General features: G+C 39.7%; 1 protein-coding gene across 7 annotated transcripts; it reads right to left on the minus strand.

The window, feature by feature from the left end:
* Positions 1–416: 416 nt before the first annotated feature.
* Positions 417–44305, minus strand: LOC132148955 (rho GTPase-activating protein 27-like). 7 transcript variants are annotated; one of them, XM_059557776.1, is made up of 19 exons: positions 44161–44305; positions 34130–35015; positions 9084–9548; positions 8743–8937; positions 7968–8048; positions 7730–7840; positions 7309–7398; positions 6805–6867; positions 6213–6277; positions 4406–4493; positions 3801–3902; positions 3280–3378; positions 3074–3161; positions 2858–2980; positions 2596–2694; positions 2434–2511; positions 1828–1962; positions 908–1013; positions 417–722 (listed from the first exon to the last, which is right to left on the minus strand). In XM_059557776.1, exons 2-19 carry the CDS (start codon positions 34955–34957, stop codon positions 548–550), a joined length of 2991 nt encoding a protein of 996 aa, XP_059413759.1. In that variant the 5' UTR covers positions 34958–35015; positions 44161–44305; the 3' UTR covers positions 417–547. The 7 variants fall into 7 exon arrangements, with proteins under 7 accessions (XP_059413759.1, XP_059413761.1, XP_059413760.1 ...); XM_059557778.1 differs by lacking the exon at positions 44161–44305 and adding an exon at positions 43521–43815 and having other exon boundaries at positions 3074–3158; XM_059557777.1 differs by lacking the exon at positions 44161–44305 and adding an exon at positions 43521–43814 and having other exon boundaries at positions 7309–7395.
* Between the last annotated feature and the right edge of the window lie 17468 nt (positions 44306–61773).

A 61773-nucleotide genomic window follows, 5' to 3' on the forward strand; every position in this document is an offset into this window, starting at 1 on the left:
GTGATTAAGCACACATTAATTCCAGGTTTTACTGTCAAGAGAAAAATTTGCTCATAGAAAAATGACAAATCAACCAAATATTCATACATTTTTGGAGGAGCACTGAAATCTCAAAGGAAAAACCTTGTCTGTTTGGAAAAAATGTTGTAGTTCCACAGGAACAGTTTTTGGTGTGTAGCAATAATATACAGTATATTATTCTGTAACATGTACACGTTCGTGCTCTGTATGTCTAATACCTTTAAAGCAATCATAGTAAGTTATTTCTTAATGAGGACTCCACAACTCTCAAACATGACATTTTGACAAATTAGAAATTTTCTTTCTTTATACCCGTTTATAAAAATTTGATCATATTGGCAGATGATCCCTTCAACTTTTTGTTGTCTTGATTTTCGCCAGAACCAAAATGATGATCTTTGGTTTTGACTGATTGGGACAGTCAATATCCAATCAGTAGACGGAAAACAGTCAGTTATCTTGTTCATTTGGGAATATGAGGAGATGGTGCTAATGGTTGTATTCGCTTCCCTTCCATCAGGTGATTTCATTTGGCTTGGAAGAGGTCACTGAACTCGTTGAGAATCAGCTCCACGATCTGGTTCTGGAAGACCATGTGCATGGTGATGTTGGACTCTTCCTGTGGTCTGAGCAACGTTGGGCCAAACACGATGGCCATATTTTGGACAGACATGCGGTTCAGCTCACCATGTTCAATCACCCTGTGGGACGGATGGGAATATGGTCAGAACTGCTTTTCAGTAAATAGGGCGAGGATGCAATTAGTACTTCAATAGATTTTCTTGTATGACCTGATCACTGTTAATACCCAAGACAAAGGGAAGTAACAAAACCATGTGTTGGTCATCACATCAAAACTGAGTAAAAAATACAGGTAGGTCCATACTTTCGAAGATGTCTGAAGAGAACCTCCATGGTGTCATGGTTGGGCAAAGGAAGGTTTCTCACCAGATCTCGAATATATGACACTTTCTGGCTGTAGTCACTCATTTCTAGAAAACAAATACAATGATTGAGCCCTTAAACATGCATGAACGAGGTTTTGGTCATGGGAATTAAACATAGTGTGCTGTTTTTGTAGATACCCCCTACAGTTTCCAATAATAATCCAATAGAGTCAAGTGGAATCATGAATCATTCATTTCACAGTTCATGATGCATTGCCTCATTTAGAAAAGCATCATAACCTAATCAAATTGGGGTCAAAGTAAATACACATGACTAGTTTCCATGTAAAAATAAATAAATATATATTACTATTAATATATAACTCTTATGAAATAAAAGCTTTCTTAGGTATATATCATGTGTAAAGAAAAAAATGGCTAGTCCACCCAAAAACTAAAAATGTATCATTATTTACTCATGTTGTTTTAAACTTGTATGAGTTTCTTTCTTATGTTAAACATGAAAGAAGTTTATATATATATATATATATATGGAAGAGGAAGAGGTCACTGAACATATATATATATATATATTATGTATATATGTATGAATATATATATATATATATATTATGTTGGAAAACAAAGTTGCCGGTAGACATTGGCTTTCATAGTATGGGGGAAAAATACTATGGAAGTCAATGGCTACTAGCAACTGTTTGGTTAGCAACATTCTTCAAAATATCTTATTTTGTGTTCAACAGAAGAAAGACACGCATACAGGTTTGGAACAACATGATGATGAGTAAATGATGAAAGAATTAAAAAAAATTTTTTGGTGAACTATCCCTTTAAGCCAAAAAGCAATGAATTAAAAAAAGCATTGATTTAGTTCTCTAGACCGGACAGTAACACTCACGAATGGCAGTGATGAACCTATCAAAAAAGCTGAAGGGGAAAAGAGGCTCAGGAAGTTCACGTAGGAAAAGCTTCAAAGCTCCAGTGATCACATGGATCTCTTCCCACTGGCCATCCTCCAGATCCAGAGCCTCTTCTACAGAAAGAAAGGAATAGAAAGTTTTATATAGTCAATGAAAAACAGCTTTGTTTATCCACCACTTGCTATAATAAGGTGATCCCACATGATTTTGTGATTTTACAGCAGTAAGCATTTACATTAGCATTATTTCTAATATGTTTATATCTATTTAGATTAAAAAACTAAGTTGTTTAGAAAAACTATCTAAGCTCTTTCAATTTGACATCTGATAATTTCGAATAATCGAAATAATCGAAAAATGTTTTGAAATTATTTGTTAAAACTGTAACTGTAGTAATTAAGGTGTCTTGGCAGATTGCTAGCATGGTTAATGTGTTTCCAGCAGTCTATTAATTCATTGTGATGGTGAACTCAATCCTGAATGGATGTATACAGTTCAAGGGTTACAGTGTAAAGGATGTACACAGTTTAAAAGTTGACATCACAGTTAAAGTCGTTGTGATAATGTGTCTAGCTCTTGTTTACCATGATCTGCTTTATATCGCAGCTTCTGGATGACAGCCAGGTTCCCGCTCACTCTGTAGATTCCATCTATTTTCAGACCTGCACCACGCAAACAGACACTGACACTTTAGATAACTTTTCTTACTTCTGAACTCATAAACACACACCAAAATGAACCCTTACCCCTTTTCTCAATAGATCGTATGCATTTTTCCATAAACTTGGGCACGGTAGTGTTTTCCCGATGACAGAGGGTGTCTAGGTGGCAGCCAAACACATTCTCTGTGAACAAAGAGAAACTAAAAGTCAAATGACTTTGAATGTGAATATAGGATAAGAATAAGTCCACTAGTCTCAAATCTTCATCGACATCTGCTTGAATTCTTTGAAAGTCACAGCATTACTAATTCAGCTGGCATTGAAAGAGGCAAAAGATGATCCTAACCTTTGATGTAGCCCTTCTCTTTGACTGACTGCAGGGTGGGTCGCCGCTGGAGGAACTTGCGCAGCTTGGTTCGAACACGGCCCTGTTCTAAGTCTATGCTACTTGAAGAACTCAGTCTTGTTGCTATAAGAAAATGATTTAAAAATACAAAGAAGCTGAATTAAGTCATTATTAACAGTGATTTGCTTGTTGTGATCAGATGATTCAGTTACTGACATTCATTCTTCCTTTCTTTATCTGCAGGTAATGGAGGTTTTTCTGGGACATCTTCCACTTCATCCTCTGAGAAATAGTTATGGTCCTGCTGTGAAAGATCACAACATATTTTCATCATTTTATGGGTAAATGTGATGGGATGGAAAAAGCTTAGCAACTTGTGTTTTTCTTTTACCCTGTATTTTTCCAGCAGGGGTGTCACTCACCAGCAGTCTGATGGTGTCCAGAATGATCTTGTGCCAGTCGTGTATGATGCTGTCTGTGTCATACTGTATCAGATACTCAGAGCCGTGACGTGTCTTGAGCTGCTCAGTGACATGGACAATATTTCAGGCTTTGTTATTAAAAAATATGGACTGATATAGACTGACAAGAAAATCTCTGAGGGGAAAAGTCGACAGTGACTGGTAGCAATCCATTTCAAGGCAATAAATATTAAAATATCTGTGCTTACTTTTCAGATTCACCACTCTTAAAACCACAACACATGTTGCTAATAGTGCAAGAGTTCTGGCAGCGCTTGTGTTTTATTGCCAGAACAAAGGTCACCAGTCACACTTGCCAATGACTAAACCCATCACAAAGGAACATATTTGAATTTAGAGAAACAAATTCAGTCTTAATTCCTGGAAGAGCAATGTAATGATTTTCACAGGATGCAGTGCTTTGTTTATTTATTTTGCACAAGCTATGAACAGGAAAGACTGTCCTGAGTCACAGTGCTCACCTCTAGAACATTCTTCTTGCTTGACTTTTCTTTAGACGCCCATGATAAAGTCGCTCCTTTCAGTTCCACTGTGTACTCTGGGACGATCTGATTGCTCTTGGTCTGTAGGGGTCAACCAATGGCAGTCAGTTTATTTTAAAGTTGTTCTCTTTAGTAGACTTACTGTAATTAACAGGCGCTAATGTATGTGATTTCTCTAGATCCATGTACAAGACCAACTAGGTGTGCTGATAACCAATAAATTGCTAAATAAAATGCTGATATTGAAAGTGTTTAAATGCTACAAGTGATTTTATTCTCCACAACATGATAATGAAGCGCATGATAAATGGATATTCTTTTTAAGATCTGCATAAGATGGGTTTTTTTATTATTTTTTTTATACATTATCAGTGTTTTTAAAAGCTAATTTGAAGTTGATGGAAAAGGTAATCAACATGTAAAAATGGAGAAAATTAGTATGCAGAATTAAAAATAACCAGTATATATCCAATCACCGACTAATATGATAAATTAAAAAAATGTCTAATATCGGACTATAACTGATATGTCACTGATCTATTGTGCATCCAAAATTATTAAATAAACAGATTAAATAAACTTACAGACATCCCTGTGGGTGTAAATTTAGGGTCTTTGTGGAAAGTGAGTATGCCATCATGGAGAACAGTCCATGACTGCGCCCAGTTCTTCCTGCAAACACAGCAGAAGCGATTTCAGAGCCGAGACACATGTTAAAACACTTTAAAGATCAATTTTTTTACTCTATTCTCAGCACCTGTGTGATATATAAAAGGGTATCTATATATAAAATCTCATTTGCTAGAAGTGCAAGTTTCCCAGACCAGGGTTAAGATAACTGCAGTTATGAGTTAATTGAAAAGCTAATAATTATTTAAGTCATAAAAATGTTAAAAGTAAAATAAAATCAAACAGAAAAAAAATCCCATGAAATTAAATTAAAAATGAAATATTTTATTATTTTTCCTGCATGTCCAAGAACCTGCGAATGTTGTCAGATTATTAATATATTTAATTAAAATCAAAGGGGGGTACTTCAGGTAAAAGTTTTAGTTTACTGGCTCTCTCAAACATGCAACAGTTCATTAGCATTGCTAAAATCAAATCTCATTCTGTCACTTTTTCTTGTGGAGTGCCTCAAGGATCTGTCCTTGGTACAGTTCTATTCTTAATCTACATGCTTCCTCTGGGTCAGATCATTGGCGCCATGGCTTAATTTCCACATATGCCGATGATACACAAATCTATTTTACCGGACAGCCCAATTCTGTTTCCCCCTTCTTCTTTTACATCTCGCTTACATGATTTCAAAGTATGGATGGCCCAACATGTTTTAAATTTAAATACTGAAAAAAAGAATTTCTGTTAGTTGGCCTTAAATCCCTTGGCTACTCCCAAACTGACAACTCCATTAACATTGACGGAGTTATAGTCCATCCTTCTTCCACTACACACAATCTTGGTATAATGTTTGATTCTAGTCTATCAAACCTATGACCATCTTTCAATTTCAAAGATGCTGAAACTGTAGTTCATGCGTTTATTATGTCACATCTAGATTATTGTAACTTGTTTTATGGTAACCCCAACAAAGTCCTTAACCGCTTGCAGCTAATTCATAATTCAGCTACTCGTGTTCTTACATTTACCAAAAAATCTGCCCACATCACTCTGCTTTTAAATTAAAATGTATTAAATTACATTAAATTTAAATTTATGCATTTAGCAGACGCTTTTATCCAAAGCGACTTACATTGCTTTCAGGCTATCAATTTTCTACAATCATGTGTTCCCTGGGATTCGAACCCCAAACCTTGCACTTGCTAACGCAATGCTCTACCAGTTGAGCTACAGGAACAAAAAAATGTATTCAATTGCTTTTACAGCAATTACATTGGCCCCCTGTCACCTATCGTATTGTTGTAGTTTTCAAGGCCAGTTATGGTTTAGCACCTTCTTACCTTTCTGAATTAATTCTCCCCAATGTCCCTGCCCATACTTTGAGATATCTCTTCACTCCAGACCTTTTAAACTGCTCTCAAAACTCACTTATTTAAATTTCTTAATTGATTGCTTGCCTTAATTTTCTGTTCTATGCTTGCTTTGTAACTTATCTTGTATATTACATATTATTTCACCTCTGTCTGCTGTTTGGCTGTTCATATGTTGCATACTATCTGTTATTTACCTTATGTAAAGCATCCTTGGGTATTTAAAAGGCACTATATAAATAAAACATTAGTCAAAATGGGTTTGGTTGACAAGAAAGTTTGGGAATCCCTGTGGTAAAAACTACACAGGTGACTAATTTGCATGCTTTTTTCTATCAATACTTGAAGTATGACTGTACTGTTTAACCACAGATAAACGTTGATTAATTTAAGGCCCCACCTCATCCTTTTTCCATTCTCAGCAACTTTAGTCTTGTTGAGAATTCCAGCCTTCTCCAGTGATGACTGATGTAAGCAACAGACAAGAGGTTGTTTGTTAGAGGTATCAGATTTATATATTTATATTTATATATTTATATATATATATATATATATATATATATATATATATAAACACACACACACACACATCAAAACAAGGACAAACAAAAAAGCTCTTTGTGAATGTTAAAAACATACTATTTGCCCCCTTTTTATAATGATAAGCAAATAAGAGCTGCATTTCAGAAAATTTTGCGAGATGTGAGTGCAACAAAACTAAAATAAAAAGAGTCATAATAAAAAGTGTTTGAAAAAATGTTAGTGCAGGTCTGTTGGTAGCATGTTAAATGAACAATGACGGAACAGCATGCCACGAAACAACACTATCTACAGCTACTGATGAAAGACAAACATTTTAATATGAAGCTTTTTTTCAGCCATGCCATTGGACAACAAGCAGTGATTTTAGTTTTCAGCTAATGCATGACATGTTAGTTTCGGACCCCAATGCAGACAACTTAACAGGCCCAATAAACAAGCTCAGGACGCACATGATGAGAATGTGAATTTGTACTGTGACTGGACAGGTTCCTCCACCGTCTTAACTTTTTATCCTTTAGAAAGGAAAGAAAAACTTTTTTTAAATTTAAATGTTAAATTTGTTTAAATTTTGGACTTCTTTTCATTTTTGTAGAGCAAATTACATTATATTTGCATATTTTAAATTGCATATCATTATACTGCAACCAGTTTATTTTTTAGATAAAAACACTGATAAATACATCAGCACGTTATAACTATTTGATTATGGCAGAACGTTTTTTTTTTTAATCTTTTTTAAAACATTTTTATTTGCATGACCTTATGCATGGTTTATAATCGGTTTTCGATCTTGCATGCAAAAGCATTCAGTAAGGGGAACTTAACATGAATGAGAGCAAAATTATAATAAAATAAGAATGAGACTGTTACACATGAATAAGTTTTGGTGAGCTAATTGTCATGAGTTAAAAGCTCCACTGAGGGCTGGAAATAACAGAGGTCATGTTACGTACGTAATGCTGTGATTCTGGTGAATTCCCTGAACTAGATGCATCAGTGACATTGTCAGAGGCGATCCGCCTGTGTGAGGGGGAAAATTTCTGCAGGGGGAAATGAAGAGAAAGAAAATAAACGAATATTAGCTGGTGGAAAATGGTGCGGTGGTGTGTCAAATCAGGCACCAGATGTTTCCTTCCTTCCTGTTGTGGTCACTGAAGAGAACAGACTTGAGGGCATCCCTCACACAATTTGCTGAAACTGTAAAGAAACTTTGTGGTTTATGTAGAGCTGTATCTGACCTCTGTAAGTGTTCACAAGACAGATAAATGTTAACGATTTAAAAAAGGACAGGATGAAAAAAAAAAGTCAAAGAATTGTGTATATCTTAAATTATACAAGTGAAAAGATCCAGGTTAAGAGTGTCCTGAAACTCACCAGGTCTTCCTGAGATACGTTAAACTGGGTGTGTCTCCAGTTGTTCAAAACGGGGTGAGCATTTTGTTCTATTCCATTTCCACTGATTGGCTGACCAGGCGGGACTGAAGCCTTTACAAACAGTCAGTAGAGGTCTTATGAGTTCATAAAGAGTTCAAATGCAAGATATGCATTTGTAAAAAATATAAAAACATAAAAAATAATGATAAAAAATGTTTAAACAAAATCATACACAGACCTCTGGAAGGCTCCACTGAGATTTAGACCCATCTTTTAAGTAATAATACATCTTCCCTTTGTCATCCTTAGACTGGATCCACTGTGATTGGGAGAAAAAAATATTAGTGAGTCAGAATGTGAAATAAATGTATTGGTTTGTTTATTGAGTTACTTAAATTACTTATATAAGAAGATTTGGTCATGAAAGCATTGACATTACATTAAAATTATTATGTATTTGAGTAGACCAATTACAGAACTTCTTACAAATCTTTTAGAAAGTTCAACACATTTCTTGCCACTAGCATGGTTATTAATTAAATAGGTTGGCTTTTTTATTTCACTTTTAGCTACCAATAATTAAGTAGCAACCCAAGCTCCATTTTAAACACATTTAAAGTAATTTTACCAATTATTGTCCATCAAAATTAGTGCTGAAAACTGGAAAATGTCTGCAGATTCTGTATGGAGCTGTTCTGATTAATTTTTACAATGTCCTCTTTTTTTTCTGCAACAAGGTATCATTAAGACACCAACAGAGGGCACCAATACATACAAAACCAACAGCTATAAATCACCTCTGATACTATATCAATGAAATGCAAAAGAGCTCTTACATATAATAATTATGTATTGCATTAACAACAACAAAAAGATCATTCAGGATTCTGATAAGAGACTGGACATTGAATAAATAAAACATGGTTTTGGGACCTTATTAATGATCATTGTAGTGCATTCATTAGTACTCCCAGCCTTGTGTGTGTGTGTGTGTTGTGATGAACTCTCATTACCTTTTCATGTGTGAGTTCATTTGTGAAGACAGATTTTCCATCGGCCCCTACAGAGTCAGTCCAGCCCACAGGGACGTCTTTATGCGTGTCCACAGCAGCCCTAGGGATGACAGCGCGCTTGATTTGGGGCAACTGGAAAGAAATATGGGAATCCTCACATTGATTTGTTGGATAGTCCTCCTCTGGAAGAGGTGGCTGAGGATGCAGAGACAGAACTCTTTACCACCAGTTTTGATCAATTTAATGCATCATTGCGGAATAAAATTATTTAAATTCTTATTATCACATTATTAAATTGTAGTGATAGTGAGAGACAGATATAGATGCAGGTAGAATTTTACCGGTGCGTTTGCCTCCTTCCCATGACTGTGTGCCCTGTCTGTGGAGGATGGAGGCTGCGATGGCTCTGGGGCACTCCAAGACGTTTGCTTCAAAATGTGATTATAATAATAATGTCTCCCAGTGGTCTCATCCAAAAGCTGCTCCCAGTCAGAGCCCTGTGAGTGTGCAGAGGATGGGGTGGACACAGGTGTGGGGAAGGTCACAGACTCCATACCTTCAGGGCTTCGGGGATCAGACCAACTGCTCTGTCCTGTTTCAGGGTTGTAGTAGTACTCCTTACCGCTGTCGTGGTCGGTATGGACCTGCCATCCGTCTGAGTAGGTCGGGAAGGCGGAGTCCAGAGAAGGACTGAGGGGGATGCCGGGCGACGAGCAAGTTGAGGCAGAGGAGTTTGAAGGGCAAGGAACAGTCTTCTTCAGGTCAGTAACGTTGGCATACACTGCCGTGGTGGGGTCATTCTCTGTCTGCGGGAGAGAAGAAAGGCCATATTTAGGGTATGATGGCAGCTTCTACAGAACTATATTTCATTTAAAGATAAAAAAACTGGTTGAAACGTTATAATGTAAAGTAAACAAAACACTTCAAATATTTATCAAGTATATTTTGCATGAACACATCAATTTGAATTTCAACAAAATGTAAAAGAATTCTCATCAGAATGGGCCTTTCTTTCAGAAAAAGTCCTACATGTACATTGAAAGAAACAACTTTGTACCTTCTTTACCCCTCTATCCAAAATAATCATGTGCTGATATTTCACAGCAAATACTGAAAGCATCACCCTTTACACACTTCTGTAATTCTGTTGTGTAAACCAAGGACATATTAAACTTTTATGGACAGATACAATTGAACAGACCACATCACACAGAGCATGGCACTAACATGAGTTAGGAGTGTATCTGTCTATGTCCCATGCAAGGACTTCTATTATTTATTTGAACAAAAGTCTATAGAAACCTGATGAAATCAAAGAGATATGAGAAGAAAATCCTGCTGAAACCACTCCCTCAATTCAGGAAAGACACGAGAATGTTTATGTGGATTCAAATATCTTGCCAGCTTTCATCTTCAGGCCGTCACTCAATGGAATTTTAATAGACTGGAACAGACATCTGCTCTTAATCGGAAAGTTTGCTTAAAAACATTTCAAACAAGAGGTGTATCTAGACAACCATTATCAGGTCACCATCTGTGATCATGAGGTAATTAAAATGAAAACATAATTTTCATTTGTGTTAGAACTATCATGGCATGGTCTCAAAAGGCTGGCCAAATAGACTGGTGACCAGTAAAATCTCATTGGAATGCAGAATTTAATGCCTGAAAAATATCAAAAACAATAATGAAAATGTGTTTGCTTAGTCCAAGTCAACGTTTCTCTAGATACCATGCTCTTCCAAAATGGGGAAGCATCCAGATAATGTGTTTTCCACAGCACAGCACACTCTCTGGGGAAGGGAAGTCAAGATCAAAACATAAAAACCGACAGAGGTTTCCGCTGCACAATGTACATTTGAGAGGAGCTTGATACACACAGAAGATTGGAGTGTGGTCCACTGCCAAACTGTACAGTCTCATGAAGTATCACAATAATCTGAATGGCACGTGAGTCAGCTAAAAAAGAACCCAATTACATCCAACTATTGTAACATTAATTAACTGTGTTTACAATGCAGCAAACTGAAAAACAAGGTTATTTTAGGTTTAAAAACATTCTCTCTCTCTCTCTCTTTCTCTCTGCAAGTAATGATAATGTGTATATTGCAAGTGCTGTAAATAGACTTTGTTATACAATGGCATACAGAATAATTAAACAGTTTTATTTTATTTATTACAGCACATGACACTGCAGGATACAGCTGTCACTGCTTGAAATTGAATATGAGCAGCTGAAATATAGCTGGAGACATCTTTGAAAAAAACAGGACAAATGCAGAACAAGCTATGATGATCCATTATTTCCCATGATATTCTCATAGTATTAAAATAAACATTAACAATCTATCTGCAAAAAAATATTTTCAAGTGCATGCAATGGATTTGCATTAAAATGTAAATGCAAAAAAAATGTAAATTAAAAAAAATCATGCATGCCATAATTTCATTCAAAATCTTGTTTACAGGATCTATAAACAGGAATGACCCAGTAACAATTGATGGATTCAGTTCAAGACTATAAATCAAAGGTAAACCATTTGGCCACGTTAATTAGCAATAACAAACTTTAAGTAGAAAATCTGTGGGTAAACAACAGTTTCTTTTAAGTAAACCATAGTAGAGTAGTCTCACAAACACTGATGGAATCAGTGAGACTGTCCACGACATCCTACCTGCATATCTCAGTCTCACAATGCTACCTTGTTTACCGCTTACCCTACGAAACCTCAGACAGGTCTGCAGCCTTGGCATCAGCGTATGGCAAGCCTTAAGGATCATCTCTTTCACTTCCATCCGAACAGTCAGCAAATAAAACTTCTCTAATAAAAAAAGAAAAATGGGCCAGAAACTATACCAAAACTCAACTATTATGTTCTGACCACATATGGTCCCACCTGAGAGGAGCAAAAGTTTCAAAACACTATAAGATCTGGAAACGCTTTTCTGCTGAACTACAACACAGCTTCTGGCTAAGTGTACAGTTTGGTAGAGATTCACAGAGACTGGGAATTTACAAAAAAAAAAAAAAAAAAAAAACATCAGGCTTTAGGGGAGGGTCACATCAGATTATTTGACAGGAAAGCTAATGGGGATCTCCCGAGGGTCCAACACGCATGTATGATGGCACATACAGTTCAAACACAGAAACCCCAACTGGGAACACAAACTAACTGCTGTGGGTGGAGGGACCCGTCTTAAACTATCATTTCCTCTTGAGGTGGAGTAATGCTAATTAAAATAAACAAACATAATCATTGGTCCGGTAAACATCCTGCAATCTGTCAAAAAGGCTTCATGACATGGAACTGCATCACAAATTTCATCTCTCCCCTTACTTCCTCTTTCCTGCTGAACAAGCTATGTGCAAAGAACTGGGTGAGACAGGATTCTAGGGTAACCAAATCAATCGGTTAGTCTAGATTAAAGGCCAAAGCTTGGTTTTGTCATTCAAATAAAACCTCAAAAGCTCGTTTAGAAACTCACCTGATTTCACTTTCAAGTGACCCTGTGTGCTGATCTGTATATTTTACACAATGTGTAAATGGAGCAGACCTTCTTTTCCAGCATTGCAATTAGAATTGGCAGGTTTAAAAGCAATGAGAACAGGTAAGATTAAGCTCAACTCACAAATTATTGTTATAGCTCATATTTTATGGATATTAAACTCTTGCATCGCGTAGTTCATCTCAATTCTCGAACAGTTTGACTTGTTGAGGAGAGGTATGCTATTACCTTTCTGTGCAAAGATTTTTTTGGCCAATTAATGATAAAACGCCCCAAAACATCCCACAGACTTGCCATAAATGTAAATGTAGATTTACATAGAAAAAGCAGAACACTCTCATTTTAACCTAACACACTTTACAACAAATTATTCATTGTTTACTGTTGGGTTTAAATTCATGTTTTAGAGAAAACAATTTCATTCCTAACACTTTGATTTCGAAATGACAATTAAAATCCCTTGGGTAATTAAAATATTTTCCATATAAACCCATGAATACTAAACATACAGTAAACCGCCAAAAATCAATGCGCACTAAGTGGGATGTTTAGTCAATCATTTACATTGCCTTTAGTCTCAAAATAGACTTATGACGTGACATTTCAGTGTATTTTGACCCCATTCTTGATCACTAAGTTTACAGACAGTTGTTCCTAAAGCAATACAAACAACAGAAACCAGGAACACTTCACAAACTAAAACAAAGTCCTTTTAAATTGAGATTTATATACTTCCTCATTGCGGTTCACTTATGCCTGATTAAAAGCAAACCTAAATGAATATATGCCAGTGTTTGATTATAAATAAAGGAATTTATATCAAACCAGATGATACAACTATAATCACAAAATTACAAAATAAACCCCACTCAATCATTCGCTCAGCTAAACCTGTCAGTGGTGACTCCCACAGTTGAACACAGCTCAAAAAGTATCTAAAGTTTTCAGGACACAATGCTAAATTTAAACATATCTGCAAACATCTGAGAGGTTTCGGCTTGCTCATGTTATAACTGCATAATATTCAAAGGAGAATAATAATCAGGAAATAATCAGAAGGGCTTTAAAAAAACAGTCTGCAAGAAATATAATCTATCAATGAAACACAGCTTTTAAGTCTCACAGAGAGCAAGTGGCCTCATCTGCTCAAAATTGCTCCACTAAGAGGTCAAAACAGACTGTCTTGAATGGTTTGACACACAAATTAATCAATTAAATGATATATTTACCTTTAAGGTAAAGCACAATAATTCTGCCCTTGAGTCTAAAAAATCTCTCCCGCTTTTCCATAACCACTTGAGGTTTTGTTTAAATATCAAAATACTTCCAGGTTTAAATTTTAATATAGCCTAGTTTTAGTAATTATTAGATTGTCCTGTCAAATAAAAGCATACAATATTTAATCACTAACAAATAACCCTGACTTTATGGTAAAACAAGGTGTACCCTAATTTATAGGCTATTTATAAATGTACATTTTCAAATCGAGGGGGGGAGGGAGCCTTGTTTGTCAGGACGCTCTGTGCCTGTTTTAACAATGTTGGGAGATCAGCTTAAATCAGGGAAGTTAGATCAGTAAACCATTTTTGACTTATTTAAGCTCGTTTTTTAAAGCAGTGTTACTTGAGGCTACAGGTGCAAGTAACTAAAGGTGTAGGTATTTATGCATTTATAAAGCTACCTATAAACAATATATATATATATTATAATACATTAGTCTGTATATGAAAAGCGCACAAATAAAACAGCGTTAATTAATAATTTATCATCACTGTGAGCGAGAGAGTGATGTGTAGCGTGTGCGCTCTTGACTATTCAAGCTCAAAGTTAAACGCTCTCATTATAATATTAAAAGCCGTCTAAAACCGCGCGATTCTGCCTTTATCGCGTCAAAAGCTAGATAAAAAAAGACGTGTATTCGTAATAATACCTGTCTTTGATTTCCGCTGGTCGTATCAGATGAATCTCACCTGTTCCTCCTCAGAAGAGTCGAGTCTGAAGCTGCGCTCTGGCTGTTAACTAGGGAGCGGCGACCCACCTTTCTTTTCTTTTCCTTCTTTTTAACTCTTACTCTCACAAACTTACAGCGTTTTGTGGTTCGCCAGGACAAATACTTAAAGTTCTTCACTTGCGGTGTGAAAAGAAAGCGGTGTATCTTTTATAAGTGTATTCCTGCATCTAGCTCTTAAGAGTAGCCTACAGCGGCCATCTGTCACGCTCAGGGACGAGGCAGAGGACACGCACGGCTGTGTTTTCACAGTGCCTATGTGGGTAGGGTGGGAGTTGTTCTCAACTTGTTTGGGTTTAAAGCACTGAAATGAGATTTGGAGGCCCTCAGGAAGAACTCCTTTGTTTTGTAAACGTGCCAGTGTTTGAGAGGCAGTGTAGCAGGATTGGACCAGCTGTCATATGTTCTCTAGGCAAATAGGGGTACAATTATATATAGTTTATAGGCATATAATAATGACTCACTAAAAGTCAGCTTATAGTGATGGAAAAAAAATGTGTCGCCTCAATACCCGAATTGAGCTCATGGTCTTTCTCATGAATTGTAGCCAAACTATGTATCGGCATAAAAGTCATCTGAGGACCTTAAGATATATTTGAAGCTTAGTACAGTGCTGGTTTTGTGAGAAACTTATGTAGACAGACTAACAATGGCTCTGAAACCTGATACAGGTGCACTGAGAGCTGCACTCCATCTGTGCCTCTCCCCTTCATCTCCACACAAATTCCCAAAACAAGAGTGGAACTACAGTGATTCTTGTTAGATCTGCAAATGGTTAGAGAGTTAGAAGCAATTACGCATACTGACAATCACTGCATTCATCAATTTCTTGTGATATATATATATATATATATATATATATATAAACAGTGGCCCTATCCACTGTAACTCAAATGCTTTGAAATGTATCAATGTTCAACGAAACTGAGAACATGAAAAGGAACAACTAGATTCCCTGGAATTGTGTTGTAAAACAGAAATGAACATTCTATATTTAGTCATTTTTCTACAGAAAGCTATTTCTATAAAGAGTAGGCCAAATATCTCTCTCTTTCATTCTCACTCTCCATCTGTCTCTGTCCTCGCTCCAAGTTTCATTGTTTCAGAGGCTTTATGACAATTTAAATTACCACTGTAGTCGTGAATGAGACTTTGAAAATGATGACAAAATCCCCCCTCTCTATTTCTTTCTTTCATACTCTTTATCTGTTTTCTCTCTTGCTTTCTGACACATTTCAAGCTTTGGGATCATTTACTGTTTTTGAAACTGAGAAGCTGAAAACATCTGTGCTAACAATAGTAGCCTTGCAGCTATACAACATATGAAGACTGACTCAGATCCCAGGATCTGTGCTAACATTGGCCCAGGAGATTAACGATTAACCCTTTGTAGTGTACATGCAACCACCATGAATGTATTCTGAAACAAATAACACAATTAACTTAGCATTCTGGTAAAATTTACTTAAAACATGCTGTGTACCATGGGTGGTAGTGGAACGCTAGCTAGTTAACAATATTGTCTCTGGTTTGAAGTGAATTGAAAACATTGCCTGCTAGAAGTATTTCTATCCCATATTCTTATAGAGACAGTGGACACAAAAGAAAACCTAACCCTGTTGTGACATGCTCTGTTGCTATTATTAATTGGAACTCTGTGGCACAGTGTTCAAACCTCTAAATTTTGTTCACACACTGAAAAAAGGGGTCAGCGCCCTGATAACCTGTAAGCCACAGGCAAGTGCATTACAAACATAGTCAATGCAAATACAAATGGAAACTGGACTTTTATGTTTTCTTTGGATAAAGTTTGTCAGTTTGCAGGGTAGTGGTGCTGTTATGTACATTTGATGGCATAGTTAGCTAAGTTTTTATAGTATGAGAGTTATAAATGTCTTTCATAGGCTAAAACACACAAGCTTTACCATATGCCCTTCCCTTGTTTTAGGAAAAGTGGTAATATCCTGTTCTGATATCATGTAGGAGGGCGTTATTGTTATGCATCTCTCCTTTATATCCCATTGTTTTCAGTGCTTTATTTCACGTGGCTCCAAAAACAGCCGAGTAACAACTACTTAAGTGGATAACCCACATGGAAAAAACCTATATAAACATATATGTTTCAATATAGGTTTTGATATAGGTTTTTAATATATGTTACATATATAAAATTGGCCGTTTTCCTATATTATATGTACATATATGCACACACATATATATATATATAAACATATTTTATACACATATATGTACATATATGTACCTATATAGGTACATATATGCATGTATATATGCACCTATATGTTCACCTATAATAGTAAAATTAAAATCCATAGCTGCTAGGCAACATAAATAAAAGTCCAAAATGTAGAGATGTACATTATTTATTTACTCAAGAGCAATCAAATAGTACAAAACATAAAATATAGCACAAGAACAAAAATAAGACAAAAAATCTGCTAGGCAAGATAAATAAAAGTCCAAAATATATAAATGTACATTATGTATTTACAAGAACAATCAAATAGTACATGAACAAAAATAAGACAAGAAACTGAACAAAATTTTTTTTTTATCTTTATTATTCTTTGAAGGTCTGTCATGACGCGCCTCATCCTCCTCCTCCTCCTCCTCTTCCTTCCTGCACTATCTTACATAACTTTGTCACACGTAAGTTTAAAAGTTTTTCAAGGCGACCGTTATCGATTGTAGTATCACTATGGTTCCCATGGAGACGCGTCATTCATTGCTTGTCACACCGCAGCCACAATGGCGCCACAATCTGCTTTTATTTCCTTTTTTACTCAAAATTTCACAAATTTGTTAGCTATTGTCACGCTGGTAAATGAAAGATCCAAATGCAGAGATAACAGGAATAACAGTCTTTAATGAAAAAATATATAACAAAGGCAGTCCGTCCTTTCAGCACACAGAACTGGTAAATAGAAACTTGAACAAACGGAAAGACTCCTGTCTCGATGAGTAACAGAACAGGACTCCCTTGTAGCAGACTCGAAGCTCAGGAGTAGATAACTCAGGCAGGGTGAGAGAACCACATTGGTCTACAATCAGCAGCAACAGCAGCAGAATACAGCAAAAACTTAGGGGCTAGACTGTTCCAGGCAGACAAGACAAGAATAGGTGAGTACCTCTCAATACAGACAGGATGTAACTGCTGACAAAACGCATGACATGTAACAATAATCCAACCAAGAATCTACCCGAGCAAACACCAGATAAAGGGTGAACACTTAGGGCAAAGTAGAAACAGGTGTCATAGCAAATCAGCGCGAGCGCTGATTGCAATGACAAACAGGTGCATGAAGAGAGAGAGGTCAGCGGGACAGACAAAGAGTAATATAATAAGCTAATAAGGTGTGTGTGTGTGTGTGTGTGTGTGTGTAAATGAGTGAGAGCGTGCGAGAGCGAAAACGGAAGAAAAACCTGACTCATGACAGTACCCCTCCCTCAACGAGCGCCACTAGGCGCTCGAGGAAGGAGCCTGACGGGACCGGTAGAAGTCGTCAATCAGCGAGCGGTCCAGGACATCCCGGGCTGGAATCCACCGCCTCTCCTCAGGACCATACCCCTCCCAGTCCACCAAAAACTGGTGACCACGCCCCCGGGGACGAACGTCGAGTAGCCTTCGAACTCTGTAAATGGAGGCCCCCTCGTCAATAGGAGGAGGGGGAACGGAGGGACGTGCGGGCGCACGAATAACGGGTTTAATGCAAGACACGTGAAAAACCGGATGAACACGGCGCATCTGACCAGACAGTCTTAGCTTTACAGCGACTGGACTGATGACCTTAACAATAGAAAAGGGTCCAATAAAACGAGGCATGAGCTTGCGAGACGTCTCCTGAATAGGCAAATTGCGGGTGGATAACCACACCCTCTGACCGCAAAAATATCTGGGAGATCTCACCCTGCGGCGATTAGCGGCACGACGAGTACGTTCCCTAGTCTGACATAAGGCAGATCTCACCCTCCTCCAGGTACGCTTACATCTCTGAATAAAAGCCTCGACGGACGGAACCGAGGCCTGAGACTCCTGGGCGGAGAAAACAGGCGGTTGGAAGCCAAGGCAACCCTCAAACGGGGATAACCCAGTGGCGGACGATGGGAGAGAATTATGAGCATATTCGGCCCATGGTAACTGCTCGCACCAAGACGCGGGATTCTGAGAGGTAAGACTACGCAGCATGCGACCAAGAATCTGATTGGTCCTCTCGGCTTGCCCATTGGTCTGTGGATGGAATCCTGACGACAGACTGGGGGAAGCCCCTATCTGGCGACAGAACTCCCTCCAGAACAGAGAAGTAAATTGCGGACCTCTGTCAGACACAATGTCCGAAGGAAGACCATGGATCTTGAAAACGTGATCCACCATAATCTGTGCGGTCTCCTGAGCCGACGGTAATTTAGGGAGCGGAATAAAATGCGCAGCCTTAGAAAAACGGTCCACGACGGTGAGAATGACCGTATTGCCAGACGAAGGGGGAAGCCCGGTAACAAAATCCAACGCAATATGCGACCAGGGACGCGAAGGAACGGGAAGAGGTCTGAGAAGACCCGCCGGAGGATTATTACTAGACTTAGTCTGAGCGCAGATAGAACAAGAAGCAACAAAACGACGAATATCGCGCTCACGAGTGGGCCACCAAAATCTCTGGCGGATGGCCGCTAAAGTACCTCTAACTCCGGGATGCGCGACTAATTTAGAAGAATGACCCCAGCGAAGAACCGTCGAACGAGCAGCCTCGGGTACAAACAAAGTTCCCTCAGGAGCGCGGGGCGGTCTTGCAGTGTGAGAAAGAGCACGCCTGACCGCTTGTTCCACTCCCCAGACGGCTGCCCCGACCACACAGTGCTGAGGTAAAATCCTCTCATCGGTCGAGGCACCCTCTGATGAGTCAAACTGCCGAGAAAGGGCGTCAGGCTTGAGGTTCTTAGAACCGGGTCTAAATGAAATGGAAAAATCAAAGCGATCAAAAAATAATGCCCAGCGGGCCTGACGAGCGTTAAGACGTTTAGCAGAGCGAATGTACTCCAGGTTGCGGTGATCCGTCCAAACAATGAATGGTACACTGGCTCCCTCAAGCCAGTGTCGCCACTCACCTAGCGCCAGACGGATAGCCAAGAGTTCTCGATTACCCACGTCATAGTTGCGCTCCGCGGGCGAAAGACGGTGGGAGTAAAATGCGCAAGGATGAACCTTGTCATCCTGGGAGGAGCGTTGCGACAAGACAGCTCCTATCCCAATTTCGGAGGCATCGACCTCAACAATAAACTGACGTTCTGGATCAGGAGTGATCAGGATGGGCGCAGACGTAAAAAGCATCTTAAGACGGTCAAACGCATCCTGAGCAGTCTCAGACCAAGCAAATTTGGACTTGGACGAAGTGAGAGCGGTAAGAGGGGCGGCAACCTGGCTAAAGTTACGAATAAAGCGCCGGTAAAAATTCGCAAACCCCAGAAATCGCTGGAGTGCGACTCGAGAATCGGGAACAGCCCAATCAAGAACTGCTCGAACCTTGTCAGGGTCCATACTAATCCCCTCCGCTGAAACGACCGAACCGAGAAAAGTAACCGATTGGGCATGAAAAACGCATTTCTCAGCCTTGACGAATAGGCGATTCTCTAATAAGCGCTGCAGGACACGGCGAACGTGTTGAACATGTACCTGGAGAGAGGGTGAAAAAATTAAGATGTCATCCAAGTAAACGAACACGAAAACGTTAAGCATGTCTCTTAAGACATCGTTTACTAATGCTTGAAATACAGCGGGAGCGTTGACCAAACCGAAAGGTAGAACCCGGTACTCAAAGTGACCGACAGGAGTGTTGAACGCGGTCTTCCACTCGTCTCCCTCCTTGATACGCACTAAATGGTAGGCGTTGCGCAAGTCTAATTTTGTAAAAACCCTTGCGCCCTGTAGGATCTCAAAAGCCGACGACATAAGAGGCAAAGGATAACGGTTCTTGACTGTTATGTCGTTCAGCCCTCGATAATCGATACAAGGACGCAAAGAACCATCCTTCTTCTTTACAAAGAAAAACCCAGCGCCGGCGGGAGACGAAGAAGGAGTAATGATCCCCGCATCGAGAGATTCTGTAAGATATCCTTCCAGAGCCTCTCGTTCGGGCGCCGAAAGAGAGTACAGTCTACCGCGAGGGGGCGTGGTGCCAGGAAGGAGCTCGATAGAGCAGTCATACGGACGGTGAGGCGGTAAGGATACCGCCCGGGAACGACTGAAAACCGCCCGCAGATCATGGTACTCCTCCGGGACACCAGACAAATCATCAGGCTCCTCCTGGAAAAGAGGAACAGAAGACACGGGAGAAACAGCGGAAACCAGACAATTTACATGACAAGCTAAACTCCATGAATGAATAGACCCCTTAACCCAATCAATGTGAGGATTATGTTGGATAAGCCAGGGATGTCCTAAAACAATGGGGGTAAAGGGAGACTGAAAAACATAAAATGAGACTGTCTCATGATGATTGCCGGAAACAGTGAGACTAACCGGACTGGTGACACGACGAACAGAAGAAAGCTCTCTGCCATCCAGGGCAAAGACAGTGGCGACATCAGTCAAATCAACTAAGGGAATCTTGTTCTCACGAGCCCACATCTCATCGATAAAATTGCCCTCCGCACCCGAGTCGACGAGGGCAAGACCGGTAACAGAAAAACCAGCCCAACGGAGAACAGCGGATATAGTGGTTCGAGACCTTGGTGATGAGGAGATGACAGAAGCGCTCACCAGTACTCCTCCGTCTACTGGCGAGCTTTGGCTTTTAAACTGCAGGATGAAGCGAAATGGCCCGCCGTACCACAGTAAAGGCAGAGACGGTTAATAATTCGCCGCTGTCTTTCCTCCGGGGAGATGCGTACGGCCCCCAGCTGCATGGGTACAGCATCAGGTTGGTTCTGAACAGAAGCAGTAGCAGAAGGAAAGTTATCACAGGATGTGAAAAGTGGAGAACGAACTCGACGCCTCTGCTCGAAACACTTGTCAAGGCGGATGGCCAGGTCGATAAGTTGATCGAGCTGAGTTGGCGACCCCCGCGCGTAGATCTCCTCCTTAAGGTCTACATTCAACCCTTCAAGAAAGCGAGCAGTTAGTGCAGGATCATTCCACTCACTTGTAGTAGCCAGAGTCCGGAACTCTATCGCGAAATCTGCAACAGATCTTCTGCCTTGACGTAGCACAGCAAGTAGACGTGATGCCTCGCTGCCGAAGACGGATCTATCAAAGACCTTGATCATCTCATCCTTGAAAAGAGTGTACTTGCTGCAGCATGCAGATTGCGCTTCCCAAACTGACGTACCCCACTCGCGTGCTCGTCCCGTGAGGAGAGAGAGAACATAAGCGATGCGGGCCCGATCCTCTGCATACGTCTGGGGCTGAAGGGAAAAGACAACTTCACATTGGATGAGAAAAGCTCTGCACTCCGTAGGCTCACCCGCATAACAGGAGGGATTGTTGACTCGTGGCTCAGAGGGCAGCTGACGATTGTGAGACATGGCAGATTCCTGATGCAGGTGAAGTAAACGGGCAGATAGATCAGCCACCTGAGCTGAAAGACTCTTAACAGCCTGATGAGCGGCGGCCAACTCCTGCTCATGTTTGCCAAGCATAGCTCCCTGGATCTCGATCGCCGACCGGACAGGCCTCTCGTCTGCTGGATCCATGTTGGTTGGATTATTCTGTCACGCTGGTAAATGAAAGATCCAAATGCAGAGATAACAGGAATAACAGTCTTTAATGAAAAAATATATAACAAAGGCAGTCCGTCCTTTCAGCACACAGAACTGGTAAATAGAAACTTGAACAAACGGAAAGACTCCTGTCTCGATGAGTAACAGAACAGGACTCCCTTGTAGCAGACTCGAAGCTCAGGAGTAGATAACTCAGGCAGGGTGAGAGAACCACATTGGTCTACAATCAGCAGCAACAGCAGCAGAATACAGCAAAAACTTAGGGGCTAGACTGTTCCAGGCAGACAAGACAAGAATAGGTGAGTACCTCTCAATACAGACAGGATGTAACTGCTGACAAAACGCATGACATGTAACAATAATCCAACCAAGAATCTACCCGAGCAAACACCAGATAAAGGGTGAACACTTAGGGCAAAGTAGAAACAGGTGTCATAGCAAATCAGCGCGAGCGCTGATTGCAATGACAAACAGGTGCATGAAGAGAGAGAGGTCAGCGGGACAGACAAAGAGTAATATAATAAGCTAATAAGGTGTGTGTGTGTGTGTGTGTGTGTGTGTGTAAATGAGTGAGAGCGTGCGAGAGCGAAAACGGAAGAAAAACCTGACTCATGACAGCTATAGCAGGATATATCTGATATTCCGATTGTGAAATATGTGCAAGTGGATGTGTTCCCTTTCGAGAGTACTCTCGTACTGCGTAAGCTAGCTTACGCTATGGGAAAAGGTCCCCTTTTCTCGAGAATATGAAGCCAAAAATGATCCTTAATTTTTAAATAATGTAAAACGCAGTGCTGCAGCACAGCAGACCCAAGCGAAGCGGCTCGCGCGCTTATTGGCTGTGCTGCGGCAACTGCAGCAACCTATGGTGAGGCGGCGGAGAGTAACGAACCAATGGGGGCGCTTCGCGCCCATTGGACGTCAGAGCGCGCCAAAATAGGCATGGCTGGAACTATATAAGCCACCGCTTCACCATAGGGATCAGATTTCATCTCCTTCAGCGATCTCACCTGCACTTCGCTGTCTTCTCCGGAGAAGCCTCTACACGCCGTCGAAAAGCCTCTCAGCGGGATAGCACTGCAACGCAGATCTGAGGACGCCGGCTCGTGCTTCATCTCGACGCCGCCTTCAGCACTCGCTTCCTGCTGCGCCATCCGGCGTGACTATATCCTTTTCAAAGCTAGTGTGTTTGCCGCTGCATCACACTTTTTTCCTCCAGAATTCGAGGCGTTGTTTCAAATGCCTCGGGCCTGCGCTTCCTGCCGAGGCCCTCTGCCCAGCGAGGACCGCCACATTATCTGTGTCTCCTGCCTGGGCCGCGAGCATGCTGAGAGCGCACTCTTCAAGGGCGGCTGCCCTGAGTGCGACGACATGGCTATATCGACCCTGCGGGCTCGATTAGCTCAAACCAGCCACGATGCTCCACCCGCTCCGCCTCTTCTCTCTCAAGTGCCGCGTAAGAAACGCCGCGATCAGAGAATGCCTGAGCATACTGTTACACGAGAGCTCACGCCGGAACACTCCCCGCGTGCCTCGCCCGCTCTCGCTCCTTCGCCTGTCCTCTTCGTGGACGAGCAGCGCCAGTCCCTGCTCACCAGCGCCCCCTTCTCCTTCGGAGCGCCTGAGGCGGAAGAGGACAGACACGACAGCCTTTCTCTCGCCGCGTCCAGTAGTGAGGAATGGTCGGGCTCCATTGCGGACCCCCCCCCCTCTACAGCACCCAGCTGCACCGGACAACGCGCCGATATCGACGCGGAGCTTACTCGCGTGCTTACAAGGGCTGTCAGCGACCTTCAGCTCGACTGGTCTCCTCCAGACGAGCCCGCTAAAAGCAGGCTGGATGAATGGTTCCTGCAGGGGCGCCCTTCGGCCCCTCCGCAAAGAAACGCCCCCTTCTTCCCGGAAGTTCACAATGAACTCACGAAGTCGTGGAAAGCCCCATTCTCCGCACGCTTGAAGACTTCTGTCTCGTCAGCGCTCTCCTCTGTCGACGGTGCCCGAGACCACGGTTACGAGAGCCTCCCCCCTCTCGAGGAGGCTATTGCTGCACACCTCTGCCCGCCCTCAGCCGCTGGATGGCGGTCGAAGCCTGTGCATCCATCCAAGCCGTGCCGCACCACCTCAGCTCTCGCTGGCCGAGCTTACACCTCCGCTGGTCAAGCCGCTTCGGCTCTACACACCATGGCTGTGCTGCAGGTTTTTCAGGCCAGACTTCTCCGTAACCTGGACGAGTCTGCCCCAGATACCTATGACTTTAAAGATCTCCGCAGCGCTCCTGATCTAGCCTTGCGTGCGACAAAGACCACAGCATAAGCGATCGGCCGAAGCATGGCAAGCCTCGCTGTTTTAGAGCGACACCTCTGGCTCACGCTCACGGAGATGAAAGACGCCGACAAATCCGCCTTTCTCGACTCTCCTATCTCGCCTTCCGGCCTCTTTGGCCAGTCGGTTAAGGGTTTCGCTGAACGCTTCACTGAGGCTCAGAAAACGTCGCAGGCAATGAGACACTTCCTGCCGAAACGCTCTAGCTCTGCTGCGGGACGCCGTAGAAACGCGCCGCCCCCTCAGACCTCGAAGCCATCGCAGCCAGACTTACAGTCTCGCCCAGCGACCAAAACCCAGCACCGCTCTCGCTCTACGAGCCGCAAACCGCCAGAGAGACGGGGACCTCGGCCCAGGATTGTGCTGAACCCCGAGCCTCCGAAGCCCTCCTGACCTTTGGGCTGAAAAGACCGTGGTTAAGTCCCGCTGCGGCCGGACCACCACACAAGAAACCTCACATGCTTCCTCCAATCCCCTCACTAAAGGCGGTTGGAGATGTCTATACTGCAGTAAACGAGCCTGTTACAATGCACGCACGCCTGCACACAAAAGCCGTTTTCACGGCGACCTCAATAAAGCACAAAAAGAGCTTTTTCTATGTAGGCAGTGTGCCCACTACACAGTACGCACCCCTACATGTATACACACTCCCCCAAGTGTCACAAAGACTCACTCGGGTCTCCTTTCATGCCCACCTTCCCGCTCGCGCCGGAGGTGCTCTAAATGTAGCGCGCGTGCCCACTTCTCAGTGCGCAACCCTACAAATAAGCGCTGTCACCACAGTGTCACAAGCACAGCATACTCGAGCTACTGGTCCCCTCATAACAGGCGGCCAGTGCCCGAAGCACATTCAACCCATAGCCGCACGAGCCGCTGCATGGCAGGCCATCCCCGGCATATCAGATTGGGTTTTGAATATAATAAAACGAGGTTACTCGCTCCAGTTCGCTCGCAGACCGCGGCGCTTTCGCGCCGTGGTCGAAACGAAAGTGAAAAGCGAAATGACACACGTCCTTCGCACCGAACTGATAAACCTTCTTGCAAAAGGGGCGATAGAAACTGTCCCCCCTGCGCAGCGCGAGTCAGGCTTTTACAGCCGCTACTTCCTCGTACCAAAAAAGGATGGCGGTCTCAGACCCATCCTAGATCTCAGACGTTTGAACAAAGCGCTTATGACGCGATCGTTCAAAATGTTAACTACCAAACAAATACTCGCGCAAATTCGCCCGAGGGATTGGTTTTTCTCAGTGGATCTGAAAGACGCTTACTTTCACATTCAAATAGCACCCCATCACAGGCCATTCTTGAGATTCGCCTTCGAGGGGCAGACTTATCAGTACATGGTTCTTCCATTCGGCCCCTCCGTAGCGCCCCGTACGTTTACGCGGTGCATGGATGCCGCTCTCGCACCCCTGAGAATGCGGGGAGTGCGAGTATTGAACTACCTCGACGACTGGCTAGTTTTAGCCCATTCCGAGGAACTACTGACGACACACAGATCCTGGATCCTCAGCCATTTAGAATGCCTGGGTCTCACGATCAACACTGTCAAGAGCGCTCTGTCTCCCAGCCAGAGGATTTCCTTTTTGGGGATAGACATAGACTCTGTGACATGTACAGCGCGTCTGACGTCACAGCGCGCTCTCACTATTCAGCATTTAGCCGTGTCGTTCAAAGCCGGGTCTCTTTACCCGCTCAAACGATTTCAGGAAATGCTAGGTCTGATGGCATCAGCCTCTGCGGTTCTCAAACTGGGCCTGCTGCGCATGCGCCCACTACAGCGCTGGCTGAGAGACCGTGTTCCAGCGCGCGCCTGGATTTCCGGCCGCGCGCGCATCAGGGTGACCCACGGCTGCATCGCAGCTCTGGCCCCTTGGAAAATAGCCAACTGGTATCAGTTAGGCGTAAGCACGGGCGCTGTCTCGAAATGGAAAGTAGTCTCGACAGATGCATCCAACCTCGGTTGGGGCGCCCTGTACGAGGGCAGGTCTGCCTCTGGCCTCTGGTCGAGCCCGGAGCGACTGTTACACATAAACTGTCTGGAGATGATAGCGGTCGAACTATCCCTGAAAGCTTTCCTCCCATTTTTAAAGGGCCATCACGTTCTGGTCAGATCAGACAGCATGTCAGTGGTGGCCTACATAAATCGCCAGGGTGGTGTCAGGTCAGAAACCTTGCACACCCTGACCGAGCGTCTTCTGACATGGGCACATTGCAATCTGCGCTCGCTAAAGGCAGCGCATGTACCTGGCATCCTGAACCGGGGCCCGGACATGCTTTCCAGGGCGAATGTTCCCCCTGGGGAGTGGTCTCTTCACCCACAGACGGTTCAGTTGATGTGGAGCATCTTCGGCAGGGCATAGGTCGACCTCTTCGCCTCAGAAGACAACGCTCATTGCCCAATATATTTTTCAAAGAGCAGGGACGCGCTGGCCCTCGATTGGCCCAGACGCCCGCTTTATGCCTTCCCACCGGTCGCGATGCTGCCGCAGGTCATCGATCGGGTCAGGAAGAGCAGATGTGCTATGCTGCTAGTAGCCCCACTCTGGACGACCCAACCTTGGTTCTCCGAGCTGATGCAGCTGTCCAGTACAGCCCCATGGCCAATACCGCTGCGGAAAGATCTCCTCACGCAGCTGAAGGGCGCGCTCTGGCATCCCCACCCCGAACTTTGGGCCCTTCATGTATGGCCCCTCAACGGGTACCCGGGAACCTCCCTGAGGGAGTGTTAAAGACCATTACGGAAGCCAGAGCGCCCTCAACCAGGCGCCTATACGCGCAGAAATGGTCAGTGTTCTCCACCTGGTGCGGGACACGGAACCTAGACCCTCACTTATGTGACGTGTCGGAGATACTCTCCTTCCTACAGGAGCGTTTAGATGCGGGCAGATCCCCGTCTACGCTCAAAGTGTATGTGGCAGCCATTGCAGCTTCTCATGCTCCGGTGGCCGGCCTATCACTGGGAAAAAACGAACTGGTCATTCGTTTCCTTAAGGGAGCTCGTCGGATGAACCCTCCCCGACCCCCTTCAATCCCTTCCTGGGACCTGTCTACGGTCCTAGAGTCCTTAAAGGGCCCCCCTTTTGAACCGCTTCAGTCTGTCGATATGAAGCTTCTTTCGTTCAAAACCGCTTTTCTACTGGCTCTGGCCTCAGTCAAGCGAGTGGGGGATTTACATGCGCTATCTGTAAGCGCTGACTGTCTCGAGTTTGGGCCTAATGACTCCAGAGTCATTCTCAGACCAAGACACGGCTATGTCCCCAAGGTGCTCTCAACACCGTTCAGAGCGCAGGTCATCTCGCTGTTAGCCCTTTCCTCGCAAAGCGACGAAAGCAACGCGAGCTTCATCTGCCCCGTCAGGGCTCTTAAAACCTATATTGCGCGCTCCGCCTTATTCAGGAGGTCGGACCAGCTCTTCATATGCTTTGGTGGGCGCACCCGAGGTCTCGCCACCACGAAGCAAAGCCTATCGCGATGGATAGTAGACACTATCTCGCTGGCTTACAAATCTAAGGGCCTTCACTGCCCGTTCGGCATCAGAGCCCATTCCACCCGAGGTATGGCCTCGTCATGGGCGTGGTCCTGCGGGATACCACTGGATGATATCTGTGCGGCGGCAGGCTGGGCCTCTCCGTCCACATTTATTAGATTCTATAATCTGCAAGTCCCTGCCCTGCAGGCCAGGGTACTTTCTATATAGACGTGCTAAGCCTTATCACGTCCCCCTTTTTTCGTTCCCTATATAAAGCTCACTAAGGTGGGCTGTTGGGACTGGGATTTCTCCTGCTATAAAGCCCCGAGCTCTCGCCTTGGGCTGTGACAGGTCGAAGTTCCCGAGCACACACGGCGTTTTACATTGTGTTCCCATAGCGTAAGCTAGCTTACGCAGTACGAGAGTACTCTCGAAAGGGAACGTACTCAGTAACTAACGTAACCTCGGTTCCCTGAGATGAGGGAACGAGTACTGCGTAACCTGCCGTGCTATGTGCTCGGACCGGGTGATCGCTTCAGTCGATTTAAAACCTGATCCCTATGGTGAAGCGGTGGCTTATATAGTTCCAGCCACGCCTATTTTGGCGCGCTCTGACGTCCAATGGGCGCGAAGCGCCCCCATTGGTTCGTTACTCTCCGCCGCCTCACCATAGGTTGCTGCAGTTGCCGCAGCACAGCCAATAAGCGCGCGAGCCGCTTCGCTTGGGTCTGCTGTGCTGCAGCACTGCGTTTTACATTATTTAAAAATTAAGGATAATTTTTGGCTTCATATTCTCGAGAAAAGGGGACCTTTTCCCATAGCGTAAGCTAGCTTACGCAGTACTCGTTCCCTCATCTCAGGGAACCGAGGTTACGTTAGTAACCGAGTACGTTTTGTTGTTCAAACACCTTTATAACGATCGCGTTAGTTGAGCTGTATGTGCAACGTATCTATCTTATTAAAATACCTAAAAAAAAAAAAAACGTACATTATTAGGAATTTACCACCTCCGGCTCAATTTGAGATTATTATTATTATTATTTTTTTTTTTTTTTGCATGGAGTTTGCAAAGTGACAAAATTATTCAAAGCACAACTAACGTTAGTCCATATTTTCTCCGTTTCTGAATTTGATGTTATCAGAGGCTAAATGCAAACACAATTTTTTTATCTACTTTTGAGTCTTATTTCATGCAAAGTGATAATATAATTCCACTTTAATTTTCTCTATTTGAAAGTTTGTAATGCTGTTATTTGATGTTCAGTTTTTAAAATGTGATGTTGATAAAACACATTTTAACAGTTAAACCTTAAGCCTAGTTTATTAACATTTTGTTGGGGTGATTGGGGACAGGTGGGGCTCGGAACCCTTTTCCTACCTCCGAAGTGGGGAATGGCAGAAAAAGTTTGAGAAACACTGAGTTAGCTGATGATTTGTTTTGTTGACTGGAGTTGGCTGGCTAGATGTTCGTTTGCCAGTGTCCTATGAGGTAAAGCCAGAGGGTGCCAGGGACCAGAGGTGGAAAGTAACGAATTACATTTACTCGCGTTACTGTAATTGAGTAGCTTTTTTGTGTACTAATACTTTTTAAAGTATTTTTTTAAATCTGTAATTTTACTTTTACTTAAGTATATTTTGTTTAAAGTATTGTACTTCGCTACATTTTAAAACACATTAATTACTGAGTAAAAACAAAAAAAAACAAAAAAAAAAAAAAATCGCTCCCTGGAAACTACGTCAGTAAATAATGGGCAGGAGGGCAAACTGGCGCTAAAATCACAAGAAAGATGCAGACGGTCAAAACAGGCGTTAGTGGCGCAGACACCGCTGAAAACGAAACCCCGTCATATTCTGAAGTTGAACTCGAAGGAAATGAAGTGAACCCCTGGCCATATGTATGCTCTATTATGCAGTGTAAGCTGTACTTGCTTAGGAAGACCAAACTAGCAGCTTATCAAATCTCGACAAGACATCAACCCTTCGCAAGAATGTAGAGGTAAGCTAAATAATTGCATCGTTGCATTGGTGGTTAAAATGAAGCTTTGACATTTTAGCAAGAGGTTTTGCACAAATTAGCCAAAAAGACAGTGGTGAGGAGTGTGCTATATATATCATCTGCGATAATATCATATTTTTTGTTTTAATGATGTGCGCGCTTATAGTGCGTTCTTTCACTGTGTGATTCAGTCTCCTAAAATGCATTTAGAATCATAGGCGCCGATACCGTGGAGCACCCACGGAAAATACCGAGCACCCACGGAAAAAATGAGCACCCACGTGTGCCAGTGCCAGACTGCCAGTAGGCTACATTTATTTAAAATTAAACATTGCAGTTGGCGCTATGAAGCGTCTGCCACACTGTGATTGGTTATGTTGTTGTCAGTGACAGAGACATAACCAGTCGCATGCATGTTCCATATCCTATCCACCAATCACAGCGTCTCTGAAAACGTCCCATCCCCCACTATACAGTGCCGTGCGAGTATGTAATCATTAATCAGACTAAAATGGACAGATTTGTTATAAAAAAAGCCAAACCTATTAATATTGATATATCGACATTATTTTACTGGATCTAGTGGCTTTGGCTTTTTGTGAATAAACGTCCAGTATTTTTTCTCTTTCAAAGTTTTGTCTGTCATGTTCTTCCACCTCATTTCATACCCAGCAGTACGTTAATAGGTAAATGTTACGGTACATTCCCTAGACTCCTTAAAGTTCGTAACAGGGTTTAAATGGGAACATTTTTCTGCTCAAGTATAGGCCTATATACGGTTTAAAAGAGGAAAAACTAATGGACACAAAAGTAGCCTACTTTTGGACAGAATACAAGTTCTTTGTTAAATACATAAAATAAAAAAATATTTTTTTAGCCTATATGAATAATGGATTCGAAACCTCAAAGAAAAGCCATGCCACTATCAAAAGAAACCTCGAAACATAAATGAGGTAGACATTCCCAGAAACTCATTATTTTAGTCGCAACAATCGGTTAATGGAAACTTTCGCAATAGTCTTTTAATCAATATTTACAAAACATTAATTTCCCAAGAAGCTGAACGCATTAGCGGTTACTTGTCAGTTAAACTTTTCATCTCCAATCCTGTTTGTATTTTTGAGAAGTGACGCTGTTGTGTGTGTTTGTATCGGCCGCTGTCCATTAGCCTAAGGTTCTGAAATGCAATATTTTTTTAATAGCCTAGTCTATTTTTTTATTTTTTAAATGGCTTGCGCCCTTGAGCACCCACGGAGAAAAACATAAATCGGCGCCTATGTTTAGAATGATCACAAAATTGAAGATATAGGGGCAGAAAATTCACATATTTATATAATTTCATACATTAAATCAAAATCACACAAAGAATGCCGTCTTTTCCTCCAAAAATCATCATGAATATATACATACATACATATATATATAACAGTTCAGTAAACAAGTTAATTAAGAGACTTGCGTTTTAGACACCATATTGCCTTTTTTAGCTCTATTTCTAAAACAGAAAATAATTCCAAACACAGCCACCAAAGCACAGTTTTGCGTCTCTGAGCAACGTGACAGTGTTTCGTTCCTGAATGAATCAACCGTTTAAATGATTCGGTTCAATCGCAATGACTCACTTATTAACAGTGACTTGCTGACACATACTGGCCATTTTAATATCACATTTAAAGTATCTTTTGATTTTTTTAAATAATTAATTTCTTATAATTTCAAATGAGTATTCAACATTTTATGTTTTGTATATCAAAACATTATTCATGCATTTGTAACTGCAGGTTAAATGCATTCTTGTCCTGCACTAGTGTAATACATCTAAATGCCACTTCCAATGAATCTTCTGCATTTCCTCTGCATTAAAAGATGAGTTTGTTGATACTGATTTGCCTGGTAACAGCCCAAATGTTTTATTATTCTAAATAACTGATTCCTTTAATTAAAAACAACTAGTTTGAGATTAATAGACCTATACCAGGGGTGTCAAACTCAGTTCCTGGAGGGCCGTAGCCCTGCAGAGTTTAGTTCTAACCCTGCTCCAGCACACATATCATGTAGTTTTCAAATAAACCTAAATGATTAGATTAGCTGGATCAGGTGTGTTTAATTAGGGTTATATCTAAACTGTGCAGGACTGTGGCCCTCCAGGAACTGAGTTTGACACCCTTGGCCTGTCCCATTTTTGACTCCCTCCCACTGTTAAAATGTAACTAAGTAATTTTTACTCTGAGTAAATTTTAAATGAGCTACTTTTTACTTTTACTTGAGTTGATTTTTAGACTGGTACTTTTACTTGTACTTAAGTAAAATTTCATTAATGTAATGGTACTTTTACTTGAGTAGAATATTTTTGTACTCTTTCCACCTCTGCCAGGGACTGTGTAGAACCAATATAACTGAATTGTAACTTAAAGGAGCATTGCGTAGGTTCTGAAATTTCTAACCGTTACTGACACCAGTGGCCGTTAGAGGAACTGCAGCCAGTCTCATGCTCATTCTCAGTGCGCACGCTCTTTTTTTTAACTTACGAAGAGTATCCGTGGGTGTCTGAATTTTGCTGGAGGCTGGTCGCTTCTTTCCATCCGAAGAGTCCATTTGAAAACACTATTGCCGCTGCCTATTATAATGGCTGGCGTGCCGTACGGTTGTAAGCCCAAGTAGACGAGAATCCATGTCTTCTTCTCCGTTTTAAGTGTATCTCTGTGGCAGAATTACAGCGCCACATGCTGATCTGGCATGTATACTACATCGGTTTCGTGTGGACGCGGATATTTCTTGAGACGAGGGAAAAAAAGATCGGGGTTAAGCTCCGTCTCCGTGTGGACGGGGCCGAAGAAGTAACGGGTACTTACGGTTATGGATAGAAATGTAGCGGAGTAAAGAGTACAATATTTGCCTCTCAAATGATACTCGAGTAAAGTACAGATCCCTCACAATTGTACTTAAGTACTGTACTCAAGTAAATGTACTCCGTTACTGTCCGGCTCTGTATATCATATTAATATATTGCCGTAGTTAAATTCCAAAACATGGCTATTACATGTGATACCAATTTCACATGTTCGCACATACATAAGTTCTTGCATATTTTTTTTCGTTAATTCTTATTTTTTGCCTTGATAATAGAAAATATGAGCTAGGCATCATGTATGACAGTCAAAATGAGATATGAGCTACAAAATGACCAGATCCTGTCATTAGCTATATAGAAGACATATCTTGTATGTATAGGGCTTTCCTATACAGGAAATATAGGTCTCCTGTATTGCTTCTTCATATGTGGATATGAAGAAGCAATACAGGAGACCTATATTTCCTGTATATGCACATATATGCACCTCAATTTTGCCTATATATGGCATATACTGTATACGCATATATGCAGCATATATGCAGTATATATACGCATATATGCAGCATATATGCACATATGCAGTATATATATGATCATATATGTGCATATATGCAGCATATATGTGCATACACTGCATATAGGTTTCATATATGCTCATATATCCACATATAGGTTCTTTCCATGTAGGAACATGTCACTTTGATGGTGACCTGATCACATCAAGATCATAGCTGTCTGTAAGTTCTGTTTGTGAAAGTAGAAGATATGATTCTGGGTGCATTTATAGTCAAACTCAGTTTCTGGAAAACAACTGCTTTGCTTGGATTTATGTAGCATGCCAACATCGCCTCCCAGTGGCCCACTTTGATAACAATTCGTAAACATTTCTTTTTATAAACATTCCTGTTCTACTTCTTTCCCTCACAAGGTTGTGTGCCCTGTTGCTCACCAATCCTGCCAAACTGAGATGTGTCAATAATACACAAAGTTTAAATAACAAAAGTCATTATTTAATCCAATACAGCACTTCCTTTGTTCAACAATATAAACAGACTGCAAATGTCTGTAATAATACGATGATATTTCATTCTGGCTAACTTTCATACTTTTTTCAATCCAAGACAGAAGACAAATGTTAATATTGCAGTGTATGTGAAAGGCAAGAATGTAATCGGGTTTAAACAACTTATCACATCTTTCTAGCAACAGCACTGATTTTCAGTACAGAAATAGGTCTGTATGGTTTAAGGAACTGATAAAAGATAAATTTTGAAAGAGAAACCAATGCTTCAAAGAGTATTTGAAAACATGCGTTCTTGTTTTCATCCGATCCTGTAAGTCTCCAATCTGTAAGGTATACATGATCTTCAAAAATAAATGTCAAGACCCTTTAACTTTAATTCAAAGTTTGACTTTTTTAGTCAAGAATTATAATTAATTTACATTCTGCTTCCCTAAATATAATCTGTTTGCTGGAAAGGAATAAGAAAACTGTACCTTTATTGTTAGAGGTGAGCATGATGTGTTGGTCTGAGGGTTTGGCAATCCAGCAGGTGCTTTGTCTGTCAGTGTCGACAGGTCTAGATTCAGATCCGATATGGATTCATAAATATTCTCAGAGTCTGGCGATGGCAGTGGTTCTGAGCTAGAGCTTTCACTTTCTGGCTCTATTGGGGATTCCAGCTCTGGAGACTTCCTGTGAGGCTTGGTCTCATTTAGGTTCTTGATGATGGGGAGCTCCACAGGTTTGACAGGGATAGGTTTATGGAGGGGGTCAGCTGGGCTGAAGCTGGGCACTCGAAACTTTTCAGGCACCGTTTCAGTGCGAGAGCCGGACAGCAGATTGGCTGCTTGACTCATCCTCTTCTTTGGATGCGATGAGTCTGAGGCAGAGACCGTGTTCAGGGAAATGAGGGAGTCCGTAGGTCTGCCTTGTTTGTAAAAAAGAGGCTCATGTAAACCCAAAGGAACTCCAAATGTCGACATGCGGTTTTCTGTCTTGCGGTAATTCTCTTTGGAGTGAAGTCTAATTTTCACCTCATCTGATTTGCGGGCCTCTGAGAGGTCAGGCACCGCAGGCTTCACAGCAGGCTCTCTGAAGTCTAGAGGTGAAGGGATGTTGGGTGGAAGCTCCTTTACGTATTTAGCAGGGATATAAAATGGCTTGGCTCGTTCATCTTTGCAAACGTGCCACCAGTGAACGTTTGTTTTGGCCAGGAGGATGTAGCGCTCGTTGGGTTTAATGGACACCATGTGACCATCCCGGCCCTCGTATTCATATTCAAACTCCACCAGCACCAGGCCCAGACTGTGTAAGGACGTCATCTTACCCTATTCACCCTTGAGGGAATTAAGCTGGAATCAAGGCTCAGGATAGGCCCTCCTGTGGGTAGAAAACAAATGAGGGGATTATAAAAAGCAATTTGACAAGGAATCACAGATTACTGTTTATTTCCTGCCTCACGTTTGAGTCATGAGCAAAGAGCACCTGCTGTATAAATGCAAAAACAACAAATATTTGCCTGACCTTTTCTACAAGTCCAGTTGGTCAGACTTTGCCCAACAAGCCTTGCTCTATCAAACTGAGATCATGCTGCTGCGTTCACAATTTTATTATATAAAGTTTTCTGAACTGTCATAAATTTCACAAATACAAAGAAACCGTACGTACCGTTTTTCTTTTTTTTTTTTTACTTTTCACCATAGGACTGTGTCCAAAAACGGTATGTTTTTGCAAAATTCACTGCTAATTCTAATCAAGCCCAGTATTTCATTGTATCTGCACCGCATCCACCTTTTGTCAACAGATGATGTTTTAAGGTAGGCAACTATGATGTGGTGCACTGATGTGGACCAATAAATTAAGCATTAGCGTTAGTTCTGGCAGGTCAGGTTTTCCTCTAGTTCCTCACTTGCTGAGCTTGGGGTGATGTTTACTCCATAAATATTAAGCAACATTTCCTGCTAAGTTTCTATTTTATTCTCATTGCTTAATGCTATGTTGGCAAATATGCTATTGTCAAATATTGCTCATTGTTTAAGGCTAGGTGTACAGTAACATGTTTTGCTAGGTACACTGTTGCTTTAGGCTTATTGGTTGTATTTGACACTCTGTTAACATTAACGTTACCCAGTTAAACTTACCACAGCCGAGGCTTGTTTTTAAATCTGTGTTTAAGACTGTCTGATGTGAAACAGGCTTGCTGCTTAAGGCTAATCTACAGTAGTATTGAGAATACTGTAGTATTAATTAAATATATATGACTTATATATGTCCTTATATATGTCCCGTCCTATATATGACTTATTTCCATCAAGCTGTTTAAGTCAGTGATAGGCTGTTGCTTAAAGCTATACAGCGTATCGGTAACGTGCTTTACACTTAACATGCCTAGATTTTGCTACTAAAGGGGTAAAATGCTAATGATTATCCGGATAGGGCAACATACAGTTGCCTAAACTTCAGGTTTTGACCGTATGCTGGAGTGTATTAAAGGGGGATGCTGCTCTTCTCAGCTGCTTATTAAAGAAGAGCACCCCTTCGCTGCCTCTCTTCTTAAAGAGCATGCTGCCCCTGTACATGCTATTTCAGAAGGTCTTTGCTTTAAAGCTATTTGTTTATTGGGACTTTGCTTGCTTGTTAGTGCTTCTCTAGTGTTCAGGATCATGTTTGTTGCTAGAGTTGCTTGTTGCTTGAAGGTATTGATTGTTACTGCAAGTGTTTGTAGGCTACTTAGTTAGCTACTTAGCTAATTTCAGCAGCAAGAAGCTAATGTTTAAGCTGTTGTTTAGGCCATCTGATTGTTCTTGAAAGATGCTTATGGCTCATCTATTATTGGGAAGTTTTCATAAGCGGCTGCATAGACAGAACCATACCACCAAACCAAAGTCCATGTTAAGTATCTATCATTTTGACGATTGTGGTCTGGTCCTTTAACTGAGGTTAAATGCCAAGTTCTGATCAATGACTTGGAGCAACCGAACTAGCATGACCTCCACAGACACTCAAAAAATATCATAGCACCTTTTTTGGAATGTTATAGTAACTGAAATCACATCATAAATTATGCACATTTTAATTCATTGTATACACGTTTAAAGTAATACATTTATTAGTAGTATTATGTTATGCATTTATAGGATTGTTAACTGACAGTTTATCTATTTACAGAGTACTCAAAGTACTTAGAGATTCACTTTGATGCAACAGCAGTTGTTTAATGTTTGCTCAGTGACCTCTATCACTTGTTAATCTTTGTATGTGGTTTGACTACTGCCTGTAAAGGAAAGGAAGTTGACTGTAATACGAAAGACAGATAACAGCACAGTGTCAGTAATCAAAGTGCTATTTGGAATCGGCTGCCAGCAAATTCTGAAAATCTTCATATTAATTTTCAAAGCACTGGAGAGGTGATGTATTTTGTCAGTTCTAATGTAAATCTTACATTGCAGCACCTTTGTTTTTCCACTTTCCGATGACCATTATTTTACTTAATCTTTTTAAAAGTCTGGTTTTCATGGTGGCTGTTTTTTTTTAAAGACTCCCTTCCTCTTGCATTGTCAGCAGCAAACATTTGCTTTCTACTGTTTTGAGATGTGTGTGTTCTGGCTATATCTATGGTCATAAGTATATACTTTGTTGTATAAATAAATGCAAAATGTCAGTGCTTGGTCAGGAGCCATGTTCATTTTAAACATCCAGTGTGGGTAGTAGTTGTTTGAAGATGTATCAAATCAAAGCAAGCTTGCTTCTTCAATCAAACAATTTTCCAAGGATCTTAAATGTACTACTTTTATTTCTAACCAGAGAACTGTTGTCAAACCACAATATAGACGCATGTGCTCTGGGGCTCTTTGAAGAGATTTCACACTATTGGATCAAAATAGATCTATATTCAATGGTTTGCAAAATTATTTTAATATTATACAAATCCTGTATTAAATAGATTCATTGTTTTGATTAGTCACTTAACATCGATGCATGTAAGCTAATAGTAAAAGGATGTTTCTCTAGAATTTCTTGTCAAACCTGATGTCTTTATACTATGAGAGCGAGTGACTGATATTATACGAGACTTGGGATTTGAAAGATTTGAAACCAGTTTAAAAAGCTTTGATGTTTGAGATGGATATGTCTGTATTTAGTTTGTGTATTTTAGCATTCAATTTCCAACTTCATGTGGGACAGTTTAGTTCGTATTCCAACTCATGAATTGAAAGGAAGTCAATATTTCAAATCTGAATTTACAGTGTCTGAGAAACTCTCAAAAGCAGTTAATTTTGTGAGATATGTAAAGCACTCTTTATGCCAGCAGTTTGCACCCTCACATCCACTTCTGAAATGTAAATTTCAGAATGCTCCACACATTCTGTTTATTATTATTTACAGGCCTCCAAAATACTCTCCAGCCTTTGTTGAAGAGGTCACAGAAATGTTATCAATGATTTCCTCAGAGTTTGACTGTTTTGCAATTGCAGGGGATTTTAATATTCACATAGATAATGCAGAAAACAAAACTACAAAATAAATGATAAATTGTTCTAAACACTTTTGAACTGATTCAGCATGTGCATGGACCCGCACACAAAGGTGGACACACTCTGGATCTAATCATCAGTAGGGGTCTAAACATTTCATCCATTGTAACTAAGGATGTAGCACTATCTGATCACTTCTGTCAACCTCCTATCTTGACACACTTTTTTCAAAAGTGTGCTTAACTGCTTAGAAGCAGATCTTTTGGAAGTGGTGAATGCCTCACTTCTTTCTGGGACATTTCCAAACTCCCTAAAAACTGCAGTTGTTAAGTCAATCCTGAAAAATAGCAATCTTGATAACACCATTTTGAGCAATTTTAGACCAATATCTAATCTTCCTTTTATAGGCAAAATTATAGAAAAGGTCATTTTTAATCAGCTGAACAAATACTTAAACTAAAATGGATACTTGGACAATTTTCAATCTGGTTTCCGACCGCATCACAGCACAGAGACAGCACTCATTAAGATAATAAATGATATTCGCTTAAATTGTGACTCTGGCAAAATTTCGGTGCTGGTATTGCTAGATCTCAATGCTGCGTTTGACACTGTCGTTCATATGATCTAGAGAGACTGGAAAACTGGGTCGGGCTTTCTGGGATGGTACTCAAATGGTTCAGGTCATACTTAGAAGGGAGAGGCTATTATGTGAGTCTAGGAGAGCATAAGTCTAAGTGGATGTCCATGACATATGGAGTCCCACAAGGCTCAATTCTTGCACCGCTCTTGTTTAGCCTGTATATGCTTACACTAAGTCAAATAATGAGAAAGAACCAAATTGCCTATCACAGCTATGCTGATGATACCCAGATTTACCTAGCCTTATCTCCAAATGACTACAGCCCCATTGACTCCCTCTCTTCAGTTAAATAAGGAAAAAACTGAAGTCATTGCATATGGAAACAAAGATGAAGTGTTCAAGGTGAATGCATACCTTGACTCTAGGGGTCAAACAACTAAAAATCAAGTCAGGAATCTTGGTGTGATTCTGGAGACAGACCTTAGTTTCAGTAGTCATGTCAAAGCAGTAACCAAATCAGCATACTATCATTTAAAAAACATTGCAAGAATTAGATGTTTTGTTTCCAGTCAAGACTTGGAGAAACCTGTTCATGCCTTTATCACCAGCAGGGTGGACTATTGTAATGGGCTCCTCACCGGCCTTCCCAAAAAGACAATTAGACAGCTGCAGCTCATCCAGAACGCTGCTGCCAGGATTCTGACTAGAACCAGAAAATCTGAGCATATCACACCAGTCCTCATGTCCTTACACTGGCTTCCAGTTACATTTAGGATTGATTTTAAAGTACTTTTACTCGTATAGAAGTCACTAAATGACCTAGGACCGAAATATATTGCAGATATGTTCACTGAATATAAACCTAACAGAGCACTCAGATCACTAGGATCAAGTCAGTTAGAAATACCAAGGGTTCACACAAAATAAGGGGAGTCCGCCTTTAGTTACTATGCTGCCTGCAGTTGGAATCAGCTTCCAGAAGAGATCAGATGTGCTAAAACACTAGTCACATTTAAATCTATACTCAAAACCCATCTGTTTAGCTGTGTGTTTATTGAATGAGCACTGTGCAATGCCGAACTGATTGCGCTATATTTTCACTGTTAATGTTTTAATAATTTTAAACATTTTAAAATTGCTCGTTTTATTTTATTGTTTTCTTCTTCATGATTATTTTTCTTTCTTTTATGTAAAGCACTTAGAATTAACATTGTGTACGAAATGTGCTATATAAATAAACTTGCCTTGCCTTGCCTAAATTGAAACAGTTATATATTACTGACTAATGTCAATTCTGAGTCTCAGAAAGATGAATAACTATTTTAACTGACCCTGAAAAAAAACGAATCTTGTCTCTTAGGCATTTTATAGGAGAAAAATCTTTTTTTTAGCGTGTTGTAGACTTTATCAGCCTCTTGCCAAAACAACATCAGCTGCTGTTTAACAAGTCAAGACGTGTCTCCTGAGAGTCGGACGAGATGAAGAAACACCACCCTTGCACATCTTACCAAGAGAGTTTGCAGACAAACACAGCAGTCCTTCCTTATATAGAGAAGTTAACAGAAGGCCAGAACACATCCTCACTTCATAAACCAAAGGGTGGCAATGGATGGAGAGGAGGCCTTGTGGTCTCCCAAAGGAGGACATTGTGTAATCCAAGAAGGAAGTGTCCAAAATCACTGCTTTAGATTTGATTATGAGAATATCGTCTCCATATTGACATGCAGATACTCTGTATGGCAACTTGGATCTCAGAATGGTTACTTAATGTATTTCACAAAAAAAATCAGCTTTGAAAGGGAGAGCCAAAACTACCTTTTGAGTCTAGAGTTGAAGAACAGCAGAGCAAAAATGACAGAAACATTAATGCAAGAATCATCATATCGTGGCAGTAAAAAACAAAACAAAATCAACTTGGAATCTGCACAAGCTGTATTTGGGGAGGAGGGGGTGTCCTTCTGTTGAAAATGGCTGTTAGTGTAGAACAATTGGAGGAGGCCATTCCCATTTAGACAGTTTAAACACGGAAACTCCTTGTTTGTCTATAGCCGGCTTACTTGACCTTGCTGTGCTGTCTGGTTCTCTTACAGGATGCTCACAGTGGGGGGAAAAGTGCTCTTTATGTGATGCGTTTACTCACCAAAATTTAGGGCTGTCCGAGCACATACAGTTTTATCTCCGGTTACATATAGTAATAAGTTCTTCAGCATCCCGATTATGTTGTGAATGTTCTTTTAAATATCTATCATAGGCTTTCTGGTAAAAGGAACAAAAAAATTAAAATAAAATTACAAAAAATATGTAATTATCACAGCTATATTGTTTTCCCCTTCTTGTGCTTGTTACATTTTTGTGAGTATGCCAAAATCAATATATGCATGCAATGCTAAATAATTGTTGAACCATATTGTTAATGATAGTTTTGTGTGGCGTAAAGGCTGTAATACACTACGTGACTTTTGCCCCAATTTACAGTTTGGATAATTCGATGCTTCTTGGTGAAAGTCAGAGCCAGTCTGCAGATTTGAGCTGACTGATTTCTTAGAAAATCGTGTAGTGTATGATGGCTATAGACTTTTTTTTTTTTTTTTTTGGAGTGTCCGACTCTGATTCCATCCAGTTGGAAGATATCAATCAGGTTTAATATTTTCAGCCAATTTTATAACACGTTTTTTAATTTTATTTAATTTGTCATGTGTCTCCTAGCACGTTTCGGTGCGAGTTTGTTGGGACTGGAACAACTTTAATGTCTAGTAGTGTTTGATCCACATTCGTTTATTGTATGATGCCTGTTCAGATTTTAAAAGTTGTGCAGTTTTAACTTATTTGTTGAAAATAATCAGATCTAATTTGTGCATGTGTGCATTCATACATACACTAGGTTTGATGTCAATGATCTCCAACTTCTGCATGGAGCCTGATAGAAACTCAATGAGCTGAGAGCGGAGGAGATAATCAGCAACTAACAACTTTATACTTAAAAATAAAGGTTCCAAAAACGGGGTTTTGCTTTTAAACCAGTTTAAATCACCACAGCATCTGTGGTTTGTATCCGAGACCTTCTCCATAACTCAAACGCTTCTCAAGGAATCTCACAGTTCTGTTTAGTAGTTGCATGATCGAGACCAGTCACAGAGTAAATGCGTTTGTTCTGAGCTGTGGCCCATTTGAAATTCATCCACGGGCCGTAATTTGGACACCCCTGCCAAAGAAGAACCATTTTCAGTTCCCAAAAGAACCTTCCACTGAACCATTCTTAAAAGAACCATGAAGAAGATTTAAATCTAAAGAACCTATTGTGCATTGAAAAGGTCCAGTGGATGTTAAAGTTTCGTCATGGAACTATTGATTCCAATAAGGAGCTTTTCTTGCTTGGTCATTCATGCTAAGCTCTTTTGTAATTCATGTTCCATGAAAGAAAGTAAGGCTGAGTAAATGACAGAATTTTGTGTACAGTTAAAATGCTTGTAATTTAAGTATGAGTCTAAACAAAACCTGTTGTGCTTTCAGATTTTAACACACACCGATCAGTGGCCTCAAAAAAGCAGAGGGGTTATTCTGAGGTGTGCACACAGCAAAGACCTGAGGGAGAAATGAGATTCTCTTCAGAATGTGCAGTGTACTCTGATAGCTGTACCAGATCTACGCTGTCCCAGTTTTTGTCCACACCCACATGCACCAGCCCAGTCACCTCAGGAATGCAGAACAAGCACTCGCTGTGCAGTCTACAAATGTACATATGGATGTAGAATACACTGGAGATGTGTGGGGGACGGGTCCAGTGTGAATACATCAAAATTCAAAATTTTAAATTCAAAGAGAAAAGAGTTTATGCATGACCTGACGTTCTATTGGTATCCAAAATGAGGAGATGTGAACATTATAGAGCATTCAAGCAGTGTATGTTTCATTCATGCTCAAAGCTGGAGGGCACTCTTGTGCAGTAAAACACAGAGTAATAACTTGTAACATTGCAGCACACATTCATGCTGTCACTGAATAAATAACATCAAGACAATAAACACATGATTGCAATTGACAAAATATGGTTTGTGTTTTCAAGTCATCTTCAGGCAATAAACAAAGTATCTGAATAATGCAGTGCTAACTGACATACCCTATAGAAACTTTAAATATATTTTCTGCTTCATTCTGTGATTTAAAAAAAAAAAAGTGTAGTAGCATTGTATTTGATTTATTAGCCAATTTAAAATATAAGAAGTAAACAAAAAATATATAAATAAAACCTGTTAATTACACCAAAAACATTTCAGAAATGGCTATGCCCCAGAGTCTACACAACTAAAGTGTTTAAAACATTTCCTCTCAGTGGGAATCCCTTGTTTGTTCACAGAATTAAGCATGCATACAAAATGATTCTTATCTTTCCTTACAGGTTTAATTGAGCATATGAAGCTCATTGCTGACATCAAAATATCTTTTATCTCCATTTCACAGATCAGCTTGATGTGATGGTTTGCAATAGGTGATCAACTTGTGACACTGGCGCAACACAAAACTCTTATCCTTATCACAGATTCCTCACATAAAATGCCCCAAAAATCAAGTGCTGCTTACAACATGCACTGATTTTCTGGTCTTACATCACAGCAAAAGATGGCTCACTTTGCCTTTTCTTTGTAAACTGCAACAAGTTGTTTATGTGCACAGATGTGCCTATTTGTCATGCAACAAGACAGGAAAAAGGTAGCTGTTATAGGTATCTCAGACTTCAAGCAAAAGTCGTAAGGCTAAAAATAAAATGCAAAGTACCTTAAGACAGAATGAATATTATGTACACCTAAAGAAACTAACTCAGAAGTTTACCTGCTGAGGCAGGATGGGCACACCATCTTCTCCACACCTTTGTTTTTCTCTCTTCTTGTTCAAGTTACATTTGTAAGATCCATATACCATTCGTGGTCTTTTATTTTTTTAAATCTCTTTTCCTTTCTCAGTCCACTTAATGTCTTAGACAGGACAGGTCTATCACCACCACCACTTTGTCGTTTCATCTAGAGCTCAAAGTTCCAGTTCTGACAGTTGTTGCTCAGGGCCAGTGTGTGTGTGTGTGTGTATGTGTGGGCGGGGGTGTATACACGCTAGAACTTTGTGCCAGTTTCAGCTTGTCTGCCTCCTGTGTCTGCATTAATTTCCTGTTCCAGCACACACATCACAGCTTCAGAAGAGTGAGACAGTAAGCAACAGGAAGAGAGCGAGAAAGAGAAATGGGGGTATTATTAACCAGTTTCTATTCCACAAACGCAATATAGCATTGCTTTGTTATCTCTGACAAGATGATGTAAAATATATAACTTTCTGTAATAAATGTTGTTCAAGCTGTGTTCGACCTCCTCAACAAATCAGGTCAATGGAAAGTTGGTGGGTGAAATCAGTAAAAAAAACAGCAGACGGGGACACATGACTGAGTCTACATTTGACGGGAACTTAGCAATTGTTTTCTTACCTGCTTTCTTCTCCACGGTTCACTCACATGAGTAGACATTTCTTGACATCTTTTCAGTCCTAGTGAGCAGTAAAAAAAGGTATTTTTAGGCTAGCCTGTAAAGACTAAAGGGAATCTCTCAGAGTGAATGCACAACTGATCGAAAAACATCAGCTATTGCAAGAGTTCTCCATGCAGTTTCTATGAATAACACCCACTGGTTGATTCACACCCAGATGGGCTCTGGTGGTGTCTTCCCTCCCTTCCAGTTTGCACAACCTCTGATCACTTTCAGGCTTCAGAAAACTGAACAACCACTAAATATGATTAAGAAATCTTGAACTGAGGGTAAACCAGGAACCAAGAGGTTAATACTTGCTCTCTTTTGTATGAGCAAGACAGCATGTCCCACCCTAGAAATAAAAAAAAAGTTTTCTGGGTGGGCTATGTGAAGATTTACTGATTCCTTTGGACTCTGGGCTGTACTTTCAGTGATGTTCCGTTTGAGCATGGAGTCCTGGAGTAAAAGGTATATGTGTATGTGTGTGTGTGTATGTTTTTTTTCTAGTATAAAGAGATGATTCAGCTGCAGTTATGACATAAAATAATGTTCTAGTTACTCAAAATAGTTTAGTGAACACATAATGGACAGTTTAATGTCCCATGGTGCATTTAGCATTGTTGCAAACTGGGTGTGTGGTTAGAAAATTTTGAACTGTTGTATAAACATCACCTTTAACTACATTGTAAAAAAAATTCAGACCTCTCCAACTTATATTTTTCTACTGACTGATCACAATACATTTTTCAATTGGCAAAATCTAATTAGTGTAGAACTAATTTTATAAATTAAATTGAAAATTATTTTTTGTAACCAGTCACTGGAAAATTTAGTTGGATTGGTTTTTATTTTTTACAGTACATACAATTTAGAAAAAGTTTCACAGGTAATATATCATTCTAGGAAAGAAAAAGAAAAAAAAAGAAAAATCAGTCATAGCCGTTCATGCACTGTAACACATTTCCAGCTGGTTGAACTTACAAATGTAAGTGCACCTGCCTCAAAAACATGAGTAAACTCAACTTGAAGATGCACTTTTTTTTGCACTTTACAGAGCTTAAGGCTGTCTCTTTGTTACTGAGACAGGTGTGATTAAGTAACATCTGTCAAATAGTTTTATCAAATTTTGATTGTCCTTAAAAATATTTTTTCCCCCTAAGTATTATGATGCTGTACAAAAAAGTGTTTATTTCTGAGTGTCAGTTTTTGTGAGAGCTGTAAGGTCTTGGTGTTTTGGAATGGTGATAATGAATGATGTACATGGCAGAATTCAGAGAGGACAAACTATTTCCAACTGGAAAGGGTGCATTATGATGTCATAGTTGATGATATCACTTGTCACATGGGAAACAATTTGAACTATGCAAATGATTTCTCTATAAAAATGTATTATACAATGTATTACTTTTGATGCAGCCAAAACGGTTTCTAAAATAGTTTGAAAAGCTTAACTTCATTGGAAAGTGTTCAGTGATATATTTGACACTGTCCCTGTCGAGGCCTGCAAACATTCACATGTCTGTCTGTCTGTCTGACTGTCTTTCTCCCTGGAGCCCTCCCTCTTCCTCGTCCTCTGGAAGGAAACCCCCTCTTTCCTGTTCAGTAAGCCTGCCACATAGAATTTCCTCTTCTCAAAAACTATCTCATTTCCTTCGGAGGATTCACATGTCGCCACTGGAGTTAGAGGACAGGTAGTGTGGTTGCAACTATGTCAGTGTATATGAGCTTTGGACCATGCATATGTTATGAATGAGACTTAGAGGCAGAGGTAGAATGGCAGATTGAATGCAGACTTTTGTAACCTTGCATCACATCTAACATTTTTAGACCTAAAGCTAAACTTTTGCTCTAGTCTACGATTGAAACTTTTGCTAAGCATGTCCCTTATTTGTCCATTTATATTAAGTTATACAGTGTTGCAGGACGGTTTATAATACAAAAGGTAAATGCATGGAGATAGGTGTTCTGTAACTGCCTGAATTGTTTACCGAGATATGGTTACTCAAGAGCACAAATCTTGTATGAAACAGACTATTGTTTAATCTACACTGATTTCGCACTGCCCCCCACCGACTGAGGTTTGCAATAACGCGGGGGTGATAAATGCTAATAATTTGAGATTTTAGATTTTAGATAGAGGCTGAAATAGTGCTGTCTACGTTTAACTTAGAATCAGGACAGCAATTAAAATAAGCTTTATGTTTTCTGTTTTAAGAGTGTATTGTTATTAGATGATTAGCTTATATTCCCTAATTACCAGTGTCGCATAGATCTGTTAATTATAAATAGTAAATCCCATGTATTTTCTGGGTTTTACCACAATATCGTTATTTAAAGCATCATAAATTAATTGTCTACTTTAAACTTTTTGTAGGTCGTGTAAAGACACTCAGCTTTACATTAAATATTAGATATTTTTCATTTATTATTAGTGTTAGGTGTAGCTATAAACTAGGTGTTTTTGTTGTTGTTGTTGTTGTTTTATAAATGTATTCATCGTCCATGAGGCAATGTGATTTGCACGAACAGAATATATTTCATTAAATTATTTGATGAGAGAGAGAGAGAGAGAGAGAGAGAGAGAAAGAGCGAGAGAGAGAGAGAGAGATTTGCAGCAACGCAATATACTAAATTATTTTTTAAAGTAGGCCTATGGAACAAAATTCAATTGCGTCATAATATGCGGCTAATGTGGAATTGCTAAAATAATTCTACGGGAGAGCGTATACAGATCACTGAGGTAACTAAAAGTGAAATGCTCTGTATGTAAACAGTGCCCTGCAATGACGAATTACCTGCCGCTCCAGTAGTCATCATCACCTTAAAGGAACACTCCACCGTTTTTTGAAATAGGGCTTATTCACATTATTTCCTACATTTAGATAGGTGGGCAAATGCATTTTTGCGTCAGTGCATGCATTGTTTTAGTTTGACTGGGTCGGCGTTAGCTTAGCTTAGCACAATGAATGGAATCCTTTGTTGCCAGCTAGCATGGCCTGAGTAAAAGTGATCAAAAAAAAAACCCACCTAATTACTTCTTGTGGCCTGCGTATTCACAACGAGTACAAATAGCGATCCAGATTAACACTAGGCGATTTCCTAGGCAGATATTGACTTGGGACTATATTATGGGGAAGCACAGGCGAAGCACTGCTGCTTAAGCGAAGCACTGCTACTTCGGTGCAGAGATATCACGCAACACATGAAATCCCACGAATTCCGTCAACATAGCGGCGTGCAAAGCGTCAAAAAAAACAGAAGAAGAAGAACATAACGGCGTGACCTGCACCGAGTGTCTTCGCTTTTGGATGATTTATTTTGAGAAGTTACAGCAAACATGGTTATTACCTGCATAGCAAAAGGTTGTGAGAACACGCAAAGGACATACACGAATGTAATGTTTCACAGAATTCCATCTAATGTGGAACTGAGAAATAAATGGCTAGCAGCTCTGGAGATCTGTAGTTCAACGCCTCTCAACAAAATAAAGCAGTATCGTGTTTGCGAAGAACATTTTGCACCAGAGGACTACTTTGAAAACACAGGAAGAACAAAGTGCACATGTAAGTTGTCTTTTATTTCTTTTCCTATATAACCTATATTGCCTGTGAAAACATCAACTCTATGTGAATACAGCTATAATATGGGTCGATCTATACATGCGTCATGATTAAAATAATCACTTACTCTGTGGACAGCTGTCCATTCGGCGTGGGGCGTTTTTTCCAGTTCACTTTGTCACACCGGAAAAAAAAATTGAGTACTGCAGAATGGATCAGCGCCGTGAAATCCTCTGTAGATGTGACACAACTTCGGGCACGCTCATCTTGATCTGACGTGTTGAGCCTGGTCATCAATGGCAAAAACATGTCCCACTCTCTACAGCATAGACACTCTATTTCCGTCGGCATAGATTGGCATATTCCCCCACATTCACACCACCAGTTCATGTTGGCTCTCATCACGAGCGATCGTAACCTCCTCCTCCTGTCGTTCTATTTCCAAAGCACGCAGCTCGTCTTCTGTAAACTCTGGTTCAAATAGGTATGGTTCTGGTTCTTGACTGTCTGAGAAGTCACCCTCTTCGTCTCTCTCAAAATCAGCCATGTTCATCGCCATTCGTGTACTGTAAGGAAAATAGCCAGGCAGCTACTATACTTGACTATTCACGCCGGTATGTTGACGGAAGTCGTGGGATTTCATGTGTTGCGTGATATCTCTGCGCCGAAGTAGCAGTGCTTCACCTAAGCAGCAGTGCTTCGCCTGTGCTTCCCCATAATATAGTCCCAAGTCAATATCTGCCTAGGAAATCGCCTAGTGTTAATCTGGATTGCTATTTGCACTCGTTGTGAATACGCAGGACACAAGAAGTAATAAGGTGGGTTTTTTAAATTTTTTTGATCACTTTTACTCAGGCCATGCTAGCTGGCAACAAAGGATTTCATTCATTGTGCTAAGCTAAGCTAACGCCGACCCAGTCAAACTAAAACAATGCATGCACTGACGCAAAAATGCATTTGCCCACCTATCTAAATGTAGGAAATAATGTGAATAAGCCCTATTTCAAAAAACGGTGGAGTGTTCCTTTAAACAAACTGTTCGATATCACTTTGAACAAGAACACATAGGCTACAGTTTTTTATATATTTAACGCAAAACAGGAAGACAGAACAGAAGATAGGCTATAGATAACCTCGGGGTAACATAAATAATAGGCTATAATAATGTTTTACTTATATTAATTTGTTTAGTAAGTATTGACATACATCATATGTCATGGCGTCTACAATAGTGGATGAAAGTCCCAGTTTGACTCTCTCTCTATTTTCAAAATGAGTGAACTGCGCTATTGCCATCCTATCCATCTCACTGCGTTTTCAAGGTGAGAAAAAGAACGCCCTCCATGACGAACAGAGGCACGTCATTCTTTCATTTTCTCCTTCTGAAACTTCCAATAATAATACCGCTGGGCTTCCCGCTCTGTCACCTGCTGAAGGGAATGCAAATGTAGTACGGTATTTCTTTATTTCTTTCTTTCTTTCTTTCTTTCTTTCTTTTATTTAGAGAACAATATATAACCAGAGTCTTGATAAAATAGTATACCTATCCTAGGAGTCATAACGTTTGCTCTGCCATCTACAGCTGTCAATACAAAACAACAATGCGAACTTGTTTGTATTTTCTGTGGATGAATATGTCTTCGTTCATATTTGCAGAATGTTTTATTCGGGAAAATGACAATTACATTTCTGCATGAACTGGTAAGTATTACATCAATCTATTAATAAATATTTACTACATTTATTATAGGAAAGTTACTGGATTAACAATATAAAACAAGGTATCACGAATTGGAAAATCTTTTACAATGGTTTTAATCTATATTTTAGAAATATAGCGAGCGTTGTTTGTCGTTCATTAATTTTATTAGCCTACTGTTAATTCATAAAACTTGAATGTTAACAATGTTTTAGTAGCATATAAATATTAAGATTCATATATATTTATAATGAGTTATAAATGATTATAATTTTCTCATTATAATTATTATTATAATGAGACCTTTTGATCAAAATATTGTTAATTACACTAATTGTTTAATGTTAACAAAAGCCTGGCAGTATAATAAGCCTGAATGTAGGATATTTAATGGCTGAGAATCGTAAACATCTTTTCTTCTTCTTCTCAAAGGGTCATAAAGCATGTCCACGTGATTTGGAAAATGCGATGTCCAATCGGTTCACAAGTCTTCCCGATAAGGAAGGCAACAAAAATACAAGACAGAAATGTCAGATCCAGATCAGTCTAAAAGTCCGCAGAGAGTAGCATTAAGTGCAGCTGCCCGCTTTCAAGTGATTTAAAAGAACTTGATTTGCTGTTTCTGGTGTCGTTCAGCTGTCAGCTTTAGACATATTTAGGACTGTTGTTGTTATACATCCTGTTAGTTTGACAATGGATGTTTTCTCTCTTCTCGCGTGGACAGAAAGAAGAAATATCTCAGGCACTGAACATAACATATAACTCTACCTTTGAGCTCTTCAAGAAGAACAGAAGCCACTGCCACTGGAATAACAATTCATTCCAAGAACTAATGGAACATCTCCACCGAAAAGCTAAATTAAACTTCGTAAGTCAGTAGTTGGACTGAGTCAACATTTACTTTCATTATTTAAAATTTTGGGAGTTAATCTTTATTGTTAATATCTCAACCCAGTCTCATTGGAAATACGTGACTCTGCCTACATTTTTGCAAAACCTGAAATACGTACTTCCATGTACGTTTCCCTGCACTTTTTGGGCGAAACGTCCACTAGAGGTGCTAAGTTGCATCCAAGTATCCAATTATTCTCTAAATTGTAAATAAATAGTAAATATTTTTATTTAATTATTTTTTAAACAAAAAGTGAAAATGAACGAGTAGAAAAAAGAAAATGCACAACGAACTATGGAGATTTTTCCATCTAATATCTAGGTCCCGGTGGTGATGAGCTGTGAACTTGCGACGCTGGTCGAAAACTTCAAGAAGCTTGATCAGTTTCTTACACAGCAGGTGAGAAACTCCGCAAACGAGACCGGAAAAATAACGAAACATTCAGGATGTGTTTATACCTTCATAATTCCAGTCTGCATCATTTAACTGTGACTTTTCTTTCCGACAGAATTTCAGCTGCAGCACGTGGGAAACTGTGCGCAAGGACATTCTGATCGTGGACCACTTCAGAAGAATGACTAGAAGAAAGGCTGGATAAAAATGACTAGAAGAAGATCAACTTAATACACTGTGTCCCGTAAATTAAATGTTGTCAATTAATTAATACACTAATTTTGTTTTTATTTATCTTTATTTATTTATTTACGCTGTTGATTTTCCATTGAAGTCGATATGGTGTTGTATCCTGAGTACTCATATAAGGAAGACGGACAGCGAGGTAGCGTTTAGCAAAGAGCTTTACTTCATGCTGGCATGATCAAACACAGAGCATAACAGGCTGGCAGACTCTTCTTCAGCTAGCTCTACACATCCCATTTTAACTACTGAACTGCTATTGCCACCTAGGAAAAATTCTTATATAACAGCGAAAACATTCCCCATATACCACATTCTTCCCCCCTTAAGCTCTTACAACATACACTTCTTGAGAAAACATTTTTTTTTTTTTTTTTAACACTCATAGTCCTTTAAATAACGGGGCTTGGATACAGGTCTCGACGACCTTCGTGTCACGGCAGTCGAAGATTGTGACTTGCCACACCCTCTGTGTCTGCTTCTGGAACCAAACAGCTTTCCTCCAGAATGGAACTCTCTGGCGCTGCAAAAGCTGCAGCTGCCGATTCAGACAACGGCTGGTTCCATGGTTCCATAGGTTCCATGATCTCTGGTTCTACCAAATCCTTGTCTTCCAAACTTGCCAATATCTGGTCGACATGCCTGCGCACAATGTTACCATCTCCTAGCATGACCTTGTAGGAGACAGGACCTGTGATCTTGGCAATGAACCCAGGAATCCACTTAGGTCCATGACTAAAATTCTTCGTGATCACGGCGTCTCCCTCCTGGAAACTCCTCCCTGAACCTTGCTTGTCATGATGTTTCTTTTGAATGCACTGCTTCCTGCTTCAGGAACACACATTTGTTACGCTTTAGGCGAAGACCAGCTTCCTTCAGCCGCGTTAACACCTGGTTCAGCATTGTAAGGTGACCTTGGTCACTCTGGCCCGTCAGCAAAATGTCGTCCAAATAGACAGCCACGTTCTGGATGCCTCCAACCAGACCCACCATCAATCGTTGGAATATGGCTGGACTGGAGGAAACCCCAAATGGCAACCGATTCACCTGGAACAGACCCTGGTGCATATTAATGGTAACATATGGCTTAGATGTCTCATCCAGTAGTACTTGCTGATACGCATGGCTCAGGTCCAGTTTACGGAACTTTTCACCGCTTGACATCTTCTCAAACAAGTCCTCCAATCTCGGTATTGGATACTGCTCGAGCTTCGACACCTGGTTGACAGTGAGTTTGTAGTCTCCACAAATGCGCACAGAATTATCAGCTTTTAACACCGGCACAATCGGGGCTGCCCACTCTGAAAATTTCACTGGCTCAATAATTCCCTGGTTCAGGAGTCTCTCTAACTCCATTTCCACCTTCTTCCTCATCGCATAGGGCACAGGCCTGGGTTTATAAAACTTAGGAGCCACGCCTTCTTTAACATAAATTTTCGCTGGTGAGCCTCTCCAGGTACCCAGTTCCTCCTTGAAAACCTCTTCATGCTGCCTTAGCACATACTGCAATGTCAATTCTGGCTGCTCCATCTTATTGATATGAACACAGTTCATTCACAGCTCCTTTATCCATGCCCGGCCTAACTGAGCCCGCTACAACCACTACTGGTAGCTGTTTGACTTGGCCTTTGTACTTTACGATAATATCTACCGCTCCTAGTGTTGGTACTTTTTCGCCCGTGTAGGTTTTCAAAGTCATTGAGCAGTCCTGCAACTCTCGTGCACCCCCTGCGGTCCATAACTTGGCATACTCAGCCTTTGACAAAATCGTCACACTACAACCAGTATCCACTTTGAATTCTACAATGTTCTTATTTATGTTAAGCTGTGCAGTAATGGGGTCTACTTTCGTTAACTTTGGCTCTGTTAGATTATACATCGTAAATACATCTTCATCACTAGTGACATTCTTTTGAAACTCCCTTATGTGATGCACCCACTGCTTTTTATCATTTCTGAAATTTCCTACAGACTGCTTGTTTTTCCCTCCCACCTTAAAACTCTGGTCTGCAAAAGGCGAGGACTTGCACACTCTCTTCAAATATCCCCTTTTTCCACAACCATGGCACTTTTCATTGATAAAACGACAGTCTCTTGCCATATGTCCACCCCCACACCTGTAACAGGTCAACGGTGTTGCCTTCCCTGGCCCTCTCTGGTTTGACTCCACATTATGCACTGACATTTGTGATGCAGTTGTACTCACGGTGCCCTCCAATGTTTTCAGTTGCAAATCACGCACATCCCTATTTGCTGTCTCCATGGCCAGCGCCACTTTCAAAGCTTTTTCAAATGAAGCTTTTTCAAATTTTCTGCATGCGATCATCCGCTATGCCACACACGAGCCTGTCGCGTAGCATCTCCTTCAGTTTATCGCCGTAGTTGCAATGTTGAGCGAGCTCTCATAGCACTGCCACATACTCTGTCACAGTTTCATTCGCTGCTCTAGTCCTCGAATTGAACTTAAATCTTTGGACTATTTCATTGAGCTTCGTGTTATAATGTGACTGCAGCAGGTCAGTCAAATCCTTATATGACTTTTCACCAGGCTTGTTCGGGCTCAATAAGTTCCTTATTAAACTGTATGTCCGACTACCCACAGAACTTAACAATATTGCCCTCTTTTTTTCCTCATCCCCGATCCCATTGGCAACGAAAAAATGTCCCAACACTTTGACATATCCCTCCCATGTTTGGGTCTGACTGTCAAAAGCAGTACGTGTTCCTACCATTGCCATAGCCATCTCGACGTCTTGATTAACATTAGCTTCCTCGTCAACTGACATCCGCCTAGTTCCAGCGTACTTGCACTCTCAAGCTTCTTATTCTTCTTTCTCTTCCGAGCTCACCAGGATCCCATCCTTGTCGCCAAATGTTGTATCCTGAGTACTCATATAAGGAAGACGGAAAGCCAGGTAGCGTTTAGCAAAGAGCTTTTCTTTATGCTGGCATGATCAAACACAGAGCATAACAGGCTGGCAGACTCTTCTTCAGCTAGCTCTACACATCCCGTTTTAACTACTGAACTGCTATTGCCACCTAGGGGAAAATTCTAATATAACAGCAAAAACCTTCCCCATATACCACATATGGTAAAATGAATCAATGAATTTCCAGATTAATGAATGTTTAATGTTTATCATCTAAACTGGCTTTAACAGCTCTGGAATTTTTATTAAACATATTTATTAAGCAGAACTATAAAAGGTTTACAATAAGCGAACAAACTTTTATTGTTCTGTAGGCTACAATTCCCTGTTTATTCGGGAATGTGCTATTATTATGAATTAATGTTTAATTTACATGTTGTTTGTAACACATTGGGTGTCTAAATGGCTTTGTAAAAAATGTGTGGACAATTTTCACTTGACCAATGTTCACAAAAAATAAATACTTATACACTGTCTCTTAAATCTGTCATTATGTCGTTCAATATGTCAAGCTGTCACAACTTTTTAAATATTTTTCAGGTTGAGTATATTTTGAAAGATTTCGGTATAGACTTATTACTGGAGAAAATGTAGCATGAACATTTTCAATAATTTCGAGGGAAAAGAAAAAAAAAGTTAATTTAACACATATACACATAGCCCTATCTATATTAGAGAAAAATGGTTCCTAACAAAAATTTAAGCAGGACACAAAATAAAGTAATAAGAAGACTAAGAAAATTATAATTTATCATTTATTGTTGCTCCAGTATTGTATACATTACTTTGGGCTCTGACCTCACACAATATTCAACAGAAAAGGTCAAGGCGACAGCTGTGGTCGAAAGAAATCAACAGGAACGAGACACTGCGTCCTCTAGCTTCCTAAGCCATGCTTCGGACGCAAGCTTCAGACGAAGAAGTAAATGACGTGCTCTCCGGGCGCTTATTTATAGTTGTGACGTCAGAGGCTGTCGCCGGCCAACGCATTGGCATTTTTTCATTGTATGCTTCAGACACGGGTCACGACGAGGTGTTCCCCATAGTGTCCCCTAAGAGGACGCAGTGTCTCGTTCCCTGCTCAGGGAACCAAGGTTACATTCGTAACCTGAGACGTTTTCTATACTGAAAAATTAAGGATTCAAACAAACAATTCTAACAATAAAACAAGTCATCAACTTCGCAGCCAGTAATAACGAACCAGAGAAACCACAGTGTTGAGAATATGTATTTAAAACACCTACACTGAACTTGAAGAACCAAGTTAGATTTTATACAACCTATATGTAAGTGCAAGAAGTCTTGTTGTAATGTTAACCTTTATCTTTATTTGTTTAAATTTGCATGCCTACTGATTGTTTTATCAAATATTTATATTGTTATAGATTTTTCTTGTCTTCGTTGTACAAGTTTATCAGTGTCATTTAGATGCAAGCTGGTCATTCGCTGATTGACCAGCTATCATTTTCCAAAACACTGTTTTCGAAATTACTGATGTTATTATTATAGCCTAATTATTAGTATTAGGCGTATTGTTGTTGTTAAATATTTTAATAATAGTTATTATTATTATTACTATTATTTTACATTCATGCATTTAGCAGCTGCTTTTATCCAAAGCATACAGTGCTTACAGTGGATTCAGGTTATACTTTTTTTCTTTTTACCAGTGGCCTATGTGTGTTATTATGTAAAAACAAATATAGAAAGATATGTTTGGGAGTGAAATAGTTTGATAAACTGATGGTCAATGTTAGCCCATTATTCTTGTGTAGTGACAAAAGATGAGAACTTGCATTTCATTCCGCCAAGAGAAAGTGCGGTGAAATCTTTTATTTTTATTTTTTTTTTTATTATTATTTCCAACATTGTACATGTAATAATACAATATAAACAAATATTTCACACTCACATATAATACTCATTATGTATTACTTAAAAGAAAGGAAAAAAAATAAAACAAAATAGAAACAGAAAGAGGTATAGCCTACTTGTTTTATCAAAATACAGAGGAGGAGTTTAAATCTTTGTAGATGTCCATAGTTCTGGTTGCTTTTCGGTTGGAAAGTCCTTGCAATGTTTCAAAGTAAATCTTCATGTCAGCCTTAAAATGGAAGATGTTGGGTATCCTTTCAGACCATTTACATTTGTGTATATAGAACTTACCAAGTAATATAATAAGATTTAACATAAAAATGTAACTCTTTTCTATATCCTTTTTGTCATAATAAAAAATAACATCTCTTTTCTCTATGTGAATTTTAAATCCACTTAACCTATTAAATAAAAATTCCACATCAATCCAAAAGAATTTAACATAGATACATTCAAAGAAAAGATGCAAAATAGTTTCAGTATCCTTTTTGCAAAATGCACAAGATTCAGGAAGGTCATTTTTATATCTTTTTAGGAACTGGTTTGTTGGATATATTTTATGTATAATTTTAAAGTATATTTCATAAACTTTATTATTGATACAATATTTGTTATTATAAGTCCAAATCAATCTCCAATTAATATTTTCAAAATGGTCATTCCAAAAGTATTTATTTCGAGGTGTTGCAGGGCAATGAATTAGGCATCTGAAAAATGTATTATTACATTTCCTATCTTTAATATCAACACCATTTAGCAAAACCTGTTTTTTAAACATTGATTTCCTAAAAGGTTCACTACTACCTCGCAAAAGTCTTACAAAACCTGCTGGTATTGCATCAAAAACAATGCTATATTCTCGTGGAGATATTGGAATCCCAAATGTCTTTAAAAATTCAGTATATGTAAATAAGTAGCCCTCTTTATTTATCAGTTGTGAGACCATTAGAATATCATTTTTAACCCAATTGTCATAGAAGATTGATTTATTTTTATATTTAACTGTTTTATTATTCCAAATTAACTGTTTGTGGGGGGAAAAGTTGTGTTTGTATATAAGAAGCCAACATAAAAGAGCCTGTCTATGAAAATTGGATAGCTGTATTGGGAGCTTGTTAACCTCAAAGTCACATTTTAAAAGGAACTCTATACCACCAACTTTTTCAAAAATAAGATTAGGAATTATGTACCATAGTTTGTCTGTATTCTTAATATAATTTTTTATCCAATTCAACTTGAAAATTGTATTAGAAGTACCAAAATCAAGCACATTCAAACCTCCTTGATTATAAGAATTACATAAAATATTTTTATTTAAATAGTGTGAATTGTTTTTCCATATGAAGTTAAATAAAGTGGAATCAATTTTTTTTTGAAAAGATTTTGGTACATCTAATACTTTTGCAGGATAGACTAAACGAGACAACCCCTCAGTTTTGGACAAAAGAACTCTACCTTTGATTGATAAATCCCTCATGAGCCACATATCAAATTTCTTTTTAATTTTTCCCATAAGAGGTTGGAAATTGGATTGCACTCTGTCCGATTGATTTTTACATATATTGATACCAAGATATGTAACTTGCTCCCTAATTGGAATACCTTCGAATTCGGTTAAATGAGTATCATTCTCTTTAAGTGGAAAAAGAGTACATTTTTTTACATTTAAAGATAAACCTGAAGCTTTGGAAAAGATATTGAGACAATATATAACCTTTTTTACCTGTGATATATCTTTTTAAAAAAAAGCTGTATCATCAGCAAGCTGACAGCATTTAATTTCTTTTTCCATAATTTTGATGCCTTGAAAAGAATCATTATGTATATATAGAGCCATTGTTTGCATGACCAGAAGAAATAGGAACGGAGCTGCTGGATCTCCTTGTTTTATACCCCGGGAGATGCTAAATCCACGAGTAGTTCCCCAAGGAAGTTTAACTGAGCTATTGCAGTCACTATATAAAGTTTATTTTGCCCTATTAAAATATTGACCAAAACCAAAAAAATCTAGTACATCAAATAAAAAATCATGTTTCACAGTATCAAAGGCTTTGTATATATCTATAAATAGAATATAACTATTATCAGTTATGTAATCCTTATAATCAATTAAATCTAAGATTAATCGAATATTATTGCTAATATGCCGTCCTTGCATAAAGCCAGACTGGCTATCATCTATAATTGTATCTAAACACAATTTTATTCTTTGCGCAAAAATATGAGCCAATAATTTTGCATCATTATTAATTAGGGTTATGGGCCTCCAATTGTCAAGAAGCAAACAATCCTTATTGGGTTTAGGTAACAATGTAATTAAACCTTGACACATTGTTGGGGGAAGCCTACAGGTTTCCAAAGCCTCCTTAAAAACTAATAATAAGAATTCAGAAATATAACCTTGAAATACCTTGTAAAATTCACCTGTAAGGCCATCATTCCCCGGGGATTTATTATCTTTTAACTTACTAAAGTTCTTTTTAAGTTCTTCTAGGGATATGTCTTGATCGCAAATATCCTTTTGAGTTTCATCAATACCTTGAGCCACACTTTTTATACAAGAGAGGAAATATGAGCTCTGACTACTGTTGTGTTCAGAGTATAGTTTTTTATAAAATTCTTCCACAAAATTAGAAATGTTTGGGGGATCTTCAGAAATCTGATCATTAATTTTAAGTTTGTATATACTATTAACACTAACATTTCTTTTTTCTAAATTATGAAAATATTTCGTATTCCTTTCACCATGTTCAATCCATTTTCGCCTAGACCGAATAAAAGCTCCCTGTGCCAAATTTTCATAGATATTGTCCAATTCAGCTTGTAATTCAAATAAATTATTGATGCCAGCTTGTGATTGCTCATTTTTTTCATATATAGAAATTATTTCCTTGAGTATTCTATCTTGTCTCTGTCTTTTTTCCTTAGATAATTCTTTTGCCCTTTTGATGGCCATATTACGAATCTGAAATTTTGTATAATCCCAATGTTTACCATATATTTTGTCTTTTTTTGCTTTTATCAAATTTTCATTTATGATTTTTTTGGCTTTTTCTTTGAAGATTTTATCACTCAAAAGTGAATTATTTAATTTCCAATAATTTGGTTTATATTTTATTGAATGATCCCTTATACATAGTACTAATGTAATCATATTATGATCAGAAAAAACTGAGGGTTCTATTTTGGTTTCTTCCACATTGTCTAGTAACTCATTTGAAATAAGCCAAAAGTCAATCCTGGATCTCTTAGATAAATCTTTATTGTTCCAAGTGAACTGGATTTGCTGTGGATTTTTAAGTCTCCATATGTCACAACAGTTTAGATGCATGCATAGATTATTAAACTCTCCATAAGTGCCTCTTAAGGATCTTTGAGGTTGACAGTCTTTTATGGGGTCACTTATGCAGTTCCAATCGCCCCCCAAAATTAGTTTAGCGTTGATGAAAGAATTCAATAACTCGTTTATTAGTTCATCAAATTCCGCAAAAAGGAGTGTGTTTCTATTACTATTATTATGACCATATATATTGCCCATAATGAAAATATTCTCCATATATTCAATAACTAAAATGACCCATCTTCCTGAATCATGAACAACATTTTTAAGGATTTTCCCCTGAAAGGAGCCCTTTAATATGGCAACGCCAGCAGATTTGCTGTTTCCATAAGCCATCCAGATATTGTCACCCCACTGATTTTTCCAGAAATTAAAATCTGAAGCTAAGGCATGCGTTTCTTGTAGAAAGTAAAAATATGCCTTGAAAGATTTACAAAATAAAAATACAGCTTTCCTCTTAATCTGTTCTCGTACCTCTCACGTTAAGTGAATAAAATGACAAAGACAACTTGAAAAGTAGAACAAGTTAACTCGAAAAGAAAAAGCCTGAGCTTTAAATATAACAAAGAAAGAAAATGATTTTCTTCACCTTTTTTTCCTAATTAGAACAAGCAAACTTGGGTTTATAAATCGGACTTTTTAACTGTCAAACAAATATGCTATAACAGCATATCTCTAAACGTAGCCTATTAAGGATAGGCTAACTGAACTTCTCAACACAATTAAATAGGAAACTTCACTTTTAGATCACGTCAGAGCTATCATCATGCGCGTAATTTGCACGGGGGTTACGGGGGTCATGACCCCCCCAAAAATCAGATCCAGCTAATATAACCCCCCCCCCCCCCCCCCCCAATATCATCACATCATTCAGATTAAAATAGATATGAAATATTCAGAATGAATACTTTTGTTCATTTTCTTTATTAATTTCATTTGCCAGCAAGAAAGATAGTATCATATTTTAAATAATCTGTAATGTACCCCCCGCCCACCTCATCCCATCCTCGATGGGATGAATGGTTGGAGAAAGCTGACGGAAAGATGAAAAGGACACTGAAAGGCAGCCAGACAACGATTTTTTATTGTTTGTCGACACCAGCCAAAAAAAAAGAAAAAAGAAAAAAAAAAGAAAACCGAAAAATCCTGACCAAACGGAGGTACCCTTAAGTTAGCTGTTAAGTTAGCTCAGCGTTTCTCAAAGTGTGGGGAATAGAAACATGACAAACAGGTTTTGTGCCCATCTTTTAAATTCCGTTATTTATTGACCATACACTCAAAACAAAGACACATTTAAATGTAAGCCTTGACGTTACTTAACCTTTTCTCACGTAAGTTTAAAAGTATTTCAAGGCTACCGTTATTGATCGTAGTATCGCTTTATGGTTCCCATGGAGACGCGCCATTCATTGCTTGTCACACCGTAGCCACAATAGTGCTGAATGACTGATGATCTGCTTTTATTTCCTTTTTTATTCAAAATTTCACAAATGTGTTAGCTATAGCAGGATATATCTGATATTCCGATTGTCAAATATGTGCAAGTGGATGTGTTTTGTTGTTCAAACACCTTTATAACGATCGCATTACTTGAGCTGTATGCGCAACGTATTTTAGGTATCTATCTTATTAAAATACCTAAAAAAATACGTACATTATTAGGAATTTACCACCTCTGGTTCAATTTGAGATTATTTTTATTTTTGTTTGTTTGTTTGTTTTTTTGTTGTTCTTTTTGCATGGATTTTGCAAAGTGTCAAAATGAATCAAAGCACAACTAGGTTAATGTTAGTCCACACTTGTATTGATGTTATCAGAAGCTAAATGCAAACACAATTATTATTATTTTTTAATCTAATTTTGAGTCTTATTTCATGCAAAGTGATAATATAATTGCACTTTCATTTTCTTTATTTGAAATTTTTTAATGCTGTTATTTGATGTTAAGTTTTTAAAATGTGATGTTAATAAAATACATTTTAACAGTTAAACTTAAAGCCTAGTTTATTAACATTTTGTTGGGGTGATTGGGGACAGGTGGGGCTCGGAACCCTTTCCTACCTCTGAAGTGGGGAATGGCAGAAAAGTTTGAGAAACACTGAGTTAGCTGATGATTTGTTTTGTTGACTGGAGTTGGCTGGCTAGATGTTCGTTTGCCAGTGTCCTATGAGGTAAAGCCAGAGGGTGCCAGGGACTGTGTAGAACCAATGTCACTGAATTGTAACTGCTGTTTGCTCCAATACAGTCACCCGTTTTGGGGGGGATTGCATAATTAAATTATGCAAATTAGCATGTTACCTTTTACACAAGAAAATAATACAATAAATTAATAAATAAATAAATATGCCGCGAGTTTAACCCCCCCCCCCCCCAATGGTAGACCCAAAGTTACGCCCTTGGCTATCATTCATTACATTTTTATTTCTTTACCCTCAATGATGGCTTTGGCTCCGACGAAGAAGGCTTTTCTCCCTTGCTTCCGTGCCTCTTCAATCTGTGGCCACAGTTTAGTGCGTGTCTCTTTGTCTTTTGTAGTTAAGTCTTCTCCGAATTTTAACTTCTTTATCTTGAGGAATTCCGAATTCTTCGCGCATTTCCATACTTTTTCTTTGGTCGATCTAGATGTAAATCTTGTTATCAC

This window comes from Carassius carassius, chromosome 9 (genome assembly GCF_963082965.1).
Source record: "Carassius carassius chromosome 9, fCarCar2.1, whole genome shotgun sequence".
Taxonomy (NCBI): domain Eukaryota; kingdom Metazoa; phylum Chordata; class Actinopteri; order Cypriniformes; family Cyprinidae; genus Carassius; species Carassius carassius.

Excerpts from the sequence above, each read along its gene's own strand:
- LOC132148955 (XM_059557776.1), bottom strand. The coding sequence starts at position 34,957 with ATGACGTCCTTACACAGTCTGGGCCTGGTGCTGGTGGAGTTTGAATAT. Across the intron at positions 1,014-1,827 it reads TAGGTTCATCACTGCCATTC|AAATGAGTGACTACAGCCAG; the intron begins GTGAGTGTTACT and ends TTTGTTTTCTAG. Across the intron at positions 723-907 it reads CTCTTCAGACATCTTCGAAA|GGTGATTGAACATGGTGAGC; the intron begins GTATGGACCTAC and ends TCCGTCCCACAG.